The 60,948-nt window shown below is 41.1% G+C and overlaps 1 protein-coding gene and 1 non-coding gene across 2 annotated transcripts; one reads left to right on the top strand and one right to left on the bottom strand.

Annotated features, from left to right (window-relative positions):
• Window positions 1-412: 412 nt before the first annotated feature.
• On the top strand, window positions 413-28,374 carry LOC136865197 (UDP-glycosyltransferase UGT5). Its single transcript, XM_067142392.2, has 5 exons — window positions 413-469; window positions 12,920-13,744; window positions 22,241-22,463; window positions 27,580-27,799; window positions 28,031-28,374. Exons 2-5 carry the CDS (start codon window positions 12,920-12,922, stop codon window positions 28,326-28,328), a joined length of 1,566 nt encoding a protein of 521 aa, XP_066998493.2. The 5' UTR covers window positions 413-469; the 3' UTR covers window positions 28,329-28,374.
• Window positions 22,954-23,072, bottom strand: LOC136859467 (5S ribosomal RNA). Its single transcript, XR_010859030.2, has one exon. It is a non-coding gene; the product is annotated as a 5S ribosomal RNA (ribosomal RNA).
• Window positions 28,375-60,948: the final 32,574 nt, after the last annotated feature.

Here is a 60,948-nt window from a genome sequence, read left to right as displayed (position 1 = left end):
AACGAACGGTGACTTAAGAAAACGAATAATGATCTGAGGGTATTTAAACACACGCACATTATTGTTGTTGTTAGTAGTAGTATATACTCTTCCAAATATTGAGATTTCCGGAATAGTGATGATGACTAATGCTAAAATGATCAAGGTCATAGTTTTACGGAGGATAACAGTTCGTTCTTATTTCTCGAAATAACCAGCTTAATGTCTAATGGACTCAGGGAGGATATGATATTGCAACTAAGTTACTATTACATGGTCTCTTGATGTCATTGTCCTGGTAGAGTCTGATTATAACAGATAACAACATTTAACTCGTAAGTTTATAGAAGGCCTGAACTACGTCCGATTGGCCTTGATTCTGAATAGCGCTAGCGGTATCAGTTACGTCACGGATAACATGCCACATTCTTGGCGAGGTTGTGCTTGCCTGTGGTACAGCGCTCGTGGGTACAGCAGGAGTGTCTGAGAAGTAAGTACAATGAAGTTTATTTCTATGGTTCGTCAGTATATTGCTTCACCGTGACTCTTATCTGGATTCACGCGTTCATCTTCTATCGAATCTGTTGTACGTACCCATACAGTGATTTTACATTTCAAAAATCCTGCAGACTAGGCACTGACCGGGATTCAAACCGCGGCCGTCTTGGTGAGGAGCTGGTGATGTTAACTTTCTGCTATTATCACCCTGCCACAACCTGTTCTTATTATTGGTGCCTGAATATATCAGGCTTCTTCGCTGGTTTGAGAATCAGATCTCACTATGCAAGCGAAGGAAATGAAACACAAATGACCTCTACTCAGCTACTTTCTCAGCTGATTGTTCTAAGTAGTGTGTTGTGCGGAAATAGGAAAGCTATGCCGTTCGAACGTCAGGGGTTTAAAAATGGCCATACTCTAATGGGGTTTCACTCAAGAATTATGCAAAACGATACTTAGTTTCAAGTTCTAGGACAACTATCTCACTGTAAGGAAATAAATAATCACAGTTACACATCGCAATATTGTTAGTCCGACTCGTTGGCTGAATGGTCAGCGTACCTTCGGTTCAGAGAGTCCCGGGTTCGATTCCCGGCCGGGTCGGGGATTTTAACCTTCATTGGTTAATTCCAATGGCCCGGGGGCTGGGTGTTTGTGCTGTCCCCAACATCCCTCCAACTCACACACCACACATAACACTATCCTTCTCCACAATAACACGCAGTTAACTACGCATGGGAGATGCCGCCCACCCTCATCGGAGGGTCTGCCTTACAAGGGCTGCACTCGGCTAGAGATAGCCACAAGAAAATTATTATATCACAATATTGCTAATGACGAGAGCGGGTGTGATCTGCTGTGTATGGGAAGCTGCTCGTCACCGAGCCAACGGGGTTTTTAATATTCAATGGTTATTAAAAACCCCGGCCCGGCCGGTAAGAGAATCCACGGCCCTCTGTACCGAAGTCACTGTGCTGACCATTTAGCCAAGGAGCCGGACTCGCAATGCTGTACGCACAAGTTTTGTTGAGTGCTGGCTTCAAGAGGAACGGGGTTTAGCTCGTTGGGGTTCAGGGAAGGGAGAAGAATGCTGCTCCGGCATTCATTTTTACAGTACTGATAACCAAAGAGAGTTACGTAAATTGTGAATAGTAGTAAACTGAGCTCAGAGAGAACAATATTTACTTCATACGTACATATTTAGTTAACCCATGCAACACCAATGTAGAGAAAAGGAAAGAGAAACAAGTAATAGAGACAAATTTAACGAAATGCGGTGATGTTTTCAGAGTCACAGCATTCCGCCACTTTGACTACTGTATTATGTTTCTGCCTTCGCTGTGCACGGTTGTACGAGTATCTTATCGAGGAGTTCGGAGCTCTTGAGGCACATGTGACGCGGCTGATGTTGCTTCAGCCATAGTGATTAGGCCCTATCAATTTCATTTGATCACTTCAAATGAACTACAAGAAAACAAGCTACCATCAGAACTAGCATGCAAAGCAAAGACAAGAGTAAAGCTCCTTAGTAATACCACGAGTAGTCGAGATCAAAGTGCATTTCACATTTCAATGCTCCTAGCTCCATATACGATGTTAACCGAGTACTACCGAGTGAGGGCTAGGGAGCCAAGAGATTAAAAGAAAATAGCGGAGATAACACACGATCCAACAAACAGCTTCTTTATCCACTGCCTTGGTTTGGTGCTTAGTGCATTGGTTAGCCCAGTTCTGTTCCTGGTTCTAAACGAATTTACGACTGGTGACAGAATTGTGTAAGAAAATGGATTAAAACCTTATTTTTGAGCTTCCTAGAATTATTGTTCTATGATGTCTTCCTTCATCCACTGGCAAATGTCAGTAAGGTACCAAACCTGCAGACCGCAGTTAAACATAGAATATAGACAACAGTGGTGGAGTGCTGGAGTCAGTTTCTGCCCCTTTGTCACCTAGGTAGAGTTCGGTTCTGACTTGTTGGTGAGATTTTACTATGTCTAACGCAACACCATAGTTGATTTCCGAAACGTGAAAAAGTGAAAAATTTCTAATTTTGCGACATCTCTTAAATCTACAGCAATTGAAGAGTGTTTTAATAATAATAATAATAATAATAATAATAATAATAATAATAATAATACTCCACCTTCCTGGTGTAGTGGTCAGTGTGTTTAGCTGCCATTCGCGGAGGCCCAGGTTTGATTCCCAGATCTACCATGAAATTTGAAAAGTGGCAGGAGGACTGGAATAAGGTCCACTCAGCCTCGTGAGGTCAACCGAGTAAAGAGGGTTCGATTCTCACCTCATCCATCCCCGAAGTAGTTTTCTGTAGTTTCTCACTTTTCTCCAGGCAAATGCCGGGATCGTACCTAACTTAAGCCCACGGCCGCTTCCTTCTCTCTTCCTTGCCTATCTCATCCTGCACAAGGCCCCTCTTCAGGATAGTAGGTGCGGCCGCCTGGGTGAGATACTGGTCCTCCTCCTCAGTTTTATCCCCGACCAAATGTCTCACGCTCCAGCACACTGTCACTGAGGCAGTAGAGGTGGGATACCTCGCTGAATCCGGGGTAAAAACAAACCTGGACGATAAACTGATTCATTATTATATAACAATAAGAATAGACCCTGCCAGTGACAGAAGTTTTGGTCACATGGGCGTCTCTTGAAATCTACAGTAATTGAGGGGACGGTAAATAAAGACATTATTAGGCACAGACATCAAACAAAACTTCACACGCATTGAGTATAAAGCGTCTGCATAGCGAATTTGATTGAGGCATCGCCTTCTTTCCTCAAGATGGAGAAATCATATCCTTGATCAGTGATGGAACCCAGGATGAAGGATTCATAGTTGGCAAAGATAGTTGGATTTTGGAAGAGTGGACGGAAGTCCACTCTGCATGCTGTCAACGTGTAGGCCCGAAACATCTCTGGTGATACACGCTATGTTTTCCCGACCTAATAGACTTCTGCTTTTCTGCCATCTATTAGGATAAAGCGTCAGCCACGCGGTCAAGGTGTAGCGTGCCTCCCTCTTACCCGCAGGCCTCGGGTTCGATTCCCGGCCAAGTCAGGGATTTTTACCTGTATCAGAGGGCCGGTTCGAGTTCCACTCAGCCTACGTGATTACAATTGAGGAGCTACCGGACCGTGACACGGCGGCCCCGGTCTAGGAAGCCAAGAATATTGTCCGAGAGGACTCGTCATGCTGACCACACGGCACCTCGTAATCTGCAGGCCTTCGGGCTGAGCAGAGGTCGCTTGGTAGGCCAAGACCCTTCGTGGCTGTTGCACCATGGAGTTTGGTTTTATTACGATAAAGTGGAACGTGATAAGAGCACAAACCATATGTCTGCACATGGTTTGTGAAGCCACACATTTCTCCTTCCTAGCCTTTTCTCAATTACCAGAGAACAGCACACTGTGTGGATTTCGCCCATTTCTACGGAGAGGTGAAGGCCTATTCACTGTAGCATGTTTCAGTGGTGGTTTGTAGTGTGATGTGTTGTATGGAAATGAAGACGTGGTATAAAAGGAACGCAAACACACAGCCCTTTAGCTAGAGGACATTAACCAGACAAAGTGAAAATCTTCGACCCAGCCGGGAATCAAATCCGGAGGCCTCTAAACCATAAACCACTACACTGACCATTCAACCAAGCAGTCGGAAAAATTCATGCAATTATTATTTAGGTGAGAGTTGAACAACAGGTTGTTCACTAAGAGAAGTATTATCCGCACACTTTATCTTGGTGCATTTGTGTACGGGGTGAGGAGTAAGGAGTGAGCTGTCCCGGTATTGATAGTGCTGCCTGGTGCTGCCAACTGAATGAAAATGAAATCTGAATTGAATCGAGAATATGATCAATCGATATGAAATTTCTCAACCTTTATCATCTTAAGCCAACAAGTATGTCACATACACATTATATAACATTATAAAACATTTCTCGATGCGAACCTTGTTCCTAGCATGAATTCTATACTTTGGCTTTGTTGTGTAAGCAACAACAGTACTAGTACGTAAAGTGTACGCCAGATGTCGCACAACGATGCTTAAGCGATTCATAGTTTGTGTTTCAAAGGTTGCCAGTACGAATCTCGAAGATCGCTGAGGTCGACCGATTCAGCACTATACTGCTAATAGTAAGAGTTGGTGTCTGACAGGTAAGGTTGGAGGGAGGAGCACTGCACGTGCCATTTCACGATGTTGCCACATTCCACCATTCCTTTCTACATACTCTTACCCCTCGCTTCCGGCTCACTTGTTCCCTCCTTCATTCTGGCCGCTGTGATCTGTTGTAGACTACCTGGCCAGGCGGTGTCGTCCCATTTGCGATCACACTTATACAAACAATCAGGTTCTTATCAGAGACACTGACAGGTGTGGCAACTCCCAGCAAGACGAGCTGCCCTGAAGTGTTATCTCCATGGCAACCGCAGTCGCCCCACCCTCGTTTCCATGGCAACCACACAGCCACTCCCTTTATCCCGCCTCGGCAGGCAGTAAACGGACCTCCCTCTAAGAAATGTCAGACACCAACTCTTATTATTAGCAGTATAGGGTGTAAATGCAGCAAGATAAAGTGTGCGGATAATAGGTAAGAGAGAGAGGCCGAATTTAAGGAACTCATTTCTGCTAGTGATTTTATTCAGGACACTGCATTACGTACAATAAAAGAAATGTTAATTAAAGTACACCACCCATGACGTCGCAATCTTGGGTTGTGAAGTTCAATCGACGGAATAATATCGTACCCAGAAAAATTACTCATCGTGTGGGGCGTAGCTATTCAACTACACACGTCGACCTTCAAATTAATGCTGACTCCTTCCAAGAAAAAGTAACGAATCTAGTTATTTCAAACAAACTTCAGCCTCACCAGTTGTTTAATGTATCGATTTGATAATGAAGCTCACAGTTCACATACCAGCATAGCACACACTGCCATACGTTGGCTTGGAGCTGGCACTTATGCATATGAGAGTATGCCAATATATTTTTCCAGACGGTAATCTTATAAAAAGTTTCCTACCCACTTTCCAAATCTACCTTAAATCATCATGGCTCATGAACGAAATAGCACATTCGCGACTTCTCAAGCGATCAAAATAGGAAAAGATATCCCTGATTGTTGACTCGTGGAGTGATAATTGTAATGGTAATAGACATGGTTCCATAAGATAAAATAGACCTATTATTGCGAAGAAGTGCCTGGAAAACGTACTGGCATCGTTCAAAATCTTGACATGTATTCCTTTCGTCCATACAAGAATGAATGTTGTCAGGCATACTGTAAAACAGACATGTCTCTCATCCTAGCATCGGACTATAATATGTAGCATAGGGATAACTCCATGAAAGTGAAAGCACTTGTTCATATCCAGATTCCCGCTTCTACTTCCAGCACCTTAATCAACTGTGTGTATTTTATCTTTTATTTACAAATTTGCCTTACGTCGCACCGGCACAGATAGGTCTTACCGCGATGAGTGTGTATTTTACGAGTGGAGATGTCTACATGAAGGACCTGCTCTATTTATGACTCCTACACAGTTATGTTTTAATAGTGCCAGTGGTAACTGTGATACTTGTGAAACACTAGATTGTATGCGATGTGCTCATTGTGCAAATTATTCTTGTTATCATCGCACTATTATTGCTTTACACTATTGTAAACTGTCATTCGAAACTGAAGACATGTAATGTGTCTTCCACAGCTCATATACTGTAAGTATGTCTTCAAAGTGTTGCTACATTACTTCATGTCTTTATTAATGGAGAAGTTAGGGCTCCTGGCCTTCTCTTACACTCAACAATAATATAAAAATAAGATTACGATATATTACAAACATAAATTACTACGGTAATACTTTTATATTCAACATGCAACTTAATGTTACTGCTGTACAAACCTCATAACTGTTTAACGCATAGATGTCGGCCAAACGGACTTCACTTTAAGAGACAGCTATGCAATTTCTACGAGACCAGTTCCATGAAGCTGCTCAACGTACACCCCATACACTTTCGTTCTTTGAACGGAACCAACGAATATTATTATTTATTATAAATAATAATACAAACAACTCGTTACCTGTCGCTTTTACGTCCTACTAGAACTAACGCGCTAGTCTCGTATTTTTATCTGAACGCATGTTTCCAGTACATTTTCTTTCATATTTCTAGCTTTTACGAGGCTTGTGGACAGTATTTGCCTCTACCCCTTTATCAACTGTTATGTGAAAACAAATACCATAATTTCTTGATCTGGATGTGTACTCCATCATCTATAAGATGTGCTCTTCATTTTTAGTACATTTTACATCTATATATACAAGAGTTTTGTCTGTACATTGCTCAGAACTTAAAGAGAATGGTATTTCTGTATCAGTTGTGTCCACAGTAACAAGGAAATGCACTTTTTAATTTTCCATCATGTCTGTCTGTCTGTCTGTCTGTCTGTCTGTCTGTCTGTCTGTCTGTCTGTCTGTCTGTCTGTCTGTCTGTCTGTCTGTACGTATGCATGTATTTGTGTACGTACGTGCGCGCATCACCAGGAAACGGCTGAAGAGAATGTGTTGAAAATCGGTATGTAAAGTCGGGGAATGAGCCACTACAATCAAGGCTACTGAGTGAAATGGTAGTTTAGGGGGAAGGCCTTATTTTCTTTTGCTAGTGGCTTTACGTCGGACCGACACATAGGTCTTATGGTGACGATGCAACAGGAAAGGACTAGGAGTTGGAAGTAAGCGGCCGTGGCCTTAATTAAGGTATAGCCTCAGCATTTGCCTGGTGTGAAAATGGGGAAACCACGGAAAACCATTTTCAAGGCTGCCGGTAGTGGTATTCGAACCCACTATCTCCCGGATGCAAGCTCACAGCCGCGCGCCCCCACACCGCACGGCCAACTAACCCGGTGGCCCAAAATTTAATTCTCATATATTTATGTTATTAGTGATCCTATCGATAAATACTATATAACTAAATTTATATACAATCAAATTTTCGGTCATTTATGTCTTATTCAGTTTTACCGTAGCGACTATGATAAGACAGGTGATTGATTATTTTAAGAGGAAATACAGGGTGTCCAGAAACACACTGACAACGCTTAGTATGTTGTGCGGGAAGGCAAACTGATCGGATTTCAAGAAGGAACCAATATCCAGAAACGCACAACTTGGACGCTGTAGCGCATCGAAGTGTGAGATAGGTGTGCATTCCACATGCTCTCAATAAACTCAACATGAGTAGCACATCCGGCTCATTTCAAACGGGGTTCTAACTCTGTACCTCCTATGTCATTGCCGAGCCTACATCGGCGGTGCTGAACCTCACGCACATGACCCAATACGTGCGGTTGTCCTTGAGGGATTTCAATCGCTCCATGGACTCGAGTGATAAGGCCCTGCACTGACGTTACAGGAGTGTCATATACCACACTCTTCATGCTACCCCACAGAAAGTAGTCGAGAGGTGTCAAATCTGGCGACCGTGCTGGTTTTGGAACTGGTCGACCTCTTCCAATCCATCGATTTGAATATGCGACGTTGAGGTGATTCCGCACATGTACATAAAAGTGTGCTGGAGCTCCATCGTGTTGCAGCCACATTACCTGTCGAACATATGGTGGCACTTCATCCAATAGGGTAGGCGAAACATCTCTATTAAATGTGAGCTAGATCTGTCCTGTTAGTCTATTTGGGAGTACATATGGTCCAATGATACGGTCACCAATTATCCCAGCCCACATGTTAATACCGAACATGACCGGGCGAGTTGGCCGTGCGTGTAGAGGCGCGCGGCTGTGAGCTTGCATCCGGGAGATAGTAGGTTCGAATCCCACTATCGGCAGCCCTGAAAATGGTTTTCCGTGGTTTCCCATTTTCACACCAGGCAAATGCTGGGGCTGTACCTTAATTAAGGCCACGGCCGCTTCCTTCCAACTCCTAGGCCTTTTCTATCCCATCGTCGCCATAAGACCTATCTGTGTCGGTGCGACGTAAAGCCCCTAGCAAAGAAAAAAAAAATACCGAACATGTGTTGGTGATTTGGAATCACCTGCGCACGGGGATTTTCATCCACCCAAACATGTTTGTTGTGCAAGTTTATTCTCCGTCTATAGTAAAAGGAATTGTGGCTGGAGTATGCATTGTTGTAAATACCACTGCGTAAACTGCACTCGTCGTGGGGAGTCCTTTTCCCGTAATGCCATGACTTTCTGCCGATGGCATGGATGGAGCTGCTGTTCACGGACAACACGCCACACGGCACTTTTACCTGTGTGCAGTGCCTGTGCCATTTGCCGAGTGCTGGTGGATGGGTCCTGTTCGAACATTGTCAGAACGTCCTCCTTAAAGTGTAGTGTTCGAGTCGAGCGTGGTCGACCCGAATCACGTTTTGGCACGTAATAGAGGACAAAGAGTAGAATGGGGATAGTACGTATTCAAAAGAAACCAGCAAAAATTGCCACTACTTTACAATGGACACACCTCAGGCAGAAAGTACCTACGTGGAACTGTCCGTCTTCTGTTAGTCGTCTCTCAATAGTCGCGAACGTGGAGTGATGCTGGGGTACATCTCTTTGGAAAACGTTCGCACACAAACTTGCAGCAGCTCTAACATTGCAATACGCTTTGCCGTATGCAAGCACGATGTCGGTCATTTGCGCAACTGTGTACTGGTACATGCGAGCACAGAAATGGTGTCCCGGTATAAACAAAGCATGGTATACCCCCACCTCCACGCTTAACTCATTGCTGCAGCTAGCCAGCCCGCTACAAGACTGTTGTGACTGAAATGGGCACCATTCACACACTGTGCCTTCAGCACTACCCGTTCATTCCCTCCCATCTTTTTCGGTACTGGAGTGGCCTTCGACACGACCCCTTCACTCCCTCACCTCCTTTCGGTACTGGAGCGGGGCAGTGTTGATTGTTTACGTCGGGACACCATTTCTGTGCTTGCATGTACATGTCGCACTGCTGTTAACAAAGTTACTGCACTAGCAGACTACAGTACACAAGTAACGCAGCGGAAGGCGCACCAGGGTCTCTGTGGAGAAATGTACCGCATGCACAAGAATGTTATTAGGCTGAAATCGTCTATCCACAGTACACAGATTATACTTCCGTATAAAGACACCAAATCGGAACAATAATTGTCACAACCGTTCTCAGATTTCGACGATCTCCAGCACCCAAACCGTACATTTCCGGACAGGGGCTCCTTCTTGAAAACCGAACAGTCCGCCATCCCGCACAACATACTAAATGTTGTCGGTGTTTTGGGAACACTAGGCAACCATCCTCTATACAACTCTAATCAGAGTGGAAAAATGGAAAGGGCCCCACACTTAGAAAAATAAAGGTATCGGCCTAAGAAAGACAAAGATCCACGAACGGCCATGAAGATAAATTTGGAATTCAAGAGGACGAATTGGGGCAAATAATCGTTTATACGAAGGGAAGTCAGGGATTGGAATAACTTCTCTTCTACCGGGCGAGTTGGCCGTGCGCGTAGAGGCGCGCGGCTGTGAGCTTGCATCCGGGAGATAGTAGGTTCGAATCCCACTATCGGTAGCCCTGAAGATGGTTTTCCGTGGTTTCCCATTTTCACACCAGGCAAATGCTGGGGCTGTACCTTAATTAAGGCCACGGCCGCTTCCTTCCAACTCCTAGGCCTTTCCTATCCCATCGTCGCCATAAGACCTATCTGTGTCGGTGCGACGTAAAGCCCCTAGCAAAAAAAAAAAAAAAAAAAAACTTCTCTTCTTCATAATCATGTTTAACCTCCAGGACTGGCTTTACCCTCGGACTCAGCGAGGGATCCCACCTCTACCGCCTCAAGAACAGTGTCCTGGAGTGTGAAACTCTGGGTCGGGGATACAACTGGCAAGGATAACCAGTACCTCGCCTAGGTGGCCTCACCTGCTATGCTGAACCGGGGCCTTGTGGGGGATGGGAAGATTGGCAGGGATAGAAAAGGAAGAGGGATGGAAGCGGCCGTGTCCTTAAATTAGGTACCATCCCGGCATTTCCTGGAGGAGAAGTTGGAAATCACGCGAAACCGCTTCGAGGATGGCTGAAGAGGGAATAGAACCACCCTCTACTCATTTGACCTCCCGAGGCTGAGTGAACCCCGTTCGAGCCTTCGTACCACATTTAAAATTTTGTGGCAGAGCCGGGAATCGAACCCGGGTCTTCGCGAGTGGCAGCTGATCACACTAACCACTACACCACAGAGGCGGACTTGGAATAACTTACCAAGGAAAATGTTCAATTAATTTCCTATTTCTTTCCAATCATTTAAGAAAAGGCTAGGAAAACAACAGATAGGGAATATGCCACCTTGGCGACTGCTCTAAACCCAAATTAGGATTGATTGATTGATTGATTGATTGATTGATTGATTGATTGATTGATTGATTGATTGATTGATTGATTGATTGATTGATTGATTGATTGATTGATTGATTGATTGATTGATTGATTGATTGATTGATTGATTGATTGAAGGGCGTGGAAAAGAAATACTCCCTAGACCTCCATGCGTAACACTGTTGGGGTCAGAAAAGAACAAAAATTGGTCAAAAGAGTTTGGATAGGATAGGTGAAAGTGAGGAGCCTGGCACAGGTAAGCGGAAGAAATGCCAGGACTCAGGTAGGGGCCCCGTGGTCTCCAACCCACGTTCCCATGTTCAGAGACCCTGGGGTGCCCTTTACGACGAGCAGAGGATGCTGTGGGTATTATTCTACCCAACCACGGGAGTGGGGACTATGATAAGGAAATTAATGAATTTAGAAGAATTTAGAATTTTGCTGCTTAGTCCATATCACCACCGAACGTTGCTGACGTGCGAATGTTGTTCAATGGTATTAACTCGTGATGATTTTTGTCATGTTTTCTTAAGGTTTAAAACGCATGGTCATCAGTCCATATCGATAAGGAAAATTGTGAAGATGATTAGAAAATGAGAAAAAATCATTAAGGAACGATTGCTTGAAGAATAAGAGAGAGTTATGAAAGGAAGGAGGATTCCCTTTACATTAGTTGCCCTTATATCACAGAGTCGGAAAAAAACACTGAGTGGTTCATAAAATTGATCAACAGTAACATTACACTGACAATCCTTTTTTGTGAAATGCTTTGTCTCTTCTGCTGCCACTCATGCCCGAAAGGTGGGATTACTGCTGCGTATCAGGTATAACAGGCTGTTTGGATATTGTCGGGACGTAACTGGGGAGTTAGATAAACTTCTTCTTTAGCTATCTCATTCCTCTGGTTCGTGAATTTTATAATACAACTGGTATGTAACACACTGGTTCATAGTATTCGATCCTTAATCTGAGGTGCTGATTCGAATTAGCAGTGTGCACACTTAACTGAATAATGGCAGAGGAGTGTTCACGGCTGACTGCGGCCTGGTCCTTCCAGTTATGGAATTTTGGACTGTTAGATCGGCAGCGTAGTATTGTTCGTTAAAAGTAAGTCCGAAGCCTTGAAGCATCCTGAGACACACTCTCAACAATGACGCAGACATTCCGAGGCGTCTGCATACCAAGCCGACCAGTCAATGGATTGAACTGCGATTCCTTCAAGGAAGTAACAAGAAATAAATAAATTAATTAAAATAAATAAATAAATAAATAAATAAATAAATAAATAAATAAATAAATAAATAAAAAGCAAGAATATTTGCGGTTTTTCATTTGATCGAGTATCTCATATGATAGTATTGCTTTTAACCACGACATTCCTACTGATGTTATTGCAATAATCTTTATTGATTTCAGTTAGAAAAACCATCACGACAATGTTTCTTAGGATGCAAAAAGGCAGGTGTGGGTGAGTGTCCACCATTATAATGAAATCTGCCCAACTCGAATGAGACTGGCAGTAGGCAAGTGGGCCTACCATCATAATGAAAACTCCCCAACTTGTTTGTGAATGCCATTAGAACGAACATTCCCTAACCCACTCTTCACATGAGGAAAGACGTATTGTAACTTCCCAATCGCGTTTCTACGGTAACGTTAAGAGCTATGCAATTTCATACATTCCTGTGAAGATGTTAACATTTATGGTTTCCAAATTTTTCTCTCTCTCTCTCTCTCTCTCTCTCTCTCTCTTTCTCTGTGTCCTTCTGTTTTCTAATCTAAAAAAGCCATTTGCTTCTTCACTTACATTAAACATCCACAATTTAAAATGCTTGTTATCCTGTTTGAAGTCTTTTCATAATTTACAGCCGACACTGACTAAACTCAGGTGTACACATTTCCTTTTCGCGGAGGCACGTATAGCCAGAAGTGTGAGGGATAGAGAAGAAAGAGACATTTTTTATTTGTGAAAAATAAGTTCAAACTACAGTTGTTTTGTACTACTTTTGATTGATAAATAAGTAAAAAAATACGTGCAGGTAAATAAACTATTTATTTTCAGATGGGGCGATGCTGTATTCTCTTCTGCGCGATTGTCCTGGCGCTTACAGCCACAGAATCGGATGCTGCGCGTATTCTAGGTCTATTTCATTACAATGGAAGAAGTCATTTTGTTATGTTCGAAGCACTCTTGAAGGGCCTTGCAGCCAAAGGACATGACGTGACTGTTGTGAGTCACTTCCCACAAAAGAAGAAACTCCCTAACTACACCGATCTCAGTCTAGAAGGCTCTCTTCCACGTTTAGTTAACAACTTCACAGTAGACACAGTTCGCAGTTTCGGGCATCTGAAATTAATGGACTTCATGTGGAATACTAACTTAGATTACTGTAAAATTGTCCTGGACCACCCTGTGATGCAGAATATGATGAAGACTAAAGAAAAGTTTGATGTTATAATAACAGAAATATATGCTATTGACTGCAGTTATGGATTTTCTTATAAGTTTAATATCCCTATCATCGGAATGATATCAAGCGTTTCAACTCCATGGGCCAACGCTGCCGTAGGAAATCCAGATAATCCTTCGTACATTCCAAATTATTTTCTCTCGTACAGGCCACAAATGTCTTTTACTGACAGACTGACTAACATGTTGTTTCATGCGTTCACTTCGGGGACAGAATATATCTTGGGAAATCTCCGCACTGACAAACTCCTCCGAGAGTATTTTGGTCCAGATATGCCTGCGCTCTTGGAACTGACCAGAAGAACAAGTCTCGTATTCGTGAATAGTCACTTCAGCATCAACCAGCCCAGACCAGCTGTACCTGCCTTCGTGGAAGTGGGTGGACTGCACATTCCTCAGCCTAAAAAATTGCCTAAGGTACCTATACCTATTATTAGTTTATTTTTTAGTCTTCTTCCAAGCATTAAGTCAAGTATTATTTCTGACTCATGATACCCTATAACACAAAGCATTTTAACATGGATATGTTTTGGGGCTGAGGTCTATCTGGAGATAGCGTCATCAATTTATGCTGACAATCTTGAATGGACAGAAAACCAACACCGTGGTAACCAGGCAACCTGTGTTCGTCATCTACCTACACCAAGTCATTGCCATCTCCCTCACGTTATTACCGTGTCCCAGAAATCTGCCTTCTATACCGGGTGGTCCACCAGCCCCTTGTGATCCAGTTTTATGCTTCCCTTCACATTTACTACAATTCTGAAAGACATCGGTCCCTCTCCTTGAACCGGGGTAACATAACGAGATGTGTATTAACGGGCTAGAAGACAGCAGTACTCGTGGGCGCCACTATATGGGTACCTCGAATTAACCCGTAAAACGAGTACAGATACGCAGAACACGTACTTCAAAAGAAGAAGTGGATGCACAGACCGGGAACACGGTACTGTTTAAGCTGGTAAGTGGGCACCGTAGGTCAAGTGTTGCAGTAGCTCACATGGCTAGCACGCGGTAGGATGTGTGATAGTTGAAGTGGTCATAGGTTAGAAGGTTCAAGTCCCATGCAAGTAGGTTTTTAAGCCAGTTGCCTGGAATGTGGCAAAGTTGTATACTTAATACCGGTATTTTTCACATACTGATTTGTTTATTTGGCCCTGAAAAGGGCCGTTGGTATGGAGCTGGGTTGATCGAGAATAGGGAGCATGTGACAAAACTTCAGTTACATCGTTTAGCGCAGCACCTGCTCGAACCAGTTGCTTTACATGGCCCCACAGAAAAAAAGTCCAGGGGCGTAAGATCGGGTGATCTGGTAGGCCAGGGGACAGGTCCTCCCCTTCCTATCCATTTATCAGGATACGTCGCATGGAGATGGTCCCGGGCGACCCCCGCCTTGTGCTGTGAATATCCATTATGTTGAAACCACATACTGCAGCGGTCAAGGTGTGGCACATGTTCCAGATACAGTGGTAGTTCATCTTGGAGATACCGCAGATAGCATAGGCTGGTCAAATGGTCCTCAAAGAAATGGGAACCGATGAAATGATCACCCATGATTCCAAACCATACATTCACGCCCCACTGTATCTGAAAAGCTGTCCGTCGCACCCAATGGGGATTATCCATACTCCAGTAATGCATATTATGGCGATTAACAGTTCCATTGTTGTGAAATCGTGCTTCGTCCGTAAATATGAGAGTCGATAGAGAAGCAGGATCAGTGTCCACATGCTATAGCATCCATTGACAGTACGCCACCCGGGCATCGAAATCATGAACATAGAGCTCCTGGTGCAAGTGCAGATGATACGGGTGAAACGGGTGGGTATGCAATACCCGCATAACAGACGCCTGGCTGATTTTCGTCTCCTGTGCAATGGCCCGTGTGCTAGTATGTGGGTTACGCCGGAAAGCATCAAACCCGACCTCTTCACTGTCAGCATACGTCACGGGATGATCTCGAACAGGCCGTGTCCTTCCCAGGGATGCAGTATCCCTCAGGCGTCTTCCCACACTCCGAAATGCTATGCCCGTCGGTTGTCGTCTATCCGGATAGCATTCTTGGTACAGGCGCTGTGCCTGATATGCATTCTATCTAGCTTCTCCATAGATAAATAGCATATCCCCATACTCATCGCTGGAATACATCTCGAGGCAGTGAATAAACTTCGAAGAAGAGGAGTTCGCGCAGCTACATACTTAACCTGCCATTGCATGTTGTTATCGTTTCAAAGGGGCAGACTCCCTAGCTTCTCCATAGATAAGTAGACTTTGGTCTACGAAGCTTGGAACATGTACGACATAGCTAACTGACCATAGAAGACCATCTCTTCATCCTCGTCCGACCCAGCACCATACCCAATGCAACGATACATACGGCGTTTTACAGGGTCAAAAAAACAAATCAGTCCTTGGAAGCTATCAAGTACGCAACCTTACCACATCCCAGGCAACTGTCTATTAAGGGAACCGGGTAGTGTAAACGTTAGTTCCCAATAAATCTTAAATATCTACGAAAAGCTATATTTATGATATTTTGAATAATTGTTACAATAACTCTAGGGTATACATCAGTTAAATTTCGTGATGATTGAAAAAACCACGAGCAGTGGCGTGCGGTTAAATTTGAAAAATGGGCTGCTTTATATTTGTACCATTTTCTTGTGATTCAGAAGACTTAGAACCTTGAGTATTGGAGTATGAACTTGCAAGTGTGTGTTTAATAGCATGTAGCAGATTCATATTGATGGGCTTGATGGTTGATTTTTAAACAAAAATCAAATCGAGCAAACGTTTTGAGCATTTTGTAATGGCATTTTTTAGTTATACTTCATAACATATCTCAATAACTACTAACGGTTTCAAGGCGATTTTTCTAAGGCTCTGTACTGGTACTCGCACAATATATGGTAGAAACTTCAGGATTGTACAGTTTTTAGTTCTTGAGAAAAAGGTACATTACCGATCAACAATTGTGTTTTTAAAAAAATTACTGTAGGTGGAAGTTTGAATACGAGCACAATCACAATGTAAACATCAGGTTAACATAAACATTAGATAGGCTGTAAAACGACTGACGATTGTTAATGCGTGCTCAGGCCAGCCAATGTGATGAACAGAAGAATCTCCCAAGATAACAAACTTTCCCGATTTCAGTTACATGATGTAGAACAAGAAATATTCCCGGAAAACAAAAAGAGGGCGTGTCTTTACACGTAATTGACGTATGCTTGGATGCATTAAAATGTCAATAATGACCAAATATGGTTTCTATACCCATGTGTTATATATTGTTGTAATCGGAAAAGAATGGAGATTGTTTTGAACCTAAAAACGAAAAATGCTATTTTTTGTCATTCCACACTACCCGGTTACCTTAAAAGAATCGTATGTGGGATTCGAACTTCCTACATCGAACACTGTCCATTATCACAGACCTCCTCGCCCACTTGCCATGTGAGCTATCGGGACACTTGACCTACGGCGCCCACTTCCCAGCCTACACAATACACTGCTCCCAGTCTGTGCGTCCACATCCTGTTTAAAGTGCAAGTTCTGCACTCATTTTACGAGTTCATTCGAGGTACCCACAATGAATTAATAGTGGCGCTCACGATTCCTGCTGTCTTCTATCCCGTAAAAATTAATTTCGTTATATTGCTCCGGTTTAGGGAGAGGAACCGATGTCTTTCAGAATTGTAGTAAATGTGAATGGATGCATGAAACTGGATCGCAAGGGGCTGGTGGACCACCCGGTATACAAGATGAAGCGTAATTCGCGCACTCGGGCGTCGCAGCGCGACTCCTCACATGCCAGCAATAAAAAAATGTCTCTTACAAAATTTCGTCTTGCGAGTATATCCGGCAGATAAACGACGTTGAAGAGTAACAATCTGGCAACACTGTAACCACATGTAGGGTAACTACCTCTGTCAGCAGAAGTTAGTCGTACTGTACAGTTGGTGCAGTGGATAGATTTTTGGGTTAGCATGCAGGAGGTCGAGTGGTCTATCCTGAGTTGAGGCGTATGTTTTTTCTTTCGTAAATGTAGTCCAGGTGGTATGGTATCTGGCATCTTAATCGTCAACAGCGATTGCAGCGGGTCCTCTAGAAACCATTTGCTCTTACATACTACGATCCTAGAAATGGACGAACAATCGTTTTCATTGGTCAGCTTTGAAAGGCGCCCTTTCCACGTCGTGGGCGTGAATTTATTCGCACCACTTCATCTACTAGATGTGAAACCTGTTTGTTTCAGCTGTCTGTTTCTTATTAGTCTAACCAGGTATTTGTTGTTTCAGCGTTACAAAATGTTGTAAATGTAGACATGTGACCTCAGAAACGGTGTCTTACTGTATTACAGTAGGTAATGTCAGATGGGGTCCGCCTCTGTGGTGTAGTGGTTAGCGTGATTAGCTGCCACCCCCGGAGGCCCGGGTTCGATTCCCGGCTCTGCCACGAAATTTGAAACGTGGTACGAGGGCTGGAACGGGGTCCACTCAGCCTCGGGAGGTCAACTGAGTAGAGGTGGGTTCGATTCCCACCTCAGCCATCCTGGAAGTGGTTTTCCGTGGTTTCCCACTTCTCCTCCAGGCGAATGCCGGGATGGTACCTAACTTAAGGCCACGGCCGCTTCCTTCCCTCTTCCTTGCCTGTCCCTTCCAATCTTCCCATCCCTCCACAAGGCCCCTGTTCAGCATAGCAGGTGAGGCCGCCTGGGCGAGGTACTGGTCATACTCCCCAGTTGTATCCCCCGACCAAGAGTCTGAAGCTCCAGGACACTGCCCTTGAGGCGGTAGAGGTGGGATCCCTCGCTAAGTCCGAGGGAAAAACCGAACCTGGAGGGTAAACAGATGATGATGAATGTCAGATGGAAATTAGCAAATAAAAAATGCTCCTCAACCCAGGATCGAACCATCGACCTCCTGCATGCCAACCAAAAACTCTACCCATTGCACCAACTGTACGGCACGACGCGTACGTGCTGACAGCGGTAGTTACCCTACATATGGTTCCAGTGTTGCCAGATTGCTACTCCTCAAAGTCCGTTTTCTACCGGATATACTCGCAAGACGAAATTTTGTAAGAGACATTTTTTTTATTGCTGGCATGTGAGGAGTCGCGCTGCGACGCCCGAGTGCGCGAATTACGCTTCACCCTGTATAGAAGGTAAAAATAGCACCGTCTTTTAAACGAGTAGCCACTGTCTTTGACTGGCGTTTCGACTAAGTCACAGCTCTTGATAGGTGGAGCCATTTTGTGGCATTGCATGCTTTATCAGCTGCCATATTGTTGTACCCTGTACCCCTTGCATGTCATAATAGGCCACTAAGGGGAACAACCAAAGAATCTCTACATGGTCGGTTTTTCCCTCGGACTCAGCGAGGGATCCCAGCTCTACCGCCTCAAGGGTAGTGTCCTGGAGCTTTAGACTCTGGGTCGGGATACAACTGGGGAGGATGACCAGTACCTCGCCTAGGTGGCCTCACCTGCTATGCTGAACAGGGGCCTTGCTGGGGGGAGGAATGGGAAGATTGGAATGGATAGACAAGGAAGAAGGAAAGAAGCGGCCGTGGCCTTAAGTTAGGTACCATCCCGGAATTTGCCTGGAGAAGTGGGAAACAACGGAAAACTACTAGGATGGCTGAGGTGGGAATGGAACCCACCTCTACTCAGTTGACCTGTTGAGGCTGAGTTAACCCCGTTCCAGCCCTCGTACCACTTTTCAAATTTCGTGGCAGAGCCGGGAATCGAACCCGTGCCTCCGGGGGTGGTAGCTAATCACACTAACTACTACACCACAGAGGCGGACTCTCTCGTCTTCTATGCCCAAAAACATATCCATGATTCTATGCCTTTCCGTGTAGTGGAGAAATTTATATACATCATTTTTCAGTGTGTCTATCAAAGAGGAAATTAAATATATTCTTGATCCATGGAAATTATAACCCTTTCATACCTTGCCCTTGCCCAAACATACACAGTCGAATCACATTGTTATGACCACCTGGTAGTTCCAAAGTAACCGACCTTCGCAGCACAGGCAGCAGATAGACGTGATGACTGTCACTATATCAGGTACTGATAAATCTCCACGGCTATCTGGAGCCATTGTGTCTGCATTGTGTTCCACAACTATTGAATGGTGCGTCGTGGAGGAGACAGACGGCGAACATGACGATCGAGGCGGTGCCACAGATGTTCGATAGTGTTAGAGGTCAGAACTGTTTGAGTGTCTTGATCGTGCTCTTCCAGCCGCGTGTGGACACTTCTGGCCGTGTGGCAAGGCGCATTATAGCGCTGGAAGATTTCTACCTCCCTAGGAAGGACAATCATCATATTTAGGTGGATGTGATCGCAGAGGATTGATTCATAACAAAAAACGATCAAAAGTGCCTTCTGCAGGGATGATGGACCTAGCTAATACCACGAGAACCTTCCCCAGACCTTAACACTGCCCCCATCAACTTGTGTTCCTCCAGCAATGGCTACAGGGTGTTAGTTCTCCAATATTTCTCACCGTACACACAGACTTCCATCCATTCTATGCAGCTGAAAACGTGACTCATCGGAGAAGGCTAACCGTCACCAATCAGCAACGGTCCAGTCGATATACTGTCGAGCAAATTCCAGTCGTTTACGTCGATGCACCTATGTTACCACGGATACAGCCACTCGTCTAATCGGGAGCCCCACTCGTAGAAGGGCTCGCTGAACTGTTGCGGTAGAAGCGTTCCTGGATGCCCCCTGGTTCATTTAACTTGTGAGCAGTTCCACTTAGCCTGCCGGTTGGCCTTCACTCACCGTCGTAGTCGACGTTCAGCTCGGACATCAATGGTGCGTGGAGCTCCACAGTTCCCACGACTGCTATTCCCAATTGTGCTATTTGTCCACATTTAAGACAGAGACACGCGAATAGCTCACAAACATCCCCACTTCAGAAATGCTGCCTCTGTTGGCCCGAAACCCCTTTTGTAATTCGGTGTCCATTGATTCCTTGACTCATGACAGCAGGAAGTGCAATGTGTGCAGCCAGCCTATCCGTCACATTATATATTCGCTTCATCAGCCCACGTCACAAAGCATATGTTATGGGCTACCCGCTGCAGATGGCATTTCTTGCCGGTGGTCATAATAATGTGATTCGACTCTGTAAACTTAGGTCCAATATTTGGATTTATGTATGGGATAAAAAATAGAGTAAGCTAACCTTAATTTTTATCAGGATGCCAATAATTTCTCATGACATAGTTTGGTAAAAAGGTAAATAACAAACACGTAAATATGTATACTAGTTTTTTACATTCATTTCCATTACTGAAGGATATTTTCAGATTTAAGCAACATTTGTAAGTCAAGGTAAATGAAATTGATTATGATTAAGAGTAACCTCCTTTTTTCACAAAGCTCTTAAATTGAAGACATGGATGGAAGAAGGGCGTAACTCAAAAAACACTCTTTTGAGATAAATGAGTTTAAAGAATTGCAACATCAAACACTTTTCTCAGAAATACAAAATTGTGGTATATTATACTCAACTACATTCTTGATTATTTCATAATATATACATCAAAAATATTTATACATTTTTTTGGTTTGTTGTCAATTTTGTATTTTGGAGTTACGCCCTTATTCCATTTTCAAGAAACATTTTCATTGAATTAATGTTTTTTTACATTGTTGGAAGCATGTAGACAAGTTTTACAGGTTAGAACATTTGACAGGGCACAACATATTATTAGGGAAGTCACTATATGGAGAATTTCCTACTCCCACAGATTCATCTCTCCGGAAAATATTTTCAAACCATGCACGTGCACCTGCGCGTACAAAGCTTACTAAATCTTTAACAACTTTTAATTTTCCAGGTTCAATACCTACACGAGGGACTGGAAAGCTATCCAAATTATCTTACAGACCATATATCCTTCAATAACTGAAACTTGTCATGAAACGTAATATTATAATTCTGGCTTCCTGATACAGTTCCTTCAGGAGAGTGACATAATATGACATACTTTGGAATTGAAAACTGAAGTCCTTTTGTTTGTGGTGTTGCAAATGACAGTGGGCTGAGAACGGCAGATCATTCTGATAGTAAGGATTTAGTATCCGAATCATCTGAGGTTTCATTTGGTAAATATTCACTGTCATCTGCTGAAATATCAGATATTTCTCCTCCTGACATTACTCCTGCGTCAGCTGTTTCGAGTCTGATGAGTGATGATTGCTGGCTCGCCCTAAGTCAGCATTGGAGCGTATTTTAAGTCGGACATGAGTAATATTTGGAAGAACGGCGCAACTCAATATAGCACATCACACGCCATCTATTGACACTACCGATAAGCCATTTAGGTAGTATCTAGAAGAGCCTCCAAGGAACGTATATATGCAATTTACCGAATAACGCCACAACGTGACTTAAGCCCTTCTTCCATCCATGTCAACAATTTATGTTGCCATGGATGCTTTCACGGCCCGTACTTATAGACATGATACTGTATAGGCTTTTGAGCTTATGCCGTATCAAGAATTTTCCCAAGTTCCCAGAGAACTGTGCTCTGCGTCATCAGAAGAAAATCTCGACTGTCCACGAGAAAGGCTTCTTAAATAATGACTCTTTAAACTTACACGTTAATACCATTTCCACTTCTATTATAAGGTCTAAATTTAAAGAGGCATTATTTAAGAAGCCTTTCTCGTGGACAGTCTAGATTTTCTTCTGATGACGCAGTGCACAGTTCTCTGCAAAACGAAAGAATTTCACCTTGTTTCCTTGACACGGGATAAGCCCAAAAGCCTATACAGTATCATGTCTCTTAAATTTATGTTTAAATCTATTGCACTATTACAAAAGAGGAAACATGTATTATGAGTTGCATTTTCCTAAATAATTTTTTTTTCCAATTTCAGGATATAGAGAATTTTTTGAACGGAGCTGAACATGGTGCGATTTATTTCAGTTTCGGGTCACTTGTTAAAGGCGAAACTCTTCCCAAAGATAAACTCCACGCCTTTGTTGAAGCCTTCAGGAAGGTACCGCAAAGAGTTATTTGGAAAATAGATGGTGCTGCTATTTCAGATCTGCCACAGAACATCAAGACTTCTACCTGGCTGCCACAACTGGACATACTCAGTACGTGTACTTGCAATAATTTTGAAAATAAAATAAAATTGATTTACTGGTATTTTAAGATAGTAGGGGAAAACACGATGAAAACACAACGAGAGATTATACTCGAACGGAGTTCACTAAATTAGATTTGTGCTTTAGTGATATGTTAATTTGTAAGTCAGAGGGAATGTTGATCCGTGTGCTATTGTAAGCAAAGTCATCTCCGTACAGGCTATGAAGGCCCTTGGAGGGGTGGAAGGTAAAGGCTTCCACCATCAGTAACATCTGCACTTGAAGGGGTAGAGAGGTTAGCTCTACGCCCGGTCCCCAGGAATTAACCTAGTGGTCATTTTTGGTGTCGGCTGAGTGAACCTCAGAGCCATGTGCACGCCCGAAAGTGGAAATCTCGTTTCTTAAATTTTATGACTTCCTAACGGGGATTCGAACCCACGTCCTTCTGGGCGAAGTGAGCACGCCTTTACCGCCTCGGGCAGGCAGCCCCTTGGAACTGAGCCAACGGCACGTGGTGTTCCCAAGCGGTCGCCTATCCAAGTACTGACCACGCCCAATGTTGCTTAACTACGGCGATCAGACGAAAACCGGTGTATTGAACATGGTATGGCCGTTGGCCGTGTGCTATAGTACGATTAGAAAAATAAAACTGCTATGTTAGGACTAACACTTATAGGGTTAAATATTTTAATTTGATGGCCATGTAGTTTTGAGGTTCAAAGCAATTTATATTATCAGCACCTTATTGTGAGCTATCTGAGATTACTTCTTAAACAAATTACTTCTTTAAACAAATGGTCGACTACGTCAGCAGCAGCAGCAGCAGCAGCAGCAGCAGCAGCAGCAGCACAGTTTAAAGGACAACTGGAGATGTGATATCGTGGAGATCGTGGAAGTACCGGTTGACGTATGATAGAGCTCCTCTATAACAATTTATTTATTTATACTTTAATTCATGGAATGGCTTTTCATCAGTGGTACAGTGTAGGCCTCCGGATCCTAAGATCGTGGTTTCGAACACTGGGGATGTAGATGGATTTTTGCAGGGCGGAAAAAATTCCATTTGACTCCAGCGTCGACACACTGGACCTACACCGGGAGTTCTGGTCTAAGAAGCAATTTCCTATGACAGCAGGATCACTCTCGTGGTTATCCCGTGCCCCCTGACTGCTGATACTTCCGTCTGGTGATTCGACCTGTTGTGCTGCATTCATCAACAGCATTACCGGGGGTGTTATCCAACAGGACTATGCACGCCCCCATGCCGCTGTTGTAACCCAACGTGCTCCACAGAGTGTCGACATGTGCCTTGGCCTGTTCGATATCCCGATCTTTCCCCAATCGGGCACGTATATGATATCCTTGGACGAAAACTCCAGCGGCATCCACAACCGGCATTAACCGACCCTGTATTGACCGATCAAGTGCAACAGGTATGGAACTCCATCCCACAAGCTGACATCCCGCACCTGTATGACATAATGCATGCCTGCTTTCAAAGTCAAGCGATTACACCGCTTAATAATGGACCAGCAGGCACATTTGCGATGGCTTTTCTGGCGCGGATATTAACCTGAAGTCTTGTACCTTTAATCGACAAATATATTGCCGAAATTTCCATATTCTACATTCCTTATTTCATAGTGTTTGGATATTTTTCCGCCATTTCATATAAATATATATGAAATGAGATAATCAAGACAATGCTTTTGTAACAACCATACTGGTTTATGGGAATCCAATGTAAAATTCACAAAACTAACATAAAATTTGTTAACTGTAGATAGTTCCCTTCTATATTTCCCCAAAACTTATTTTGTGTGACTCATGTGATTTTACAAATGACCAATTGAACTGTTACTTTCGCAGTACTCTTGCAGAGGAAACTAAGTAGAGAACACTATAATCGTTTGGTTTTGTCTTTAAACATATGATCGACTACGTCAGCAGCAGCAGAGTTTAAAGCACAACTGGAGATATGATATCGTGAAGATCATGGAAGTGCCGACTGACGTAGGATAGAGCTGCTAAACAACAATTTACAATTTCAATATGGAACTCTCTCCGTAGATATATTGTAATAGTATTATAATAATAATATATTTGGCCTGAGTTTGCTCGGATCAGTAATATAATGTCCGAGCGTGTGCCCAGGCGTCACGATATGTCACGGTATGAAGTCCGTCACGCTACTGAAGCCAATTGATGTATACGCCTTTCAAGTATTTCAAAAAAGATACGGAGCGTAGGAGGTCCAGCAGAAAGATGTTCCGCCCCTACTTTGTCAGGAAAACGTTTCACACGTATTTAGGAGACTTGAACCCGAAATGAGACAAGAAAGGCTAGTGACCAACACTCAATAATAATAATTGTACCAGGGGTACACCTCCCCCAGCCAGTTAAACTTCGACCCTTCTATAAGGCCATCTATCTAGTCTAACTTGAACTGATGTAGTACTAAATAGTTTGGTTTTCAACTGTGAGAATTCTCCACCATCGATTTAAGTGCCCCCTCTGGCGGGATCAACGATAATTAATTCTTAAGGGAAAATTTATTTCAACTACTGGCTATCCTTAGTTTTCGAAGATTGCCTTTCTTCATGTATCAAAGTTAATACAGATGTTGATTCCCATAGGGAATCTGTAATATTTGTTCCGAATGAGTAAATTTATAATACCAATATAAATGGTCCGTTATTGGTATTGTATCAAAGTTGTCAACACTTCTGCTGGTTCCTTCTCCAATATCAATCAACCTATCAGAATTGTGTGGTTTATCTAACCAATTATAATAGGGAGTGTGTACAGGAATCCAGGCTGTCAGTAAAGAGTTTTGGAATCTTCACTTCAAAAATACTATAAAAGCTGGCCTCTTTAGGGCCGTATTGTCTTTCTTCTTGCACCAGTTAATTCAGTGCAGCGTGTTCTTTGGGGACATGGACCGCGGGCAGCGTTTCGAAGACCCAGCAAAGCAAGGTAGAATTTTCATAACATGTGATAGCTCCGGCAGATAGCTTGAGGGAAAGGTTTCAAACCTCTTTTATTTACTAAAGTTCCAATTTTTTTGGTTTAAATGTAGAGTTTCGTCAAGTCTGAGGACTCCGTTCTATTCTTTACTGGGAAACATGTAAATTAAGGGAACAAGAGTGATTATCCTCTGTCGATTCTCATTCAAACTGGAATGGGGTGACTAAGATTTCTAAACCTCAACATTTCTTAACACTATTTCGGCATTTAATGTTTATTATTTAGTCACCCCTCTGCAGAATAGGCTTAGTCCTTGTATCATTGGGTCATAAGCCCACTTAGAGTTTTTAACCATTTCTGTAAAGAGGGCAAGAGTTTAGCCTCCTATCCTTTAGTATGTGGCCGATCACGTATAACCTTTTCGTTTTACACTAATACCAGGTAGTATGGGCAATCTTGTCCCTGTTAATAGATAATAGTTTGTAGTGTGAAGTTCCTTTTAGGAACAGTAAGTTATAAAACTGTTGAGCAGAAGATAAGCCCAAACCAGGGCTACGTGACTGTAAATACCTAATTTGAAGATTGTCAGGTATAACCTTGTGCGCCGTAAGAAATGTATGCCTCTGAGAGGCTGGACTATATTAACTTTTGGAGCTCAGACTCCTAGGCTATGCAAGTGAGTGTAGGAAACGTGCTCTTATAAAATACTGTACCTGTTCAGAGCTATAATGCTCATCCCTTGTATATTATCGCGTATATTTTCGGACGTATAGTCCGCTGTTGTTATCGGAATTGACGACCTCATTGTTATTCTGTTTAACTTATTTATTACAAATCTTCTATCTATCAAATTTTAAAATAAAAGGAGGAAGGAAATATCATTTCGAATTTCGTTGTGTTAAGTTCTACTCTTGTTAATTACTTGTCCACCCATTCACCCCTCACGCTTTTTTATCCCTCTGTGAGTCACGGTAACCTCGGAATAATAATAATAATAATAATAATAATAATAATAATAATAATAATAATAATAATAATAATAATAATAATAATCGTATGGCCTCCACTACCGTATGCAGGCATTTTAATTTGTTGCCACCTAGGCTATCTGCAAGTCAATTTCGAAGTTCAATTTTACTCTAGCTGATGACGGAGTAAAATCTCTCTTCGGTTTCTATGTCTGAGCCTTAATGAATTTGATCGCGAAAACACAGAATATATCGACAGAAATCTGCAACCTGCCTATATTGTACGACATAGAGTAACGAATGGGCTATTTTCCGCTCTTCGAAAATCCGACTTCGTCTATCGGTTTGAACCCACGATATGTAAGCGGACAATCTACCACTGATCCACAATAATGTTGAAAGCGTAATTCAATGTTTATTATAATAAGACCTCTCATTGTGTTTATTTACATGAACGTATATGAATCAGGAAAAATGCGCATGGGAAAGAACTCGTTACCTTACCATGAATGACCTTCGAAGCAACATAAATTAAGGAACAAGAAGTAAATATGCCTTTGCCTTAAACTATTGTGTGCGACACAATCAGAACGGTAACTTCTTTTTGTAACAGTAGGTCATATAACGTATCCTTAAGATTGATGTGCTTAATATTATAGTAATTTTTTCCTTTAGGGTCTTAATTACTATCTCATGTATAAGTTAACCAGGGAGTTGGTTGCGCGGTACGAGGCGAGTAGCCGTTAGCTTGCAGTCGGAAGATTGCGGGTTCGAAGCCCACTGCCGCCGTCCCTGAAGATAAATTTTCGTGGTTTACCATTTTCACACAATGAAAATGCTGGGCTTGTACCTTAATCAAAGCCACGGTCACTTTCTTCCCCGTCCAAGCCCCTCCCCATCCCATCGTCTCCATAAGAACTATCTGAGTCGGTGCGACATAAAACAAATATCTGTATAGGCTTATATTACTTCACTGGCTAAATTTACAGGGCCGATCGAGCCACGTTACAAAGAGAATATCTACCAGACAATCGAGCCTGGAATAAACGAATTCGTAGATATTGCACTAAGATCGCGATATTGGAACATTTCTGAAGAAAAGTGAAGCTTTCGTATTTAAGACTGAATTCAAAGAAGCATGTTCACACTAGTACTCTATTCGACTCTAAATTGCATGTGCTATCTTTCAGGTCATCCCAACGTACGACTATTCATCTCTCACGGTGGACTGATGGGCTCACAAGAAGCTGTCTACACAGGAGTACCTCTACTAGGAATTCCTCTTTTCGCGGACCAGTATCAAAATATCAAGAGTCTTGCACACACGGGAATGGCGCTCAAGCTGGACTATGACGAAATAAACGAGGAAACGTTTTCAAAGGCACTCGACACCGTACTGAACGACCACAGGTACCGCATCATTCATGTTAATAATAACAATACTAATATCTTCTTCATCATCATCATCACACATTAACTCATACTCAGAACGTACAAACCTTTAAGAGGTTTACCGAAAGTATATAAAATAGATGTTCACAACTCGTGAGTTTTATGGACCATTTGATGCAATGTTAACCAATATGTAAACAATTATGGTTAAATGACCGAAAATAATTAATTGCATATTGCTGTTCACAGCTACCAGGAGAAGGCAAAACACCTGTCTCAACTATTCCGGGACAGACCTCACTCGGCGATGGAGACCGCCATCTTCTGGACTGAGTATATCATTAGACATGGCGGCGCTCCGCATCTCCGATCGGCAGCTGTTGATATGCCTTTGTATCAGTATCTATTGTTGGACGTTCTGCTAGTATTATTGTTGGGTGTTGGTATTGTCATAGCTACGCTCTGGTTTTCTATAAGAATGTTGTTAACATTTATATTATTTGGGAAAGTATCGAAGGTAAGAATGGAAAGTAAAAAGAGAGAGTAAGCTGTTATGAGTAAATATGATAAAAGTAAATTTAAATCTGACAGAATTATTCAGTTGCGTAAGCATGTGCAAAATTTGTGTTCTCAGCTTACGACACGTGAGTCTGGGACATAGATGGAGATGAAAGTATTGATGTGAAATGTCTTTTTCTGTTGAGCAGAGAGAGAGAGAGAGGGAGGGAGAGCAAATCGAGCTATAGACTAATATAAGCAGCTAAAATTAGACAAGGTGTATTGTGGTGCTGAAGAAATAATTTAACGGTGATGTATTACTACCTCCAGGCTTTCTCAGAAGCATGTAAAATCTTAAGAGTCTTGTACATGTTCAGACAAATTAACATTTTTCTTTGATTTATTCCCAATTGGTTCCGACAGCAGACTAAAATTGTATTCCTCTCATACCATTCTTCATTCTTTAACCCACCGGCAGGCGCGCATGGGTATAATATACAACAGCATCACCATTTTTTAAATATATATTATGCTTCCTTCATAGTGTGTAGCCTAAGAGATCGTCCACCATATGGCCATTGTTCCACAAACTTCGTCGCGCCAAGCATTGTTACTAGAATCTCCATTTCAATAGGTACATTGTGTGTTACACTCTGTTCGCACGCGCGCATGGTTATGTAAGAAATATATGTTTCACCGTTCTTTCATTTGTTTATCTTAAATAGCTCAGTATGAATATGGAGAGAATGCGTACTGTTACAGACGTTTGTTTACTTTTGTAATCATTATTTAGACATAACCGTAGTTATTTCCTGTATTGTTTCTAATATGTCTGATACAAGTAGAGGTATTTGAAAGACGCAGACTGCAATTTTGTCATAAATTACGTTAATTGTTTTGTAACTCATTTTTATGATTTTATGTATCCCCTTAATATTTCGCGTGCAAAAACTATTCAAAATTTTCCATAACTTGCGTTCATTGTTTATAAATCATTCGGAAGTGTTTGAGTATCCACTTTACATTTCGCGTGCAAATTTCATTCCAATTGTGCCATATATTGCGTTAATTGTTTGTACCTAAATTGTAAGAGAGTATGTGTACCCACTGGAGGTAATAAAAGAGTTTCTGACTACAGTTTCCGTTATTAAAATTCGGGGAGGAAATGTGGCACAAAGTGCAACGCGCGCCCACTCTAGGAACAAAGAAAGGCGCGCCTGCCAGAGGGTTAAGACTCGTTGGCATGTACATGGGATCATCATTCGTTTTTGAGAGCGTATATACATACATACATACATACATACATACATACATACATACATACATACATACATACATACATACTGTACATACATACGTACATACATACATATATACATACATTATTCATTATAGAGTTCATTCTTTGGACTATTTCTTGATGGCCTGTGCTCTCCTGGCGTTGTTTCAACCCGTTTGTAATATAAATGATTCTCCCTACTTTCGTGTTTGTTAATCTCAGTTAATGAGACAGATACCTTGCGTTCAGCCAGTTTTCTCTTCCGTGAAGGGAAGTCGGTCTGAAAATACAACGTAAGGACAATTTCGTCTGAGAACTCAATACATTTTTACCAAATGCCCATTTCATTCCAGTATGGAATGAAGAGCCTTATAATCTTACTCTTAGAGAGTTTATCCGTGATTTGAAGGAAACCTGCCAGCAACTGCCTTGATGAGAACGCTGTTGATGTTTCCATTGATTCCAAGTAAATGGTATTTGAATATAATTATTGCAATTGCAATTTTATCTGGTATAATTAATGATACTGCTGCTTACGATTATAATATCAGGTTAGGATTTATCCAAACCAAACCAAACCCCATGGCACTACAGCCCTTGAAGGGCCTTGGCCTACCAAGCGACCGCTGCTCAGCCCGAAGGCCTGCAGATTGCGAGGTGTCGTGTGGTCAGCACGACGAATCCTCTCGGTCGTTATTCTTGGCTTTCTAGACCGGTTAGGATTTATCAGTTTGATAAAATATCAGACAAACCACACGAGCAAACTTAAGGCGTGTGTACTTATTGTGGGCAGTAACGAGTTGTGACCTGTAAGTTTTGGCGAGATTGTGAATGCACTTGCTGTGCAGTGATCGTCATTACGGAAGACGTGACAGGAACATGAGTATTTTGAACTTCACTTCTATATCTTGTGTGATCATGTAGCAACCACAACACAGTATATTCACACTCGTATAGTCTCTTCCATTCATATTTTCATCACACCTGACTTTAATATTCAACTCTTAAATTTCATTGTTCTATCGCAATCGGTCATTCTTCTACCATCATATTGGCAGTCAAGCTGTTTTAATGAGATGACTTGAGGTTTAATTCCAGGCAGGTAGATTACTCAAATATTTTATTAATAAGACGAAAACTATTCCAACACATACCATGAAAAAGTGGAAGGTAAAGGTTTCCTATTCCTGACATCGACACTAAATGGAACCCCCAGCCTCCTTCGCACCCAGGAGCGTCGTGAGTACTTGTGCACATTCCGACCTGGTTGGTGCCGGTTTTCGATCTGGATAAAAGGCTAAAATGGATAATACAGCCAAACGTACCTTTACACCGCCGGCAATTGAGAAGAAAATGAAAAATGAAAATCCACATCCTGTTTCCAGTCATTCGATCGGGTCAGGAATGGAATGAATGAAGCCCCATCTAGCGGCGAGGATAGGAATTGTGCCGGCTGCCGAAGCCTGTCACACTTCTGTGGGGCAATGTTTAATAAATGGCAGATTAAATGAAATGATATTGGAGAGCGTTGCTGGAATGAAAGATGGCAGGGAAAACCGGAGTACCCGGAGAAAAACCGGTCTCGCCTCCGCTTTGTCCAGCACAAATCTCACAGGGAGTGACCGGTATTTGAACCACGGAACCCAGCGGTGAGAGGCCGACGCGCTGCCGTCTGAGCCACGGAGGCTCTAAATTGAGAAGAATGGTTGTGTTATTGATTCTACTTCCCACTTAACTACTTTTGCGGTTTTCACAGAAAGATGATAATATTCTCTCACAGGGGGCCAGGGCTATTTCAAGAAAATAGGATCCCCTCACGCAAAATCCTATTTGCGATGGCCACTTCACCGACGATATTTTAATTTAAGTAGAATCATTCGTGTCCGCTTCTGCGATGTAGTGGTCAGTGCGATTAGCTGCCATCCCCGGAGGCCCGGGTTCGATTCCCGACTCCGCCACGAAATTTGAAAAGTGGTACGAAGGCTTGAACGGGGTGCACTCAGCCTCGGGAAGTCAACTGAGTAGAGGGGGCTTCGATTCCCTCCTCAGCCATCCTGGAAATGGTTTTCCGTGGTATCCTACTTATCCTCCAGGCAAATGCCGGGATGGTACCTAACGTAAGGCCACGGGCGCTTCCTTCACTCTTCCTTATCTATCCCTTCCGATCTTCCCATCCCCCCACAAGGCCTCTATTCAGCATAGCAGGTGAGGCCACCTGGGCGAGGTAGTGGTCATCTTCCCCAGTTGTAACCCCCTGAAGCTCCAGGACACTGCCCTTGAGGCGTTAGAGGTGGGATCCCTCGCTGAGTCCGAGGGATAAACCAACCCTGGAGGGTAAACAGATGAAGAAGAAGAAGAAGAAGAAGAAGAAGGAGAAGAAGAATACTCATTCGTTACTGAGTTCATAACTTTGTATGCATAAAGTTTGAAATCAATTATGCTACATCTCAGTTGTTAGTAGTTATAACAGATTAATTAAATATTATTATTGAATTTTTGCTAACTTAGCTGAATGATCAGCTTTGTGACCTTCGTTTCAGAGCGTCTCGGGTTCAATTTACGGTCGTTTCGGGGATTTTAATTGCGTCTTATTAATTCTTCTGGCTCGTGGACTGGATGTTTGTGTTCTTACTATAACTCTCCTCCTAATATCCACACAACACACCACACTGCATTAGCAACCACCACAGAAAAATGCAATAGTGGTTACATAGCTCCAGATATGTTTGGAGTCAGGAAGGGCATCTGGCTGTAAAACAAGGTCAAGTCCACATATGTGACACAGATCGCTCCTGGCAGCCCACAAGTGTGGGAAAAGCGGTAGAAGAATAAGATACGTTTTATTCTGTCGGCAAGCTATCAGACTGAAATAAATATGTTACATTCAGGAATCTGTATGAATTAAATATTTTACATTTTACTTGTCGTAATATTTATCATGTAGTAATTTCGCGTCTGTCTCATATATTGCCATACGTTCACCCGTTCTATCTTGCCTCACAATTATTTGGTAGAACTGTAGCAACAAGAATGCGATGTGCTGCGTGCGCCTAGTAACTATGGGAGTGCAGGCACTTTGACTTCTACTCACTATAGGAATATTATGAATAAAACATTAAACTGAAATAGATCTCAAAAGACGGTGGAATATGGGAATTATATCCTAAAAACAGTTCATTAATGGTGCCAGTAAAGTTTATGATAAATCATTAGCATCTAAATGCCTATCATCTGCACCGGGATTCGATTATGCAACTTTCTGATCATGTAAGGTGAGAACATAATCAACTACGCTACGTCTTCTGTTCATTTTAAGAAAAATATAGAGCTCCGTCTGACACACAAATTAGTGTGTTCGCCGTAATTCTTTGAAACTCACACAAAGGTTACTATTTATTTGGTTTATGTTTCATTTCACGCTGCAGCAATCAAAGTTATCAGTACTATGTTTTCACTGTGTATATGGATTCTCTCTTATAACCTATGAAAGTGTTATGGTTGTCCTTGTGCGTGTGTTTTCTTACCAGCTGGGGTAAGAATTAGGAAGGAATTGGCCGCAGCCATAAGCATTAGCAGTATTTATCTGAATGCTGAAAGGAGGAAACAGTTTCACGAATATGGACAGGCAATTCGAATCCGCTTGCCTCCCGAATCTATAGTACTCGACGCTTTGGCAACTCTTCTACCTTATTTGCCTCTTCTGGGTGGGGAAAAAAGTTTATTTTTAAAGGACAATTGACATACTTGACATAAGGATTATTTGCGACAAACACGAGATTAAATGATACACAGAGATATGGGCTCCGAGCTAGTGAAGGTTATTCAACTCTATGCATTACGTCAACAATACAGATAAGGTCTCCTAGCAGAGTTATATTACCTCTTGTAACAGGGTGATTTGTGGTCACGGTGTATTAATCATGAGGCAAACAGAATAGATAAATAACTAGCTTGATACAGAATAATTCACGTACCTAACATCAACATTAATTCTGAAATCCGCGAGTGCTTTTAGTTTTTCACAGTTAAGGAAGCCTTTAAAACCTCTGAGGGCATTTCAATGGCGAAAAAATTACTACTGTTGCGCTGTCATCTGACGACTTATTTTGCATCAATACCTTCAGATTTGTTACTTTTACCGCACAAATCAGTCTAATAATGAGAAAAAAAATATTCCACGGAATAAATATATGTTGAGTTTCACTTAAGTTGTTTACAGACAATAACACTCCACATAGCCTACATATGGATGAACTGAAGTCTTCATATTATAAGAGTTGGAGGTATCGAAATCTGCACTCCGTACATCATGATTCCTATCGAAGAAATTATTCAGATGTCGATGTATGTTTTGAATTAGAACGAGGCGAGTCTAGGTGATCAAAAATCTATGTAAATAAATTTGAAGGGGTCCACTGTCTGTAATTTCCTTTATTTTGCCAATTTTTCACATATTTTTTCCGTTTTAGGTGAACTCAAGACCGTATCAGTGGCTTTTAGCTTTCGTGTCTGTCTGTCTGTCTGTCTGTCTGTCTGTCTGTCTGTCTGTCTGTCTGTCTGTCTGTCTGTCTGTCTGTCTGTCTGTCTGTCTGTCTGTCTGTCTGTCTGTCTGTCTGTCTGTCTTTTCCACCATAACGGCGAAACGGCTTGATAGATCTCGACGAAAATTCTTATAAAGCCTACAGTATACTCATCCAGGAGCAGGTTTAGATACGCATACGGTTTAAAAATCACTGAATAGACTGGGGCTTTATAGGAAGACGAAAACAGTATTTTTTATTTTCTCTTAGACTAATCATTTTATGTAAAATCCGTAGACTATAACCTATATGCAAGTCCCTTCATTTTAAACAAATTTTGTTATGTACATAATTTCGCTTAATTTCAGTCAACACTTAAACCTGAAATTTACACTCTGGTTAAGTTATTGAAGAGAGACTGGAAGACACCAGGGAAAAGAGCAAAACTATGTAATATTATAAGAGGAAAGAGGGAAAAGAACTGTAGGTAAAGAACGCGAAAACAGGGAAGATCCATTGTAGTTAGGTGTAAGGATTTGCAGGAGGTGGCATCCTTGACTCTATAACTTAGTCTAGGAAATAACTCAAGGGATAAGTTTATCTAAATATTGAATATACGTCTAGAAATGTATGTTAGTCCATAATGAACTATAGTGCATTTAGAACATTTTGTTTGTTAGATTATCTTTAATACGCTAAATTATTTAAAAAACTGAATGCGTGTATTAATTATGATTACAAGAGATGAATACTCTCTCCCCAATTGGTGGTCTTTTGTTACTGGGAAAGAAGAATACTCCATTCTGTTCATTCATTGTACATGAGATCACAATCACAACTCACGTAATTTAGTTATATGCTGTCCACACACCGGCGCCATCTAGTCCTATATTATACGAATTCTTCACAATTATAAGTCATTCAGATACAGAATAACGCTCTGACCCTCAGTTGATACTGACTTGCCCTCATACCTGTAATTATCTTTTTACTACAGCTTCTCTAAATTCCAAGGCATCTCGCTTCTTGTATTTTCTGAGAATACAACTGATAAAAACACATACAGCAACCCATGGATGTAGCACGGATTGAATTATACTCTAGTACTCGTCACGTAAGGCAGATATCGCCGCCCAATTCTCATTTATTTTAATGCTCATCACTGCTGCCAACTTGACTAGTTACATATTGAAATCATGAGACATAACCATCAACAAACTAACCTCAATGTATCAATAATGATGATTCCCTTATCCAATAATAAATAGATGATCAATCAAGATATTTATAATTAAGTCGGTTTTCAAGCTGAGTGAAGAGTTAAGTAAATACACACTCTCCCTCTCCTCACCATAATTCAGTTTAATGTTATTTCTGCCTTCATTTTGATATACGCATTGCTATAACTGTGTTCTTCCATGTTTGCCTTGTGTAAATATTCAGCTCACTTCTAGAAATGTTCCTTTCATTTGTCGGACTGAAGAGAAACCACACTGTAATAATGCACAAAAGCAAATATATTACATGTACATATGCCTTAAGTTAATAAGAATACACAAAGGCTAAGTCTGCAAACAGTACCAAAGTCATGACAAAACAAGGTTAGGTTTAGTTATTATGGTCGTCTGACGAGAAGTCGCGTGCATGCAGGGTAAGGGGTGAGGAGGGTAAGCATTGCTGTTGCGAATGCGTATGCGCCAATCTCAAATCTCAAGGCCTGACAACAAACATTGGTTCCGACCGCGATGATTCTTGTGAATTAAGGTGCTGCTGTGAAGTTTCAAATTGGTAGGACAATTGCGCTTTAGTTACACATTTACTCTAAGTACTGCACAATGAACAGTTTAATAATGAACGCGCATTTCTTTAGAGAGCTCGCACTGTTTATCACGACTAATGTTTGTAACTTGGGTGTAGTGATTGATTCATGAACTGGAAAAAATCCAAAGAAAAAAAGCTCGATTTGTTCTGGGTGATTTCCGACAAAAGAGTAGCGTTACAAAAATGTTGCAAAGTTTGGGCTGGGAAGAACTGGAAGAAAGAGACGAGCTGCTCGACTAAGTGGTATGTTCCGAGCTGTCAGCAGAGAAATGGCGTGGAATGACATTAGTAGACGAATAAGTTTGAGTGGCGTCTTTAAAAGTAAGAAAGATCACAATATGAAGATCAAGTTGGAATTCAAGAAGACAAATTCGGGAAAATATTCATTTATAGGAAGGGGAGTTAGGGATTGGAATAACTTACCAGGAGAGATGTTCAATAAATTGTCAATGTCATTGAAATAATTTAAGAAAAGGCAAGGAAAACAACAGATAGGGAATCTGCCACCTGGGCGACTGCCCTAATTGCAGATCAGTATTGATTGAGTACTGAGTTGAGTATACTCCTGCCGCACTTACAAGCTGTCTCGACTTGTAAGACGCAGATAGTAGGTTGATAAAGAAATTTTCTTCCATTTGGACTGATCTTTATAATGTTGCTTCCTTTTTCGGAGGAGTTCTTCCAGATTTTTCTTGCTTCTTAGACATTCTAATCGAATTCTATTCGTAGTTATTGGAGGAAATAAGACCGAAATTAATAAAATGCTGCGTTCGTTATTTCAGACCAATTATGTTATTAAATGCATTCTTCAAACATGCCGCAATTCTACTTATCTTGTATTACCCAAACCGATTTACAATATTACAGAAAAATAAAATAAGCTTTAATTATACCCGCAAATGTAACACAAGTGATTTTTAACAATACGACGGTGGCAATGCGTAATTCTCGCAAATCACGAATTAAACCACGACTGTATAGTGCCAACGTGCCAGATTAACAGTAACTGTAAGACATCGTATCGACAAGTAGGATCCCTAACCTGTATGGTTGGCGACACTGAATCGAACCCAACATTTAGAAAATAACTAAAAATCACTACTTTCTGTATGTATGGCGGAGAAAGAGTAAGGTTGTACCTTTAGTGTACAGGTTTACGTGCCTCAGAGTATAGTAATCTTTCTTTATTCGAATCAGAAGTACAATAGGATAATACTGAATTTAAAAGAAACAAACTATATACACAAATATATACAATTAAAAGGTCTTCAGCAATATATTCCATACAGATGTCACACCGATTCGGCCCAAAATCTGGCCACTTCAACGGCATTTGGATTGGTCAGCACCAAATCTTCCATTGTGAAGTTTGATGGACACAGGGGGCAGCATAGCAGGTGTTCGGTTGTCTGAAGTTCACCACAGTCACAAAAGGCCGTATCGATGGGGAAGTTCCATTTTTGTAGATTCGCTCTGGTTCTACCTACTCCAGATCTAAGTCTGTTTAAGGACCTCCATGTCAACCAGTCCTCGGTGTGACCGGGAGGCAACACTTCCCGTGGTTCCATCCATTTCAAGAGTCCAGGGGTCTTTTGTTTCCATTTGATAATCCTGACTTTGTCCGACGATCCTTCCAGGTGTTCTGAAGATGTTAAAAAGGCTTTCCTGGACTTTAGTCTTCGTTGGGCAGGTTGGTATCCAAAGAGTGGATGTGAAGGCATTAAATTAGTATAGTAATAGGCGCACCGAACTAGTTGGCTAAACGGTTCATAACTTAGAAAGATGATGTTATGAACCCTTTAACTACCAGCCCTGAAGGTGGCTTTACGTGGTTTTCTGCGTTTATACCTGAACTAACATCAAGGTTGCCAACTCTATTGTATTCTTTTACTCCCGAAATCCAGCAAGTATTAGTTTAGAGCGAGGTGTATAGTACATAATAAAATAATATAACTTACTACGGTATAACACTGAAATATTTCACAACATTGTTCTGTGGTACACCACTTCGAAGTGTTGGTAATTCTGAAATGAAGTATTACAAGAGAACGGAAAGGGAAATTCACGATGTATGGTCATTTCCTAATGGAATGCTTGTTTCCCACACTCCTTTACGAACCTCACAATAACATTGTGCTATCTACACATGCATGATGTGGTTAGTTCTCTAAAACCAGAATAACATTGCATACAACATCAGGGATCTGGTACAATACACTGGCGAACTTCACTTCGCACTTAGAGTGGACAATGACGTAGGCTATAGCACATATATTTAAAACAATAGTGTAACAACCAGCACCAGACAATTCACAACCTCTTACTGCGTAACACTGGATAATACGAGGATAAAGTATAAACATACACATACAACAAGATGTGAAAGTTATTCGCATATTCCATTATTGTAACTACTGTTTGACCATTGAGTTGAACATATTCTCTCTACAGTAAAATATTTGATCTGTTTATGTGATGATTCAAAGATGTTAACATAACACAGACTGACCACCTACTAGAAAAATGAAGATGGAAAGGCCGTTGAGGATAGGAATCTGAATCTGAAATAATATCTTTCCCACTAGCCAGGACCGACTTGGTAGTGAACTGGAATTGAGTCAGAAGGAACGTAAGAACGAATTGAAGGCAGATTTATGTGAACTGAAGGGCGAAAGGTTAATGTTAAGATACGAACTGCACTCTCGAAACGAAAATGAAGAGTGATGTGGTGCATGACTATAAGTGGTCCGAAGTAATACCCGAGATTAAGGAGTCACCTTACGGTGGAAGTGAGTGCCCTGCGTGAGAGGTCGACGGTCGTGGAGATCCGATTAGAGCGTACCAGCAGTGATGGTGGCTCCAGAGTCGTGAAGGTGGAAACCTCACATTACGACGGAACTACTTCCTGGGGATCATGCCAGGCCCAGTGCATGATAACTCTGCATCAAATTCTCTATCCGTTTCATATAATTCTCACTTCTGTCGTTGCCCAAAAACTGTTGCACTACCATTCTAAAAACATCCCAAGCTATTCGTTCAACAATAGTCATTCCATCTTCAAGTTCGTTTTATTTTAACGTCGCATTAATCTGAGGTTCGGTGAATTATTACTGTTACGGGGTTACCCGTGGATCAGCAGAGGTGAAAGAAGGTGCCGGGGTGAATGGATCTAACTACAAAGTCAAAGTTAATTTACAATTTTAACAAAGGTTATATTTTTCGAAAAATAACAAAACTTTAACAACTTTTCACTTAGTGAAATAACAATGACATAGCAAATTAGAAACAAGATTTAGAAAGATCCAAGATTTCCGAACTTGAACATTCTCGGGCTACAAGCCCATAGTTTTACAATTTTTGGGTACCCAGCTCGATTTTACAAAGAATATACATTTACCCAAAGGGCAGAAATCTCCTAATACCTGGAGCACTTGCTCCCAAAATGCAATATCAGGCCTCCCAGAGCTCACACGCTCTCAGTTATTAAGCCTATTCCAGGCAACACAATATGAAAATCTAATAATCACTGGCGTTACAAGACACTATTTACAAATAGCCATCTTTTTTTTTTTTTTTTTTTTGCTAGGGGCTTTACGTCGCACCGACACAGATAGGTCTTATGGCGACGACAATAGCCATCTTATTACACAGAGGTATCTAGTACCCAACCTACGGGGCCATAGTGAAAAAGAACAGGTTCAATAAACGGCCCGAGTACGAGCGGAATGGAGTCAAAGATTGAGCTCCCCCCCAAAAAAATTAAAAACCTATAGGGCACTTGGCCAACGAAACAGGGGCTAATCCCAAACTACTGAGGTAGCGCGAATGGAGATAACTTCAATACATTGCAGAAACAAATGCGGTACCTCAAACCAAGATGAAGGGGAGCTCGAGAGGGTATATCACTCTCTATCCCCGGTTTACAGTTAAAGATTTATGAAATTTTACATGAGCCGACAGGAGATTTACACTTTAGAGAAGTTAGTCACATATTTAAGGTTTCGGACCTTTCCCTCAGGTTAAACTGCGGGGCAGAGAAATAAAGATGTTAACTGGCCATTACCTTACTGAAGAACTGCTGCCTGATGAAAGAGGGGCCTCCTACCTCCTGTTTGACACACACACTAAGTTAGACGATGGTCAAATGGCCAGGAGACGAGAAAATCTGCAGTTTATAAACCCTCTGGGAAAGTTCGAGACCTTTCACGAATAAAACAGCCACACCCTCACAATTTTATTGGTGAATGAAAAGGTTACACTCAAAATCGAAGAATAAATACGGGATTGGTTGAAAATTAATTCCAGAAATTCTTGTTTGGCTAAATTCAAAACTGGCGGAAAGAAAAGATAAATATTGCCAACCTAAAGATGAATGAACAAAATTTAGTAAGGAAAAAACTTATGAATACAAAATTTCTTCAAAAAAGTTCTTTCACTTCGCACCAGGGTGCATGATCATAGTTTTTTTGGCGGTGACATCTATGAGAGAATGTCCAAACTTCTTGATAAATGGAAAACAAAACGAGTTGAAATTCACACAGTACTGGAAACTTCACAATAAGAAAATTTTAGTGGTGCCATCTTCAGGGAAAATGTATAAGTCGGTCCAGTTTCAAGTTCACTGGTTTCTCCTGTAGAGGAGTTCTTTAAGGCGCAAGATTTAAATGTGCGGCGTAGAGGTGTACCTCCCGGTAAAATTACAACTTTTATTTTCCTTCAGATAACTTCGGGAACATTCCTCTGATGAAGGTCAGAGCCTCACTGTTGCTATCTGAACCTTCAATGAATTGTTTAGCAAGTCCAAGTTTGATGTGGAAAGGTCATAACAGAATTTTCTAACTGGACACAAGGGGCTCATTTCTTACGTTGTGTGCACCTGGAACGAGTTCTTTTCTTGTTAGCAATTCTTTACTCGTGTAATGCTGATCATTTGTTCTGCTATCCCACAGGCGGAGGAAGCAAGAACATTTGGTTTAGTCACCTTGCAGCCCTAGAAAAAGAAATCCTAAAATCTTAAAATCACCACAAATATCCCATTTGTAACATCCACATTTTAGTTTTACCAAGAGCAGCTTCATATTTTCGTATGTCTCCTTGTTGTTCAGAATGAGCTACTGGTATGGAAGGAAACTTGTTCCCATTGTGCGGTAGGACAGATTTGAGACTTCTAGTTGAACTGTCTACAAATAAGACGCCATTTATCTGCCTCATGAGGAGTCTTAATGTGTTCAAAGAGAGCATTTACACTACAAAAACAAAGATATCCGTACATTTGGTAGAAGCATGTTAAGTTCTAATGCCTTTTCCTATTTTGTTAATTACAGGATTTATCGAGCTAGTTATATTGCTTTAAACGGTATGGAAGAAGTTTAACCTTTTATTTGGCTAGTTGCAACTCCCTAACAAGGTCATCCAGTTTCGGTCGTTTAAAGAGCTGTGGTTCAAAATTGCTGTCATCACCAAAACTGAAATCACTGTCATCACTTGGATTCGTCTCTACGTCCTTTCCATTAGTATTTTGTTTTGACATTGATACTGAATTGAATTCCATTATGCGCATAATAACTGGCACAATTGGATCTACACCAACTCATTGGCTCCCGCTTCTATCTGGAATAATGCCATCTGATTTACGCAGATCCACCGCTCTTATCAAGGAATTCAATAAAATATTAAGGAACCCCGATCTACCTGTACATGAAGATCTACGAACTATCAACCAAAACGCCATCCAACTTTACGTAACGCCTTAGAGATGGTTGCTAGAAGCTACAACCCAACTACAGAGGGGAAAATGCTGTGGGAAGCAGCAACGGAGACGCACCTGCACAGTATGTTCTCGAATGCCAAAAGTCCAAGTGGATTCCAACTACCACGTAAAACATGGTCTGCTCTGAACAGAATAAGAACAGGCCATGGCAGAGGCAGAGACATGCTGTTTAAATGGAACAAGTTGCCGACACCCGCGTGTGACTGTGGAGCTGCACGACAAACCATACATCATATTGTCAGAGAGTGTGAAACGCGGGCATACACAGGCAGCAAAGTGGATTTCCTGATGGCAACTCCAGAAGCAATACAGTGGATCAGTGATCTTGACATTCAGTTGTAAGTAGCCTTTTCTTGTTCATTGTTTTATTGTTATGTAAATATGTATATAATTTATATCTGAACTCAACTTGATTGTATGAGCCATACGCTAAATAAATAAATAAAGTAATAAATAAATAATTTGGCAATGATGGAGTTAGTAGCTCGTCACGATGTGTACTGGACCAATAGATGACGGTATGCTAGGATATGGAATATTTTTTTCTGCTCTTCATACTTTTGTAGCCTAATGTGTAATATTCACCATACAAAAATAACAGTTGATTTGTAGGCTTTCGCCATATTTGAGGAATTGCAAATGGCATACATTTTCTTGCTCCACCAGCCAACCCTCTAAAGCAGACTGGCAACTGCCACATGTAATACGTTGGTCTTGAACATGAATACAGAAATAAACGCGGTACGCCTCACAGAACTTCGTACCGGCCACAATTCTATGTTTCATTTCTTTACATCCAATGTAATGTCCACCAACATAACAAAACCAGTCTGTTGGCAATTTACAACTTCTGGATGTTGACATTTTACGTTAAAAGACAACAATCAACATTACTTATAACCACAAACGACAGGAAGATATTTAGTAAAAAAAGTCGATATATATCGATATATACAGTTGGATTTTTAAGAAGGATATATTGAACCCTTCCAATAAAGTCCGAACATCACATTAGAGTGATCTGGTGGTGATCAAATACGATAGCCATAAAAAGTGGTAAATTCACTTTTTTTTTTCAAAAAACCGTTTAAATATCAAAACTAGCGGCATATTCCCGTTCAGCGCGTTGGTTTTTTAGAATAAAACACAAAGGAATAATCATAAACAATGTTTTGTTACGTTGTGTAATAGGACACATGTTAAGATATCCAGGACTTGTTCGGTTACTTTTTGATGGAAGTGTAGGGGGTAAAAGCAGCAGGGATAGACCAAGGTATGAATATGAAAAACAGATTAGAGTAGATATAGTAGTAACACAGAAATGAAACGGTTTGCACAGGATATAGTAGCATGGTGAGCTGCTTCAATACAGTCTATGGGCTGGTGACCCTAACAACAACAACTACAACTAAACTGTCACTTTGGATAAGTTCGGCCGTAAAATGCAGATCACATAATGATACGACTTCTATCACTTACAGGGCAGTCCGTGGCTTGAACCACTTGGAGAAAAGAACTGAATCTTTCGGTATTGAAAAGCAAATCTTTTTAATTCGGCTCTTTATCGTAACCCGACTTCCAACCCATGACATAGCAAGTTGTAGGCATATTCAAGCGTGGTAGTTAATTGAAACGCATGCCGAAGTACGCTAAACGTCCCACTTCCCCTGTAAGAGCATATCTTATACTTTGAATTTTTCAGTTCACAAAAAGATAATACCGTATAAATTATTTCTTACATTTAATAATACCGAAGAAGATCGGAGAATGTTTACGAACGCTTTACGCCGACAAAACACGCTCCAGGTGGCTGAGAACATTCACGGCGTGCCTGTTAACATGTGATTCAGCGAGAGTCGCCACATTGGTCCTTTCTGTTCTTCCTAACGGGGTGAGTGGCTCAAGCGGTTGAGGCGCTGGCCTTCTGACCCCAAATTGGAATGTTCGATCCCGGACTAGTCCGGTTGTATTTGAAGGTGCTCAAATACGCCAGCCTCATGTCGGTACAATTTGAAAAGTGGTACGAGGGCTGGAACGGGGTCCACTCAGCCTCTGGAGGTCAACTGAATAGAGGTGGGTTCGATTCCAACCTCAGCCATCCTGGAAGTGGTTTTCCGTGGTTTCCCACTTCTCCAGGAAAATGCCGGGATGGTATCTAACTTAAGGCCACGTCCGCTTCCTTCCCTCTTCTTTGTCTATCCCTTCCAATCTGTCCAACACCCCCCCCCCCGCAAGGCTCCTGTTCAGCAAAACAGATGATGCCGCCTGGGCGAGGTACTGGTCATCCTCCCCAGTGGTATCCCACGACCCAGAGTCTGAAGCTCCAGGACACTGCCATTGAGGCCGTAGAGGTGGAATCCCTCGCTGAGTCCGAGGGAAAAACCGACCCTGGAGGGTATACAGATAAAGAATAAGAAGAAGAAGAAAAGAAACAATCGATTTTTGGCTGTTTACAGAAGCTGCATTTAGGCCGGAAGTGATTTTCAAAATTTCTTTTTCTTTTTTTTTTTAGTTTTCCTTAGTTTGATAGAGCTATCCTTTTTGGGTCCTTTAGCACTTTAATTTTCGGCACAATTGAGAAAATTGCTTAACTTTACGTTTTTCGTGGTACGGGGACCCCTATGTTGCTAAGAAATGTTCTCAACATTAAAAATTCCCAGGGACTGGAAATGCACCCTTATACGCCCGCTCCATAAGAAAGGAAACCGCACAGCAACAACCGACGAATTTCGCTACGACCTATTTCTTCTAATTTCCAATTGGCTATTAAACATAGTAGAAGAACGTGTATGTCGTCAAATAGGTGAATATCAAGGGGAGTTTAGAAAGGGAAGATTTTGTTTGGAACAGATCTTTAGTAGGTGCAGAATGTATCCTGAGAGTAAGAGTTGTACAAATCGGTGATAGCCCGTCTCCTTATCAGGCTCCTGCCTTAATGTCAAGGGGCTCCGAGATTTCCTCATGAAATTTAAATTTTTGAGATGTTTTCCGTTAGTGTTTCAATTAAAATTACCCCCGTTTTACAGTCAGTTCGAAATTCTTGGAAAACATTGAAGAATGTCTGCCGGTCAATGGAGTCATAGTCATGTGGTCGGAAGAGAGGAACAGGGACCACAGCTAAATGATGTAGGCTACTGCGAGATGACAACAGGACTAACCACCAAATCAGTGGTTTCCGGTGATCCAAAGTAGACCAAAATATAATGATAATAATAATAATACCGAAGGAATTGACGTGAGGTTAGGGTAACGCAGCTGTGAGCTTGCATTCGGGAGATAGTGGGTTTGAACCCCCGCTGTTGGCAGCCCTGAAGAAGGTTTTCCGTGGTTTCCCATTTTCACACCAGGCAAATGCTTAGGCCGCACCTTCAATAAGGCCATGGCTGCCTCCTTTCCACTCCTAGCCCTTTCCTATCCCATAGTCACCATAAGACACATCAAATTATAAAATAATAATTATTATACTTTTAACGTTTTGCCCCACAAGAGTCCCTTTGCGTGCCAGTAAATCTATAGGTACGAGGCTGGCAAATTTAGGCACCTTCAAATTAATTGCATTTTTCTTTAATTCGTCTTTACTTCTTACCTACCGACATAGCCGTGGTAGTGCTTCGTAATACTGATAATGATAAGACTAGAAAATCGCACCATCCCTAGTAGTACACGTACTGTTCAGTATTTGGCAATGTGCGTCGATCTCTGCACTGACGATGTAGGCTCCGTAAGTTGGAGATGAACAGTTCGGACCTTTTTTGTTAATTTAATGCATAATATGATGTTCTTGTAGGGTTGGTGGGGAAGTTTCTTGACAAAATGTGTAACGCACACCCTTCTCCATATTCGAGGCGTTGCAAAATTTCGACGCCCCAGAGTACCCAAATCGAACTTAAGTAGGTCCAGTGTTCCGATAATGAACCGCGCGCGCGCGTGTGTGTGTGTGTGTGTCTCACTGTCTGCTGCGAGTCAACTGAATCATGTGGCGTGAACTCGCAATTACTGCGATTCGATTCATTCGGACAATTGAATGAATCGATACACTGCTTCGAATCATACACTCAGTAGCCAACAGTACTCCTATCGAGTGAGGGCATACGACGCAGTTCATGTTTATTGGCCCGTCGAATGGCGGCGTAAAGCTTTTTTTTTTTTTTTTTTTTTCTATGGGCTTTACGTCGCACCGACACAGATAGGTCTTATGGCGACGATGGGATAGGAAAGGCCTAGGAGTTGGAAGGAAGCGGCCGTGGCCTTAATTAAGGTACAGCCCCAGCATTTGCCTGGTGTGAAAATGGGAAACCACGGAAATCCATTTTCAGGGCTGCCGATAGTGGGATTCGAACCTACTATCTCCCGGATGCAAGCTCACAGCCGCGCGCCTCTACGCGCACGGCTAACTCGCCCGGTGCGTAAAGCTTTAAACAGACCCCTTGGTGCTATTCGACAGGAGTAGGATTTCACCCTGTCCCTTCCTACTTTCATGTATCATGTCATTCATTTCATCTCATTAACTTATGTGATGACAATGCTGTCAGGAAGGGAATCCGGTCGTAAAAACTCGCTACAAGATTCATCTCACTTCATACCTGGCCCCGCACAGCAACGGGACAAGGTTTGGACATACATCGCGGTTAGATTTGTGTCACTCTATTTCATTTATTTATTTATTTATTTATTTATTTATTTATTTATTTATTTATGAATGCCTTTTTTTCAGTGGCGAAGTTAGGGCTGGAGGCCCTCTCTTCCACTTAACCACATACTAATCAATATCATAAATAAAATTATGAGATATTTAAAATAGTTAAAACCAAACAAAAAATGAATAGAATTGAGAACAAATTTAAATACATAACTAAGTTAATAATAAAACGAATTAATAGTAAGAACTCTTAATAATGACTAATCCTCAGGCGCGCACACATTCATACTTCAGCCATTCAGTTAGCTGTCCTCAGCAGGTAGTCTCGGCAGGTGACCTTAAACCTTTGTAAACTAGTTTCTCTGACCTGAGCTGGCAGGGAATTCCATAATCTGGCGCCGGTCACTACAAACGATCTATTAATTTTATTTGTGCGGTGCACTGGAATAGAAAGAGTCGATCTGGAACGTGTATTTAAGTTGTGAAATGATGATAAAAAGGTGAATTTAGAAGAAATATACAGTGGCTGACTTTCCGCTAGTACTCTAAACCAAAACCAAACTAAACCAAACCCCATGGCACTACAGCCCTTGAAGGGCCTTGGCTTACCAAGCGACCGCTGCTCAGCCCGAAAGCCTGCAGATTACGAGGTGGCATGTGGTCAGCACGACGAATCCTCTCGGCCGTTATTCTTGGCTTTCTAGACCGGTAGTACTCTAAACACCATCGTTAAAATGTGTAGCTGCCGACGTTTATCAGGTTTCAGCCAAGAGAGAGCCTTATAGTATGGGGTAATGTGAACATCGTACCCAATATTGTAAATAAATCGCAAGCAGGAATTCAGTGCTCGTTGAAGTTTAAGTGTTTCTTCTCTTGTAATATAAACTAGAACAACGTTACAATAATCAAGAATAGGGAGAACCAGTGTCGGTATTAGTTTGGCCTTAAGCTCAAATGGAAATACATCCCTTTGCCGTTTAAGAGGGTGAAGCGCTCTAATAATCTAGACCACGACGTTGTGACGATTGACGATTTAGTTTAAAGGACACTTGATCCATGTAAAGTCCGGCTCCTTGGCTAAACAGTTAGTATGCTGGGCGTTTCCTGAAGGGTAGGGGATTTTAACATAATCATTTATCTGGCTCGGGGCTGATTGTTTGTGTCGTCTTCATTCGTTAGAATTCATCTTATGTTTCGCCCTATTCTTGCTGATACACAAATCGCCTACAGGCCATCAAGTCGATAAAGACTTTCACTAGGCCTCTACGGACGCCATATGCTATTATTATTAAAGAATACGATATGGAAACATTGCCTGCGAATTACAAACATTCAGAAAACTACAGTATGCTCGCCTATCGATGTCATCTTCGGTCAAATCTTGATGCAGTTGCGGACAATGTGATTTCAGTTTCAGTTATTTCAACCAATCAATCAATCAATCAATCAATCAATCAATCAATCAATCAATCAATCAATCAATCAATCAATCAATCAATCAATCAATCAATCAATCCCAGATCTGTATTTAGGACAGTCGCCCAGGTGGCAGATTCCCTATCTATTGTTTTCCTAGCCTTTTCTTAAATGATTGCAAAGAAATTGGAAATTTATTGAACATCTCCCTCGGTAAGTTATTCCAACCCCTAACTCCCCTTCGTTTAAACGAATATTTTCCCCAATTTGTCCTCTTGAATTCCAACTTTATCTTCATATTGTGATCTTTCCTACTTCTAAACACACCACTCAAACTTATTCGTCTACCGATGTCATTCCAAGCCAACTCTCCACTGACAGCTCGGAACATACCACTTAGTCGAGCAGCTCGTCTCCTTTCTCCAAAGTCTTCCCAGCCCAAACTTTGCAACATTTTTGTAACGCTGTTGTCGGAAATCACCAAATCGAACTGCATTTCTTTGGATTTTTTTCCAGTTCTTGAGTCATGTAATCCTGGTGTAGGTCCAATACACTGAAACAATCCTCGAAGTACGATGTAGGCCTAAAGAGCTGCGTGGGATATCAAACTCGGCATATTTTCTACAAACAAATTCCTTGGGACTCTGAACAACTGATTCGGCAACAGCTGTGACTTTTTCATTACTTGTAGCAGATTTGGTCTCCCACTCCTTGCTAAATCGTGTATGATTCCAGTAGCCTCAAATCGAGTTTGTCTGGATGGCGCTGGAATTTGAGGAAATTCGTTAACAAATAGCTGAACACCTTCACTATTCTTGTTCCCTTGTAAGTTTATGATTTATGGGTAATGCTCAACAAAACACAATCAACAATGCAATCAGCATGTAACAATTGCTACCAACGTACTGCAACTACCAACTGCATCATCATTGATCTGCATTTAGGAATGTCGCCTAGGTGGCAATTCCCTATCAATTGTTTTAGTAGCCTTTCCTTAAATGATTTCAAAGAACTTGGAAATTTATGGAACATCTACTTTGAAAAATTATTCCGATCCCTAACATCTCTTCCTATAAATGAAAATGTGCCTCAATTTTTCCTCTTCAGTTCCAGCTTTATCTTCTTGTTATGATCTTTCCTAGTTCTAAAAGCTCCACTCAAGCTTATTCGTTTATTAATGTCATTCAACACCATTTCTCCACCGATAGCTCGGAATACATCGCTTAGTCAAGCAGCTCGTCTCCTTACCCACAAGTCTTCCCAGCCCAGAGTTTGCGGTATTTTCATAACACTGCTCTTTTGTCAAAAATCACCCAGAACAAATCGTACTGCTTTCCGTTAGATCTTCTCTAGTTCTCATATCGAGTAATCATTCTGGTGTGGGACCCCGTACACTGGAACCTTAGTCTAATTGGGGTCTCACCGGAGACTTACACGCTCTCTCATTTGTAAACTTTCTACAACCCCTAAATATTATCTCAACCATAATTATGGAAACACTTCTAACCTTTGTTTACAAACTCGTTAATGTGATTAGCACAGTGAAAGTCTTTCCTTATGCTGTATTAACACGTAAGTACTTACAGTGATCCCCGTGAGGTACTTTCTACCCATCAACACAATAATATTAATCAAAGTCCACTTTACTATTTTTTTATAACAAGTTGCTTTAAAGTCGCACCGACAGAGATAGGTCTTATGGCGACGATGGGGCAGGAAAAGCCTAGGAGTGAGAAGGAAGCGGCCGTGGCCTTAATTAAGGTGCAGCCCCGGCATTTGCCTGGTGTGAAAATTGGAAACCACGGAAAACCATCTTCAGGGCGCCGACAGTAGGATTCAAACCCACTATCTCCCGAATACTGGATAATGGCCGCACTTAAGTGACTGCAGATTTCGAGCTCGGTACTACTTTACTCGATCAAGTGCCTTTTGGGGCGGTCAGAATAACAATCCGCAGGAGAAAGAAATTATCGTGTGACGTAAATCGACTACGAATTATTATCAACCGCTTTGGGCGCTATCTTTTACCTTCCTTGTTATCTCCACATTTACAGAAGTAATTATAAGTGAAAGCACAAGCTATCAGTGCAAAGTCCCTACAAGGTCGTAATTGTGATAAAAGTAGCATATAAGGACGCTCTTGCAAATTATTTGGGGAAAAATTCGTCTCTACGGTGAGTGTTAGCACTAAGTTTAAAGGGGACATACTCTTTTATGAACCAAATTCTTGCATTTCTCAATTTATGTTTTTTAACGTGCAATATGACTATAGTTTCGGAACCATACTTGGATTAGTAAGCGTTATAGAAACTATCAAGTTTTAAAATGGAAGTGGTTTCTGGACAACATGCGCGACGACAGAGTTAAATATATACCGTGTACTAATATATCAAGAGAGACTTTGAGTTTGCTTGCATGTAACGGGTAATCTCAGGAACTATTGGACCGATGTTGACATTCATTTCGCCATTTGAAAGATAATATCATTCCGAGTAACATAGGCTATGTATCATCCCGGAATATCAAATGGTTCCAGTTAGAAACGTGACTGTAGAAAAAAATATCAGCCTTAATAAATCTGAAAGTTTGTATATTTGCCTGCTTGTGTTTTTTCACGTCAAAATTACTTCACTGGCGGAGCTCAAATTTGGCCAGCTTATAGCTAATGCCCTTGGTTAACTCATAGGCTACTCACCATCACGCCATCTTTTCAGTGAGCTATGTAGTGATAGAAAAGGTAAATGTATGGCACTCCTTTTACGGTTTTCAGAGACGTCATGGCACCGGACATCTTTTACGTGTCAGAAAGTCTACCGAACGGGGTTGACGTACTCGCGCACCTTCAAACACTTCCGGACAGAGCCAGGTTTGAACCTGCCAGCTTGGGCTAGGAAAGCCAGTGCCTTATCTAAGCCACTCAGCCCGGCCAGAGGAAAACGTACCCGTGGGACACTTAAAAGTGAATAAGCTGCCTGAACGTAGTCCTAATAAACATTGGAGCAGAGTTGGTGTACTCAAAATTCGACCTGTCAGGAAAAGTTTATATGCATAGTTTTCGTAACTAATAATTTTTTAGAAAATAATGTTTTTCTGTGTTTTGACGTACAGTATACTTGTGAGGGTTGTAGTATGATGTCCTTACTTTGAATAAATAAAATAAGCCACACAATTGCGGAAGCTGCACCATTTAATTCCAGAACAGTAATACACATTTGTTTGTGTTTCACAGCTCCCACTAACGCTCTCTACTCTACTTTATATTTCGCAGTAACCAAGTACAAACCATTTACAACTAACTCCGCTTCTATTTTGAGGACCAAACACTAGTGCCACGGGTTAGTCTATCTTATTTTAAATGCCTCAGATTAGAACATGAATAGAGTAACCAAATGAACAATTATAAACAGAAAAACACTCGGTCAGTTATCACGGCATGAAGATACACTGCTAGATCCTGGATTGATGTAATACAGTATAACAGAGGCCGTTCTACTGTATTTCTCGTTCAGTCACATCCTTCTTGCTTCTTAACATCTTCCAAGTTGTTGTGAAAAATGTTAGTGATATGTCTTGGGAACATACTGTCTTTAGGGAACCTTTTCACACGATTTCTATACGCAGGCGAACTATCGAATATATGCATCAATAATAAAATAATAATATTTTATATTATATATTTAATGTTAGTTTTTCTTTTGAATTTTTACATACGCAACTGCGTTCTAAAAAAACCTCTTTATTGCATTAATATCGCTGTCATGTTGATTTTCTGTCCATTGGCAGATCCTTTAAGACTATGTGAAAAGCAGAGACAGTCCTTCTGAGGATATAAAAAGGCAAGTGGAGAGTGAGTGTCTGTCATTATAATGAAAACTGCCCAACTCGAGTGTGACTAGCTGTAGACAAGGGGGCTGCAGTTACATTGAAAATACCCTCACCAAGTCTAGAAAGAACGAAACGACCTCCCCGTCGTTTTTCTAGAATAACGCTAAGAGGTGCCCTTGCTGGTGAGATGTAGTGTTTACAGTGCACTATGTCTTCTGGTATGGGCTACAGCAATTTGTTATTTTCATTGATTTGTGTGTCTCAGTCTCATTCTTGGCTTTAACAATATGAAAGTGACCGAGGTATGACTGCTGCTAGTAACAGAATTCCTTATACAGCCAGTCCCTGTTATGAATGGTATGAAAATATCGCTCATAGGGTCGGTTGGCGCATGCGTTTCAGTGGGCTTGGCAGACTGATGTGCAATAGCAACTTCTGTCTCGGTGATGAAAGCAATGGAAAACTACCTCACTTCTCATTTCTCTAGTATGCCTCTTCAGTGACGCCTGGGCTATCTATGACAGCTTTTGGTGGAGCTGTGGAGGATCAAACTAGCCTTCGAGCTAAATACCCAACGTACATACATACACAACGCTAAGAGCTACGAAATATAATAAAATATTACTCACATCGTGTACACTAGGTCTCTTAGAATTCTGTATGCAATATAGAATTCCGTAGCGAAGCGCGGATACATCATGTAGTCTATACTAGTATATAAAGAGAGACTGTGAGTTTGTTTATACGTAACGGGTAATCTCAGAAAATCCGACTTTGAAATGTCCTTCACTATTTGAAAGCATTTCACGTAACTGAGAAAAAACAAGAAGTGCCACGAATATATAATTTTTCCTCTATTTCGAATTATCAAAATCTTGTGATAACATTTGAACTATAAAATGTTCAATATTCATTTTATAATTTCGAAATCAGTTGAATTTTATGTTTTTATTTATACGAAGGGTCTAAAGCAACATACAGGAAAATAAATTGTACAATAACGGTGAGTGGGATGTACAGTATTTTTCTATGTTATTATTTCAGTAAGAGTACTCATGGTTAAGAAAAAGAGAGAAAGTGGTTACACAATGCTTTTGAAAACGTCAAGATTTCTGTCGTTTAAAAATTTGAGCTCAAAATGTAGCTGCCCCCAAAATTGCAGACTTGACTGTCTTGTCCCTCATTCCTTCCTTCAACAGTTGGTCAAAGCTAAGAAGACAATAAACTGAAAGTAACAAACGTGATATAGCTCATACCTTGAGATAGAGTGCAATCTGCACACTGCATGTCACCAGACTGTATTACACTGCTCTGAATAGCCCGTGCAGAGTGGAGGACTTAGTAAAAGAAATGTGTAAAAAATTTATGAAATATATAAACGGCCTGAAAGTGTATAAGGATTATAAAAATAATAAAGGAATTCAAAGAAATTCAAAATAGAATTGTTATATTAAATATGATTGAAAATTGAACTGCATGAATTATCGAATGAATGCATTGAGAAATCGATTTCTAATCGCAATAAGGAATATCCACTTAATTTTAAATTAAACTGCTATTGAATCTTTACAAGTGAACCTTTTACTATTGAAGATTGGCACTGCCTTAAACGAAAATTTCATGAATGGGTGTCCATAACACATTACAGAAACTTCCAATATTAAAGTTAGTAATCGTTAGTGAAAACATCAACTTATTGTACAGCAGGGAACCTCCAATTGATGTTCAACCCGCCAACGCCGCTAGGGTTTCCAGGGCCGACGCATTGTTCTCGACGGCCGGTAGGCTGCTTTTTTTCTCACACAACAACCCAATTAAATATAAATCAAGATAAAATCATCAATTTCATGCAGGCAAAAAAGCAGTTTTAATTTTAGCCTGACAATCTCATGAGCTTTATAATAAGCCGTTTTTACGGCTATAACACAGTAATGAGAAACTTTTGTTTCATAAAATTTACAACCTTTTTCACAAATATCAGATAAAATAGATGCTCGATATACAGATCAACAGTAAGTTACTTTAAGATGTACGATATTACAGTTTGGTAACGATCAGATCAATACTTTTAAAGTTATGAATTTGCAAAGTGAGCGCTCCGTTGGAAATGGAAAAAATACGGCACTTCTTTCGTTCAACCTGCGTTAAAATGTTAAGTGAGTACGATAAACATTTCTACTCCACACAAATAAACGTAGAATAAAATTAGCTAAATTTTGGTGTAGCTTGTTTCTATGCGAGACAAAGGATGAACGTTTTACGTATTTACTCGGCTGTTTATATTTTTTCCAAGACAATAGTTTACTGGTGTACTATATTTTTACAGGTATGTTGTAGTGTTAGTGTTATGATTATACTTTCGACAGACTGAAAATACTTATTGTAGTGAGTGACTGTGAATTTTCAAAATGTACACCAAAGGTTTGAAAAGTCGGCCTTTTGCCTAAATATCAATATCCCTCATGTCACCTGCCATTAGAAAGCTCTCTCTAAGCCCGAGATGATGGTAAACAACGGTTACTCTACAACCCTTAGGGACAAAGATAAGCGAGGTTGATACTGTGAACAGTTCTTAATTTGCATCATATCGACTTCTGAATGCAAATTATGAACCTTGTTATACATTATTTCTCACTGAACAGAGAATCTTACACCCAACGTAATGATGTCATTGCGGTAGCGTTCACACAGTTAGGGCAGAAGTTACATTGTATAGGAAATTTTGAAAATTACCAAACTTATTGAAATGTATTGTAAGGTCACTGAAAGTCTACAGTGCAGGTGAGAGGCGACAAAGATGACGCAGCGGCGACAATGAGTACAGGCCAAAAGTGAGCAAAACAATACCGCCACCAAATTGTTGAAGCTCACGATAAGGTAGCTCCTGGAAGAAGGTGAAAGCTGATTACACAGCAGGAGCACAGAGTGATTTGGAAGTGGAAGCTACGAGAATCTTCTGTAGGCCTATGTAAAGAGTGGACCCAGTGAGAACCAGTCTTGAGTGAGCCAGTATTGCCTCTATTGCGAGTAAGTTTCGAGACGATCGCGAGTCCGTGACGAGGAGCGATTCGGTTAGTCGGCTACGCGGAGTTGAATACGGCTTGTTAGTTGTCAAGTGACCTGTTCTGGAACGACACTGTGCTGTGCAAGCTATGTTTGAGAGCAGGAGTTCGAAGCGTCATAGGGTTGTGTGAGCAAATTCTCTATCTAGTGGAAAACTTAAACGCTATTGAATGTTCAAACAACTGAAAATAGTAGTTTACTTAACTTAATTGATAGTAAAACATGCTACCTCTCTGAGTAGTGATTTTAGTTTAAAAGATATTCATAGTACGCTACAGTGTGGTCGGGTGTCCGTGTCCCTAGGCAACCTGAAGCACTTTTTCGCACCACATTTCGCTCATATGTTCACTTTTTAATTCTTTATCGCTGCGTATGTGAAGAACTCACCAAGATAAATCAAATGGCACCTAATAAGGCCAGCTAGATACATTGGTCCTTCCTTTTTAAAATGAGACTAGCTGACGTACCCGCGGTTCGCCTCGGAATTCTACATTCTGTACAGAATTCTAGGTGAAATAGTATACACGTTGTAAGTAAGACTGTATTCAATTTCGTAGCTCTTAGCGGTACCACAGAAACAGGTCGAATAGGATGTCATACATCGTTTTTCATGTCAAGACCAGGTTAGGGAGTTTCCATTACAATGGCAGGCCCCCTTATCAACTATCAATCACAATCGAGTAGGGGAGTTTTCATTATGTGGCAGACCCCCTCGCCTATTGCTAGTCACAATCGAGTTGGGCAGTTGTCATAATAATGGTAGAGGCTCACTCCCCACCTGCCATTTTAAATCCTCAGAAAGAGTGTCACTGTAGATTTCCCAAAGTCTTAAAGGATCGGCCAATGGACAGAAAACTAACATGACACCGACATTAACGTAATGAAGAGTTGTAAACGTGTATATGCGCAACTGGCCGAGTGTGCTTCTATTTTTATTTCATCATTATTTGTTTAATCTGTTTAGTTCCTTGCCAATCAAAGGCATTTAAAATAGGTTAACGTAGACTCACACGCGGAGCTAAGGTACGGCCCTCAAACTGAAGCGGAGTCAGCTGTATACACTTTGTACTTGGTTACTGAGAAAAGTAAAGAAAAGGCGAGAGTGTGAGTGTGCACCATGAATCGCACACGAATGTGTGTAACTCTCCTCTCAGCTGTATACACTTTGTACTTGGTTACTGGGAAAAGTAAAGAAAAGGCGAGAGTGTGAGTGTGCACCATGAATCGCACACGAATGTGTGTAACTCTCCTCGAATCAAATGGTGCATTCTCAGTTATTTTGTGGCTTATTTTATTCGTTCAAAGAAAGAAAATCACACTCCAACCGTCAAAAGTATGTGCCAAAACACACAAGCAGCCTTTTATCGGAAATTAATACAGTAACGAAGACAATTCATATAAACATTTTTCCGGCAAATCGAATTTTTAGTTCACCAGCTCAGCTCCGATATTTAATAAAACAGTATGATAGTAAAACACAGAAAAGCATATTTTTCTGGAATACCGTTAGAATTACGATGGAAGTGCTTACAATGTTTGCTAGAAAATATCGTTTTAAATGCACTCGTTCTCTCCATTATTAGCCTATTATTCTTTTTTGTGCTAGTTGCTTTACGTTGCACCGACACAGATAGGTCTTATGGCGACGATGGGTCAGGGAAGGCCTAAAAATGGGAAGGAAGCGGCCGTGGCCTTAACAGTCCCAGCATTTGCCTGCTGTGAAAATGGGAAACCACGGAAAACCATCTTCAGGGCTGCCGACAGTGGGGTTCGAACCACTATCTCCCGGATGCGAGCTCACAGCTGCACGCTCCTAACCGCAGGCCAACTCGCCCGGTCTCCATTATTTAGTAGGACTAACCGTTTAGGCAGGGTATTCACTTTGAAGAGTCTCAGGCGTACATTTTCCTATGATTTCCTTCACATTTTATTTCCCTGCACAGCCCCCTTAAGACACGCCGTAATAGTAAGCAGCCTATGTCTTATCCAAAGATTCCATTAGTATGCTTGCCAAATTTAAGTACGGTCCGTTAAATAGTTTTTATGTAAAAAAAGAAAAAAACAATGAGGCCAAGGATAAAGCACGCGACAAATAAAAGCAACATACGTTTTTTCTATAACACTATTAAAGATACGAAGATAATTCATACACAATTATTTCAGGGAAATCGAATTTCGAATACGCTCGGTGCGCTCCGTTGTTTAATAAAACTGAACGTTTATATTCAAATGTATTGGTCGAAACATACGTTTTCCTTTGATATGATTCTCATTTTCTTTCGCTACATACCTAACTGAAAGGTAGCGTGATAGTAAGTAGCCTGTGTGTTAACCAAAGATGTCACATATAAGCTTGCCAAATTTGAACTTAATAAAATACAATAGTCCGCCTCTGTGGTGTAGTCGTTAGTGTGATTAGCTGCCACCCCCGGAGGCCCGGGTTCGATTCCCGGCTCTGCCACGAAATTTGAAAAGTGGTATGAAGGCTGGAACGGGGTCCACTTAGCCTCGGGAGGTCAACTGAGTGGGTTCGATTCCCACTTCAGCCATCCTGGAAGTGGTTTCCCACTTCTCCTTCAGGCAAATGCCGGGATGGTACCTAACTTAAGTACACGGCCGCTTCCTTCCCACTTCCTTGTCTATCCCTTCAAATCTTCCCATCCTCCACAAGGCCTCTGTTCAGCACACCAGGTGAGGCCGCCTGGGCGAGGTACTGGTCATCCTCCCCAGTTGTATCCCGCGACTCAGAGTCTGAACCTCCAGGACACTGCCCTTGAGGCGGTAGATGTGGGATCCCTCGCTGAGTCCGAGGAAAAAACCGACCCTGGAGTGAAAACAGATTAAGAGGAAGAAGAAAATACAATAACTACTTATTACCACAGCTAACCAAAATAATTTACATATAAAACACCATATGGTGCAGGGGGAAGAATACATATAATACATCCATGTGGTAAAGGGGAAACAATCGATAAAAATATATGTTATTTACTGATTGTTTGCTTCTTACATTATTTCTTACATTATTTTTGACCGAGCTCGGTAGCTGCAGTCGCTTAATTGCGGCCAGTGTCCAGTATTCGGGAGATAGTAGGTTCGAACCCCACTATCGGCAGCCCTGAAAATGGTTCTCCGTGGTTTCCCATTTTCACACTAGGCAAATGCTGGGGCTGTACCTTAATTAAGGCCACGGCCGATTCCTTCCCACTCCTAGCCAAATCCTGTCCCATCGTCGCCATAAGACCTATCTGAGTCGGTGCGACGTAAAGCAACTAGCAAACATTATTTTTGTCTATCCTAAAATCAATGAAGAATAGCTACGCATGTTTGAATGATTTCCCTTTGTCAGATCTTTCCACATGATTCTCCATCAAGCATTTTTCTCTACTAAATACTCTCTTCTTTTTGAAATAATGACGTATTTACGTACTTCAATATCAGATACTACTGTGACCGGGCGAGTTGGCCGTGCGTGTAGAGGCGCGCGGCTGTGAGCTTGCATCCGGGTGATAGTAGGTTCGAATCCCACTATCGGCAGCCCTGAAAATGGTTTTGCGTGGTTTCCCATTTTTACACCAGGAAAATGCTGGGGCTGTACCTTAATTAAGGCCACGGCCGCTTCCTTCCAACTCCTAGGCCTTTTCTATCCCATCGTCGCCATAAGACCTATCTGTGTCGGTGCGACGTAAAGCCCCTAGCAAAAGAAAAAAGGATACTATTGTGTACAGTAATAATCTGCAAGCGAGTCCTTACAATGTAGCGAAAAAAATTGTTATTTAAAATACATCAAAATAAGAGTGTAAGTGGAAGACGAGTTATGACATACTGTTGTTAGCAGTAGTAGATTATGATAGTACATATATCACACCCCTGAATTACATGTACAAGTTAGAGATATTATTGTCAGTATTCGATTTATTATTATTATTATCTGTATTTCATTTGTATATTTTGTCATTTATATTTGTAAGCAGGGAGAAATCCACATATGTAGGTATGAGTAATTTGTTTTGCACGAGTGGGAAAACGTTGCTATATTGGACTCTGGTAATTTGGATGACTCATGCGGGCATCCCAGTGTCTGATGAGATGTGTTTGTTGATGTTATTGTACTAGGGAAGTTCTATAAGTCATGTGATATATCCCAGCGTTCGTTTATTTTTTGGGACCAAGTATGGGTTCAGGGCATGGTCTTGACGAGAGCATCACTCATGATTGGCTGGCAAGGACCAATCCAGACGTATCATCTGAGAGGAAGGGAGAAGCGGGTGTTTATATAAACTTCGACATCACAGCGGAAAGGAATCACTACTACTAAAACCACAACTGAATCACTACGGAACAGAACCACAACTGACACACTGTACGGGAAGGAAGTGGTGCTGATACACAGTACTGGAGTGACACGGCTGCAATGGACTGGACTTCAAACGTTCGTGAAGCGTAGTCTTGTTATGTTCGTGGAAAGTGGATGATTGTGGAGTGCTTGCGCATTAAGTGTTGTAGTCCTTGTGGAGGCCTGGCATTATATGTTGCTAAAGCTATCTCAGACTTTCCATAATTCATGTTCAGGGTCGACAAGCGTGTGTTACTTAAATGTATATATCTTTACAACAAGTGTTAAAGTCAGTGAACACAGTATTACGAAGTACAGTATCTGTGTGATGTGATAATTGCCGATTATGAAAATCGGCAAGTAGTATTGATACAGAGACAGGGAAGGGTATTTATCTACATATATGTACATTGTTCATCGGACTATCTACAAATGGTAGTTTAGTTCTCGCTTTCGTTTTCGCACTGTTTTCATTCTTGTTGTTGTTGTAGTAAATATGGAGTCTTCCAGCAATCTTTTGTGTGTGTATTATATGAATAATTTTGTGTGTTGATGAGGTGCTCATGCACGGATTTTGTTAAGAATATAGTTAGCTACTTTAGAATCAGTGGAGTTATTGAAGAACCTACGTGCAGTTCCTACCTATTTATTCGTTTTCAGGAGGTTAGGTAAGGCCTGCAGCAGATGTACCAGTACGCAGCATTATGTACACGCCCTGGGATATAAAGTTTATCATGCGCTATCAAAATTCGAGGGATCCATTCTAGTGAACTCTGGCGCCCATACTACGGACATTTCGATTATATATTTTATCAATTTATTTCAAGTATTTTATGAAGTTTTTTAGCAATATTTTTATTTACATATTTTATTCATGATTTTATTTATTAATAGTCTTCAAATTGTTACAAGATACACTAAATCATTAATACTATCGCATACACTGAAATAATTAACTTAATAAAATACAATAACTACTTATTACCACATTTAACCAAAATAATTTACACGTAATACTTTGAAATATAAATTAACAAAGAAAACTAATTAAAATGGCCAGGCTATCCATGTCCAGATTATTTAAGTTTGTCTCTCGTATTTCTTCTTTGGAATTTGACACGTCAGTACTCACGGAGGATATATTTAACTTTTCATAGTCGTATATAATAAGAGGTTGACACACTGATGACTTATCTGTATACTGGCAAGTGTATTTTATAATTTCTAAAAACTACTGAAGCCAAAATAGTTACAACTCAGAACACTCGATCGAAATATTGCATTCATTATTTTGAAGGAGCACCTAATAAAGCCAAAATCATTATATTCCATATCAATTTATTGAAATACTCCGCAAACATAAAATTATAAAGGCATTAAATATTCATAATCGTGTTTGATGCAAAACGTCTGAAGTGATTTTAGTCCATATTGAGAATTATAACGTCACATCTCAATAAAACAAAAACAAAATGTTTTTATGTAAGTACTAATATCATCTAGCCATGCTCTATTCAGTGTAACATGTCCAAACATATATTTTAATACTTTCCACCTGAGGATACATAATTCCTTATAATATTTTGGTTTCTTATTCTTAGTAGTAGGAACAATATAGCCACATTTTGACATATGGCTGTATTATACTTACATTCCATACCAACTTACCGTTGTGCAAGTACGTATCTTAAGCTGTAGATTCATGTTGATAAAATGATTGTACTGTGAATACAACAAAACTGGTTTCGGTTAAGTTATCATGTAGTAAATGCTGTAGTATAAAGTGTGCTTGTGTTTATTTATGCAAGTTGGAATTCATACTTCCCCTTATCATTTCGAAATAATGTTAGTGCTTCTTCAAGCTTGCTGGTGTTATAGGGCCAAAGGCGCATATTTCTTTAACGTAAATCAGATTATCTCACATACAATTACGCATATGAAAGCGTATGTATACCGAAGAAAAAAGGGTATAAACAAAATTAATTTTAATAAACAGTGAC

Source organism: Anabrus simplex, chromosome 1 (genome assembly GCF_040414725.1).
Source record: "Anabrus simplex isolate iqAnaSimp1 chromosome 1, ASM4041472v1, whole genome shotgun sequence".
NCBI classification, from domain to species: Eukaryota; Metazoa; Arthropoda; class Insecta; order Orthoptera; family Tettigoniidae; genus Anabrus; species Anabrus simplex.
The sequence above is the reverse complement of the archived record's forward strand: the minus strand, read 5'-3'. Positions and strand labels throughout refer to the sequence as shown.

Coding starts and splice junctions, on each gene's coding strand:
- LOC136865197 (XM_067142392.2), top strand. CDS start 12,920: ATGGGGCGATGCTGTATTCTCTTCTGCGCGATTGTCCTGGCGCTTACA. Junction 22,464..27,579: donor GCCACAACTGGACATACTCA/GTACGTGTACTT, acceptor GCTATCTTTCAG/GTCATCCCAACGTACGACTA. Junction 27,800..28,030: donor ACCGTACTGAACGACCACAG/GTACCGCATCAT, acceptor TGCTGTTCACAG/CTACCAGGAGAAGGCAAAAC.